This window comes from Cyanistes caeruleus, chromosome 4 (genome assembly GCF_971803275.1).
Source record: "Cyanistes caeruleus chromosome 4, bCyaCae1.hap1.1, whole genome shotgun sequence".
NCBI lineage: Eukaryota > Metazoa > Chordata > Aves > Passeriformes > Paridae > Cyanistes > Cyanistes caeruleus.
In genome coordinates this window covers 25028988-25101076 of record NC_141704.1, presented here as the reverse complement: position 1 = coordinate 25101076, position 72089 = coordinate 25028988, and positions in this window count along the sequence as shown.

The following is a 72089-nucleotide window of genomic DNA, read 5'->3' as shown; positions in this document are numbered from 1 at the left end:
TTTCTAATTCAAAAATGTAAAACACATTAGATGTTAATTTCAAGGGAAAAATGAAATTGAAGTCCCTAAGAAAATACCTTAAATTGGATGAATTACCTGTAAAACAAACATCGTAGATAAAAAGTGAATTTGCTTAATATTAAAAAAAGTTAATAAAATGGGCTGTGAAAGAAAGATAAGCAGCAGTGTTAAGATAAATAGTTCACTCATAGTGAAATAAAGCATGAAAGTTCATCTACAATATAGAAGTTTGTGGAAAATTCACAAGACAAAATGCATTCCAGTGTATTAAACAAAGGACCAATGGGATTTGTGTGTTGTGAGCTGACAGTAGGTTCATCATAACCATTACAAATCTACTCTGAAATGTTAAAAAAAGCGAAAAAAAATGAGCTAGATGGTTCAATTCCTCTGGGCTGAGAAAAGGAAGTGGATACTGACTGTTCTTTATACACTATCCTTCCACATCTTGCAGTGCAGGAAATTATAGAGCAGGTGGAGAGGTCAGACGTGTGTGGAGACTTTACTGCATATTTCACTTCCCTGCTCCTTAGTTGGAGGTTAATAAAATGCTGTGTTACATTGATTCAGCTATAATTTTGCATTCCCCTACTCCAGGAGAAATTTAGCTCACAAACTGTACCATTAGGTTTATTTATTTATTTATTTCCCTTAGGCTTCCTTGGTCCTGTGTTATTCTTAAGGGAGTCAAATGATAAAATGAAAATTGACCCCTATGGAAATCATTAGTAGTTTGTAAGACTGCATTATGTGACATGGGGATTTTACCAATGACCAAATGAATTTTACCCTTTTCCTGGTTTCCAGAGAGAAAAGGGTTTAATAATCCACTGTGATGTATATGCTTGCATGTGTGTTTATCCATTTTCTTACTCCCTACTAATGACTTTTAGGCCTTGTGGTCTTGTGTAAATGAAAAGTGAGAGCAATTTAAAAAAGCTAAAGAAAATCAAAGGAGACTGTTCCTATTCTTACCCCAGTGAGAGGACACTGGCAGGATTTGGTCAGCTCCTGTAAACTGCCAGGGAATCCACAGAAGAGAGACTTACTAAAAATGTTTAATAGTGGAAAAATCTGCAGTTGAAGTTCACATTTTATTAAATGCAGGGAAATCAAACTGAGCAACTGAAATCATACAAATAAAAATTAGTTCTTTTACTAACAGAACTAACTCTTCTGCGGGGTTTAAGCTTGACTCTCATACACTTGAATAGTTTAAATTACTTTCAAAATAAATGCTACTTCTTTGTCTCCTGTATTGTTACATCTACTTTTGGAAAAGTTATGATATTCGCCTCTAATGATTCAAGGTTTCCTTCCTCTGTCCCCCAAACAGCTTTCTAAATCCATAGTTCCTAGGAAATCTTGAGGAAGAAAACTAGAAATGGCTGAAGAAATAATTTGCTGCTAGTCAAGAAAGAAAAGACTGAAGGACTGAAAAAGAAACTTTGTTATTATTAACATATTTGCTTGTTTATTTCTTTTTGACAAATGATGCTTTTTGACTCAAGATCAAATTTTAAGCATTTTTTATCCATATAACAAGCTAAAGCAAGTTTTTGAAAGAAATATTTCCTAATTAAAAAATAAATATATACTGCATAATTGTACTCCAAGTTAGCATTAATAAAGTATTATATGTGTAATTTTTACAACTAGAAGTATGTCTGTGGTTGTCATATTTTACTGTACACATAGCTTGATTGTTGCAGAGTCGACATCTGCCAGAAACATTTCAGTTTAGCATGATGAATTTACTGTAACCCTGTCAAAAATTACATAGCAATGCCAAAGTATCGCTTTGAATATAGGTTGAAAAACAGAAATAAGTGTGTTGAGGAAGGTTTTTCAAATTCTCTCAGAATCCAGTCATTACTGCTGTTACGGCCAGGCACATAGGAATGCTGCTGCTCCATGGGGGATTCCTGGAAAGTGAACATTACTTACTTAATCAGGGTAGTGAAAGGCAAAGTCGTGTTGACTGGAGGTGCCCTGTGCAGGTTATCAGCATCCCAGCGAGGACGCCGCTGCACAAAGGGCAGGTAATTTGCACAAAGGTGTAAAGGCTTTTTTGAGGCCTTTTGTTAAAATTAAAATGGGAAGGGCATACTTGTTTGCGATATCCTCTGTGGTGATTGTATTTCAGATGCTTGATTTTTTACTAATTATGTATGAAACACTCTATCCAGTGCTGCTTGGATTAATATGCTTGTTGAAATCTTGTGTCTGAATGATTTGGGCCAAATTTGAGCTCAGATGAACAATAGAAGAGGCAATAAGGAGAAGTACATGCTCTCTGGAGGCTTAATGGTAATTCTCTAGAACCCTGACATTTCAAGAAATAGTCTATTAGGAAAGGTAAGTATTCCTGCATCTTTGATAAAAGATTCTCTAGTGTCTTATGTGGTTTAAATAATTGTAGGATATCTCACTTTTTTCACAGGTTAGATCTTTTTGTATTTTCAATAGAGGCCAAAGATATTTCAAATAGAGGCTCAGATATGATCCTGGGATTTTCTCAAACACCGTATTTGTTTTTTATAAAAATAATATTTATGAAAGGGAATTATAAATCTACTTCTGCATAGGCCTACTGTCTGCCTACCTGTATGAATATTACTATAATCTTCAGCTAAATCCTGGAATCAAGGGTATCATATTAATACATAGTCTTCTTTAATGAGCTTTTAAACCCTATGAACCGATTGTTCATATGTAGATACAATTAGTGTAAATGATTATTTACCGAGATTAATATACTAAACAACAGATATACATTGTTTGCTCTGTTATAATTTTCTACTCTTATGTGATTTCAAACTGTGTATAAAGGTCTGGTGGAAGTGTAGCAAGGGGTCCTTCTGTCTTTGCTGATATGTATGGAAAAAACTTCACCATTGAAACCCATATTAAATGGAGAAACCTGCGTTTCCCTCTTAATTTTTCCTTCGCAGAATTGTGCTTCAGAGTGCTGGGACAGATGGAGCCAAGCAGTTTGAGAGCAGAAATAACCAAAACCAAAGTGAAACCAAAACCGAAACCTCCTGAGAGGCGATGGCCTGGAAAACTGGAAAGCATGTTCAAAATCAGCCAGAGGGAGAATTTCTTTGTTCCTTCGTCGAGCTTTGGTGCTGTATGTGGGAAAGCACCTGTCTGTGAACTTTCCTTTCAATAGCTGCAATCACTGTATTTATGTCTATAAAATGTATTGCTGTGTGACTATAAATGTTAATATTTGTTCATGCACATGAGTTCCTCTCTAACTAAATATTCTTGCTTGGATTGCTTATGGCTCACATCCTACTCTGCCTTGCTCCTGTGAATTACCAGCCCAATATGCTGATGGACTGACAAGACACCCTCTTCTGCTACAGCTGAATTAAGGCTGATGCACATTACCCACAGTGCTGCCTGACAAATTGAATCATCTGCTCTAAGTGATTTTGCCTGTTTCAGAGTACTGGGAAACTCAAAGGGCATCAAGTCAAATTACACATTGATTGCTGTTTGCCCTGTAGCTTTTGCACACAGAAGGAATCACATACAACACTTAGAAGATTAGTGAGGACTGCATCAAGGGAATATTACATGTAAGCATGTGCAAGTTGGACTTCTCTGGTTGGTAGTAGCATCGCAAGTCTAGCCATCCAGGAAAGAGCCAAATTTATGTTAACGTGTGCTTCCCAGTTGACACAGATGTAGACTACATCATCCTTCCTGTAGAACTTCTAATTCTCAACTCAGCCACACTGTAATTCATGTTTGGTTTGGGGTTAATTTTCCTTCATCAAATAAACAAAATGTCAGAATATCACAATTAGAATTATGTCTAGATTATTTTATACAGAAAACCAAATCCATATGTATTAATGATTATGAATGGCTCTATATTAGAATATATTTAACAACAGAGATTACTGATCTGTGACTGTATGTTCTACAACTCTCCAGATTTGAGGTGACAGAAGTAGCTGGATGCCTGAGAATGTAACTTATTTTCAATCTTTGGAACCCAGAAATTAATGCTTCCTTAAAAAACTGTAGCAAAAATAATTTTAAAGAAAAAGTCAAGGAAACAAAGATTCTCACATGAAAGGAGGTGTGGATGCTAGCTTTGGAGCAGGCTGCAGGCCCATGGCCTATCAGTCCTGCCTGAGAAGCTAGCTGAGAAATTCATAGGAGGATTTCAAAACAATCCTCAGAGACAGAAAACAACTGCCAGGTGCTGCTTGTCTGTCCTCTTGTTTTCCTTGCAGGAAAAAGTCAGGGGGGTGGTGAGCCCCACTGACCAATGATGGTGATATAGCACTTTGCTAACCAATAAGAGTTTCCTTTCTGTACTTTCCACGTATCTGTCTATAAGACAAGCCTAGTCAAGCTATAGACAAGCAATAAACTAGAGGAATTCTCGTGTTGTGACTCCCTTGAGAGTCAGTGTCGTTCTTTATCGCCGTTCCCAATCAGAACGACAAGGAGGTTGTCTCCATGTGGGGATTGAACTTTTCTGCTAGACAACAAGCAATAAGACAAGAGGTCTTATCTTGGTCTTAAGCTGTGCCAGGGGAGGTTTAGGTTGAACTTTAGAAAGAAATTCTTCTCAGAAATGGTGATTAAGCATTGGTGTGGGCTGCCCACCGTCCCTAGAGGTGTTTAGGAAAAGACTGGATATGGCAATCGGTGCCATGGTCTAGTTGATGTGGTGTTCAGTCATAGGTTGGACCTGATGATGTCAAGGTCTTTTCAATCTAAAAAAAGTCTGTGATTCTGTGAACTGCTTATTGCAGTAGCTGACATTTAAAAGACAATGCAAATTGTCTATTCTATACATATACTACACAAATAGCAGTGATACACCAGGCATCAGCAGAAAGACTTATCTTTATTTCATTAGCAATGTTTGCACTAACTGGGGCCTCTTTCTCCTTATGCTGACAAGCAAACTTTGCCCAAACTCATAGAATCAGCAAGGCTGGAAGAGACCTCTAGGATCATTCAATCTAACCATCCACTCCTGACTCATTGACCAGCATCACCCAGTGCCAGATCCAGGTGTCTCTTGAACATGATAAACTCACAGCATGCTCCTCAGAGAAGCGCTGTAAATATTACAAAATAATAAACCTCTGTGTATCTTAGTTTATTGATCTATAATTCATGCAGAGTAGGATAAAGTTCAGCATGGATCTCTGTGTCTCAGCTTTTCTGAAAGGTCTTCCAAGTCATTTAGTTCGCTAAAGGATCATGAAGATTTCTAATTTCTGTCTGTTGCTATGAAAATTTCTTGCTTGTTCCAGTTTTCTTACAGTTCGCTATTGAAAGAACTAACACTATTTCTGCAAAATTTTGTTTCTATTTCTAAAAAACCAGTAAATTGCTTTCTATTCTTGGTGTTCTCTCTTACAGTCATAGATATAGATATGATATGCAAACATATCACAAAAACATGTTCTCCACTTCTATGAATTGAGGCTGCCAGTCAATGAGAGGTAACAGAAAATGAAATGGGATTAATATTTTGTATGTACAGACTTCAGGGTTATTTCTTGTTATGTTCTATGTTTAGAACAGATCCTTCTAATGCGTACTACTCTGTCATGATCAGCATACCAGGAAGAGCCTGCTGCTCAGAACTCTTCCTAAAACAATTTCTGTTCGTTTGCTTGGGCTGAATGCTTTTTTGTTTGGTTTGTTGTTTCAGTGAATTCATTCCAAAGAAGCAAATAAAACATTCATTTTCAGTAGCCTTCTTCACCAGATATGAAAGTGGTTTGGATTCATGGACAGATAGTCTTTTGACTTGACTTAAAAATCTACTATGTCTGTTATTTAAGGTCAAATGTCTCAGTACCTTCCACAAAAGTGACTCATTAACTTGTACTTTTATCAGGTCCCTCCTTCAGTTTTTTCCTCCAGCTTTCTTGATTTCAGAAATGACAGTGATGGTATTTGAGATTTCTGGGAATTTCTGCATTGTGATGAAAGTTGGAAACAGAGGGTTTTTTTTTTTTCTAATTCTGCTTCTGGGCTGCCTCTGATCTTTGTAATGTACAGTGCAGTGCTGTCTTCCCTAGGCAGTTCTCGTTATCATTTTCTTGCTCTTCTGTTTCTTGTATGGGGGTAGCTTCTGGAGCTGTGTAAAGGAATCATTCACAATGGTAGCTAAACCGCAGAGAAACATTCCTAAGGATTCAACAGAAATGAAGAATTATTAATATTTGTCCTTTTTTTAAGTTGAAAATGAGGAAAACCTCCCAAAAGCCCTCTACCTTGAGCTGTCACGGCAACAAAACTTGTACCCCTTCTAAATGCAACTTTCTCGTAATTCTGTGGAAACTACTTTGCTTGGGTCTGTATTAAGGTCAGAATGAGCAAACAAAAATACTTGAACTAAAGCCATATGCTTGTTCATAAATACGTATTTTAAAAACTGGAACACCTTTTCTTTCCTTCCTCTCCCTGCACACAGGCAAATCACCACCCTCAGTAGAAAGTAAAACATAGCAGGAGTAAATTGCTGTTCTCTCTGGAAAAAAATATATTTTATTTTTGAATAAGTATCCCACTGTGAGGAGTTTAATCAGTTTTTCAGTCATTGGTACTATGAATTGTTGAATTTGGACCTCTTGATTTAAATTTTTTAGAGTTTACTCTCTGTGTCAAATCACAGTTGTGGGTACTGGAGCTCCTGTGGGCCAGACAACCTGCTGCCTCATGGTCCTTGCAGCATGCATGCTACCAGCTGACACTGAGAGAAAATCTACTGCTTCTTATCTTCCTTCAATTTTGGCTTCTCTGGTATGCAAGCTTGCAAATATTTTTATTTTTTTTTTATATATATTTTTGTAATATTATTTTGCCTTAATTTCTTGTTGTAGCTATTTCGGGCTTGAGCCAGCGTTCACTAGCAAAGAAAGAGATATTCAAAGAGTTTATTACAATATTTCATCTTGAAAAGTAACCAATACTCATCCTGAAGTATTTGAATCCTGTGCTTGAGGCCACAAAAGACCTTGCAGAAACAGTTCATACTCTTACATCTCTGTGCAGGTCTGTCCTTATAAGGTTGATCATAAATGGTTTGCTTTGTTTTCTGAACAGCAAGTGTTTCTTAATTATAATGAAATTATTAGAACCTTAATCTGAACCTGTAGCATTTTTTGCTGTTTCTTTTTCTGTAGTGTTGTATTTATATATTAGAGTGTCTCAATTTGGTAGGACCAAACTGACTCCAACTCAAGAAGCATTTTTATCCTGCTGCCTGGTATCCTGTTATGCCTCAAGATGAAGATTTTTGTTATTATAGAATAACTATAAGAGGCAGCCAAAGTAAGAATACATCAAAAACTGTCAAATTCTCCCAATTGTCCTTTTATTTTGCTGGTGATTTTAACAGAAATATTTGTGATATTTTGAAACCAGACTGTTATAACACTTGTACTTGCAGACAAGTACACCTTTCCCCATAATTTGAAATGCACGTTTTACCACAGATGGTACAACGGTGATTTGGGGTTTGCTTCTTCCAGTGTAACTTTGCTGTGTCTTTTCTCTTAATTGTCTTAATTTATTTGTTGATCTTTGTCTTTATTACTCTGTGTTTAGGCCTGTCTTTTTCATGGCTGTTCATGACAGTCTCTTTGTCTTTCTGCAGAGCTTCTGTCCTTATTCTTTTTGTCATGGCGTGGCCAGTCAGCCAGTCTTTCAGACTAAAGTTAACTGGAACTTTGATACTATTCCAGATGAAGGACAAGCCTGTTCTTCCAGCCCATATTTCAACAATGAGGAAAGTGAAGTATTGTAGTCAACAGTGAAAAAAAACCCCACATGGTTTCCTGCAGCTGGGGTCTTAGTCTTGCATTAGGCCTCCCACAGTCAGAGCTGCAAGTGGCAGCCTTTAAATATTGGTGTACTGCAGCCCATGGTTTTGCAATTGGAAAACTCTCCTTTTGGCTAAATTTGAGTTTATGACTGTCATTACAAAAGTACCAAAAGAGAATGCTATTTTGCTGCATTTCCTTTTGGAATTTCTGAGAATTCCAAATGGATGGGAAATCAGTGAAGGCCAGTCTGGTTTTTTTTACAGGAAATACATTTTCTGTACTGAAGATTGAAAACCACTTGACTTCATTTAGCAGCACTGCTCTCCATTTAAACAGACCTTCCATCCCCACATTCTGGGATATCTTCCTTTCTGAAATTAGCACAGTTCTCTAATAGTGGAGTTATAGAGCTTGTAAAAAATATGCTAATCTTGTTGTTTTAACAGCTGTATGTGTTAGTGTTCACTTTCTGCGTTGCTCTTGCAGCAAGTGCCACAGTCTTAAACCCTCATCTGAAAATGTTATGAGCCTGTCACTTTTTTTCCTCTTGATTCACATTTCAAAGAGATTTGCTTCTTTTTATCATCCTGTCTGCGTTCCCATTACAATTTTACATTATGATATTGAAGCAGTCTTTGATCGTTTTGTAGTTTGCGTAGGTCCTTGTGTAATATGTTCACTTGCTTGTCTAGTAGCATGTTCACTTGGTTGTCTAGAAGGCTGCATGTCAGTGACACGACCTGCACAAACCTAATCTCATCTGCCTCGGTTTGCTGAATGGCTGCTCTGTTTTGTATGACGTCCAATATAGATTGTCTGAGTGTTTGGCTGAGCCCCTTTTGATAATTAACATATTATTTACTGGGTATTTTTATACATGAATTTCTTCCACCCTTCCCTACTTCTTCTGAAAAATATGAATTGGATATTCAAAGAGTACTGTCACTACATCTTCCCATTTTTTGCCCCAACTCCTACACTGACATGATTTTACTACAGTAATAGAAAAATTAATGTTTGTTATGCTGCTGATGGTTAGCATATGATAATAGAAATTACTTTACTCTTGTCAATAATATTCACCCTCTTGAAGCACTTTTGTCAAGCTTCAGCATCCCTGTACAGGGACTGTTATCTTAGAGATCGTATGAAACAGAAAACATGCTTGTTAAATTGGTAGAGGTCAATTACACTAAAGTTATGTTTGACTGAAATGAAGAAGGCTAATGAGTGAGGAACAAGTGTGTGTGAGAGTGACAGAATCTTTTTCACTGTGTTTATGGGCAAGTACCACACACTGTCTCCCCATTACACTCATTAGGCTGATTTTTGAGGTTGCTGACTTGTAAAGTTTATTTCTCTTAACACAAAGTGATGATTTTGTGATTAATTTTTTATGAGGAATATGTGTGAAGTGAATTTATGTGTACTTGCGTATGTAATCAGAGGGAATTTAAGAGTGATATAAATAAATATTGCAAACTTCCAAGCAAATTTTATTTTACCTAATATATTTTTTATTATTTCATATATATATTATATCTTTATTTTACTTTTGTTTTTGCTTTGGTTTGGTTTTGGTTTTGTTTTTGATTTATGGTATTGCATGAAACCTTACAGAAAAAAGTGTGGGATTTCTACTTGCTATGTAGTACTTGGGACTAGTGATGGGAAACAAGGAGCAGCCAGAAAAGTTCCTGCAGGGAGAGGAAGGGGAAGGAAAGGGACCTAAACTTTCATTTTGGCTGCATTCTGCATAGCCTGAAAGCCTCAGGGAAACTTCCAAGTGTTATGGTAGGTAGGCTACAAAGTACTGATCCAGTCTGAAGATAACCTAAGCACAGCTGAGGGTGGGGAGTCTTGAAACTGATTAAAAGTAATCACAGCCCTGTGGCCTGAGGCATGCAGAAAACAGAACCATTAATGCTATCTGGGAATCCATATAATGTCCTACATAGCAATTGCCAGTAAAGGGAAAAAAAATTCTCTAACATTACTTCTTGAAGCCAGGGAAATTTCTTCTTTCTGCCAGTGTGCTGAGTGAGAGAATTATCCTGAAGTGGCTCCAGTTTCAGCCCTGATGCTGGTGGGGAGGTGAGAGCTCTGTTGCAGAGTGAGCGTTCTAAATCCAAGGGGTGCCTTGAATTTTTTGAGTTTCTTAATTGACAATCCAACTTATACTCATCTTCATTTATAATCCAATAGAAGCTATACTGACAGATACCCACATCTTATTTTGTGCTCGATATATTGTAATATACAGAGTAACACTGGGAGGAAATTGCTGAAAAATAATTGCAATAAGATATTTCAATAATGACTTATACAGAACCCGCTGTGAATATCCATATACTGTTGACTTCAGTAAGAATATCTACTGTAATAAACACAATAGAGCTCTATTTTCAGTTTAATAAAAAGATTTGTGTAAAAAAAAAAAAAAAAAGAAAAAAGAGATGAATTGCATTACTCAGTTGTCTCTCTTGAATTATCTTAACCATATGTGGTTGCTCTTAGAATTAACCAATTTATTATTTTCTAAAGAGCAGCTGGGGAACTGTTTAATATATAAAACTGAAAGCAATGTAATTACAAACAGAGGGGCAGAAGCAATATTGTGTAGTCACAATTTAGAAACCAAGTCTCTATTAGTTTGTTTCAGCATTTATCTCAATAGGATGTTTTCACCACAGCACGTTTATTCCACCTGTTTGTACACCTATAAACATCTTCATTCATATTTCTTCTGTGATTTTTTTTCCATTTTAATATGGACCAGTTTCATCTTGCTTTAAATAATTCCTTATTTTCATGTACACATAAAAATAAACCAAACCACAAAGGCAGCTAAGAGCATTTGGAATAGAATTTAAGAAATATAATTTTAAAAAAGATATTTCAGTGTTTTTTTTTTTATGTTCACATTTTTATGTATGCATTTTAAATTCTGAAGTTGTGTTAGTCCTTGAGAAAGATGGTTCAGTATTGGAATATGTAGGTGTGTACTCCCTGAATGTGTCCATGACTTTTGTGCTTGGTACACAGCGTAATTATGTGTGTGCTGGGTAATGATGCAGCCATTGCCACTGGGTCTAATTGACCTATATAGATGCTCTGTATAGTATCTGCCCATGTGTTTCTAAGGGTTAAAATGATAGATAATTATATTTTGTACCCTAGGTGACCATTGTTTTTGAAAATAATGGTCATAGTTTTAGAAATCAGTGTCTATTCACACTTAGCAGAAAAAAATCTGTACAAGTGCCATAAATTGTTACTCTTTTGCATTATTTAGCTCAGATAGGGTGCTTTGAACTAGAGGAATTTTTTCTCACTTTATTAAAAATACTGAATTTTCCTTATTTTTTCAATGTCGTACATTTTATAGAGCTTCCTTATTAATGCCTTTGTTTTAAAAATGGGGCAGAGAGACTCCTGATCTCAGCAAATATCTTAGTGAGTATACTTTTGCTTTGGGGCAAGCACAACTTAATATTCATAAATCTTGAAATGCAGAGGCAAAACGTGAAGAGAATCAGTGTAGATTCTCAAGCAGTAGGTATTGGGGCTAAATATCTGATGTGAACAACTTATCAGAGGATTGGCAACATTATGAAAGTATCATGTAAGAGCCACGCTATTTCTAAGTTTCAAAAAAAACTATGGAAAGCTCCCTAGTACTAGTTGGCATTTCAATATAATATGGTTAAGAAGAAAATACTTCATATAAATAAACCTCAACAGACTAACACAAAAGGAAACAATAAAGTAGAAACCAGTGTAATAAAATAAAAATAGATCTTTGTAATGGTGCCTGAAATCTGAAAATCAATTAAAGTTGCTTTTTAAATTGACAGGAAAATAGTTTGTATTATAAAAGACACAACAAATCAAGTGTTGCATATGTGGCTAGAAAAATGTTTATTTCTGATTGATGAAAACGTCTCCATAGGTGCCTGTATTATGCACTACTCACCATGTTAATATTAACAGTCATTGTCTCAGTTTGTACTATGGATAAAATTTGAAGGCAACTGCAATAGAAAAAGTTCATAACAAAAATCCATCCCTCTAAATGAGGCTCAGGGTTGTGCTAAAGATGACCCAAGAGGAAAGCAGGCTCTGTTACATATTGATGACTAGGAACTCAAGGCTGGGACGGATTGACAGTAAAAGCCAGCTCCCACGTCAACATACCTTTGGAAAAAGCATTCTGTGGCAGTCCTCTCTCTTTGATGCTAAGGGGAGTCACCATTCTGGGTTATATGGAAGCAGGATGGCATGGAGATGGTGGGGAACAGCCTGGACACAAAAGCCTGCTCCAGAGTTGTACATACAGGACTTGATATGGGATTGCCTCAGCTGCTTCAGAGCCAGTGGGACTCTGGCTGGAAAAGTCCTGTGATTATCCTTAAGTGACTTTGGGAATGGGAGCTGGTTTTCAGTGCAGGGTGTGTGTCCCCTTCTATGTTTGATTCACAGAAAATATGTACTGCTTCCAGGTCCTTTATGAGGCACCTGTCCTGCAAGCCTATTTGCAGGCACAGAATCCTGCTTCTTTAGCACAGTTCATACCTGGGAACTTCCACATTTAATGACCTATGTCAACTAGGCATTTTTTCATAGTCATTTTAAAGAATTCTATTGAAGATGAACAGGAAGGAAGAGAATCCATCTTTTTCAGCTGTGATGGTTTTGCAGGTCTAGCTGCGTTAAAAAGCATTAAGACTTCCTTTTTCTTCCTTACTGAAGTCAGCAGATCCTGCTCAGAGTGCTCTAAAGGACTGGCTTTGTGGAATAAAACCATGCTATTATTACTCAGAAATTGTACCACTTCAGGATAGAAGAGAAAAAAAAAGGACTTGAGAAGGGCAGGGCTACTCCATTTTACCTGTGGCTCATTGATGTTAGCTAATGCATTCTGTCAAATTCCTATTCCTTTGGTCATCACTAGTGATATTTTCTAGAATACATGACTTTAATTTCATTTCTTTATGCAGCTATTTCCTTTTTTTTTATTTGTTTGAGCTTTATTGACTAGTGTTTGAGAATGTTGATACCAAATAAACTGTAATTAAGCTAGTAAAAACTATAGATCCCTGAAAAAGATTAAATGTGATCATGAAATGTGAATCCATTTCACAGCTCCGGTAAAGATCTGTTTGTTTTTATCTCAAAGTTTATGTCTTCATAGAACACTTTTTGCAGTATTTTAGGGGGATGACCATCCCAACAAACATTGAAATTACTTAAATTATTACTATAATTGTTCCTTCTTATAAATTACAGCTATCTGTATATGTGATCCCAATTTTGCAAGATTTTTCAGTGTTAATTTTGGAGAAGATTTTATTTTTTACTTTTTTTATTTGAGTAACAGACACTTGAAATTATCCTTGCTATGTGTTCTGTGAAAAACATCATGCTCTAGTAGATAAAAGACTTATATGCCTCATATTTCCTGTACATGGTTTTATAGGTTGTTTAAACTTTTGGGGTGTACTAATGTGGTCTGCCCAACCAGCAAAATTCAGAGCCCAATTTGTGGAAATATGCTTTAAGTAATTCCATCATTTCAGCATCCATAAGGCAGCGTGGGCAAGTTTATGAAAAACATTAATCTTATTCTCTGCCCTTAAATCCCAGGGTGGATGTAGGTTATTTAGCATATAGAAAAGAGTGGAAGACTTTCAGAACAGGGTCAGGCAGACAAGTCCTGTAACAAGGAAAGCTCTTGGCCTGGGGAGTGCAGGAGAACATCAAGACCTGTCAGTCAACGCTGGACTGCCACCTGGTGCTCGTAGAGCAGGAGCTGCTTGCCTGGGCTTTTCCTAGCCCTCACCTCCCAAATTAATTGAAGTAAACGAGAGAACCTGCCCATTTTCTTAATTGTTCCTAACTTTAGAACTGCATGATATGAACTAATACATTTCTTAGCAGTTTAATAATATAAAATGACAAACTTTGTTAGGTTTAAATTTTATCTTTCAATTATTTAGAGGTCTTAACTGTTCATTAAAAAAATCGCTTCCATAAAACATGTAATTGTGTTTTTATAGAAGAAATTATGTATATTCTGAGTGTGGCAACACTGTAGAAGTTTAGCTAATTAGCTGTTTCTGAAAAACCCTTTAGAAGTAATACATGTGGGCATGATTTTACTTGGCATTAGTTGTCTCAGATTGTTTTCTACAAAAAGAATGGCCTAATGCACTGAATTCTGTAACTATTCAAGAGGCTTCTTTGAATCTGTCAGAATCCCATGGGTTGGATGGGAAAGCTTATTCTTTTCGTATAAGTTTGGTTAATGTTGTTTTGCTTCGGCCATTAAAGTGAGGCAGCTGGGCTCCTTCCGTGGTCTGCAGAAGCAGAGGGGCAGTCCCAGAGGGCAATGCATCCTATGTGAAATTGGCTCCAAAGACAGAAGAAAAATGGAATCAGCTCTAGAAATGGCCATTCCTCCCACTCAGTGTAGCCCTAGAAGTCAGATTAGAAAAGCAAAGTTAATGAGAGGAATTTCACTTAACCCATCTTATTTGGAAATTCCTACTTTTGGATACAAAGAGTATATCGCAGATATGAGCCATGGCTGGCTGATGCTGCATATTAATTTTCAATACATTTCCCTCCATGCTATGAAATAATCATTTAATAAAGCTTTCAGGGGCAGTGTGAACCTTAGTAATATAGCTTTAATAGATCCGTTGCCTGGGAACTTAAATCAAGGCTTATGTCCAATGCCAGTATTAAGGTAAAGTCTCCCAAAAGCAGCCGTATCCCTTGTGTAGGTCTTAGATATTATGAACCAGTTTTGGTCATATTTTTCTTGGTGGCAATGTTGACAATAGTTCTCAATACAGACCTCTGATGGAGAAAAAAAACAGCACCCCAGTTTAGAAGATATATAGAAAATACCAAAAGATAATATTTACACTGATTAAATACATCTTACATGATCTGGCTGCCAATCTTAAAAGAAATTGTTGAAACATACTGTATTTCTTACTTACAGCATATTCTATTTCTGTTCCTCCTGTTGTTTAATAATTTTGAAAATTTTGTACATTTATGTGGTATTTTTTAATACAAGAAATACCAAAGTCCTTTCGTTAGTTATGACCTTGTTACATTTTTAGCCAGGGAACCAGATCTTGTTATCAAAAGGGCTGGAGACAGGTCACTCTGTTGGAGCTTTAGAGAATATAGCATGAAAACAGCTGTAGCACCATTCTGGGTGTTGATACAGAGGTTTTTAGGTGTGTTTGCCTAGTGCTAAGAGGCATGTTGGAGATAACCTTCACTTCTCTATTTAAGAGACAAGAAAAAATGTTGAAATTAAGGCTTCACGAATGCCAGCAGTCCCCGTGTTGAGATTTTCTGTGGGGTCTGCAAATACTGTACAAAGATGGATATGAACATTATTATATGATTTCCAGCATTTCTGCAGAGGAAAGGGATAGACAGATGGTTCATCATAAAATCTTGATTAAATAAATTTCCTCAAAATGAAGCTTCAAATTAGTGACTGGGTACACCTCTGCTTAGAATAATATTTTGCATTTCAAGGTCTTAATTTTTAAAGTCTTTAGGCAATACATATTTTTCTGTTATGTTCTGTATAACATAAACAGCAAAAATTTTGGTTAAATTCTGATTGGATGAGTCTTCATTCTTTATTATGTATAAGCAACATACACATGAAAGTAGAAAAGCTTATAAAAATTATTATCATTATTTTTATTAGGATATTTAAAGTACTTGGAGAGAACACTTCCTATTCATACACTTCTATAATAACATTAGATTTGAACATGTAAACAATGAAAGTTCAGCACTTGGTCTGGAATGCCCAGCCTGAGACTAAGATATGATCAACATAATTAGTCTTTTATTGTTCTTGTAGCAAAACAAATTCATTAGCAGCAGTTGGAAAAATGTAAAACTTGGAAGCAGTTTCCAACTGGACAAATTTAAGATTTGATGATAACATCTTAAAAGACTGTGCAGTTAGAGGATTAGAGGTGTAGGACTGTCTCATAGTTGACAGCCCCTCAACTAGCAGATGCTTTAATGACACTTTGGTCAATAAAAACCAAATTTTAAAAATCCCCATGACCTTATAGGTTTTTCAAATCTTGAGAAAAAAAAGAGTAATCTCAATTCTTGATTTTCTTTTTGGCAGCTTCTGCAAGGGAGGTGGAAAGTGTCTGTTAAAAAGGAATAGTTCAACTGAAACAAATTCCTCTCTCTTTTGTCTCTAAGTGAGCTGCACTGTGAAAGGACATGAAACGTGAATGCACTGCCTAAGAGGTTTACATTAAAAGATAAGGTACAGTCTGAGGGTAACTATTAACATCTCCATTGTACAGCAAATACTCAGAATGGTAAAAGGTTGCTGTTCAAGAAACAAGAAGTAGAACAGAGCTTTAGTGTTTTTTAAAGGTTCTCTGTAGATATCTAAATTTTTCATGTCTGTCTGTTGCTTTGTTAAGAGCTGTTATTAGAGCTGCTTGAAGAAACTCCAAGTTATTCAGGTGTATGAAGTCATCTGCAACAAAAATATGTGAGAAGAGACAAAAATGCCCTTCATTAGTGATTTTATTAATTAATTTATTCTGATTTTATAATGATACATCAATTTAACAAGAGAGATTTTCTTCTAACAAGGTGATTTGTTTTTGTTTGTGGATCAAACTTCCAGGAAAAAAAGCTGTAAGTAGTTTTTTAGTTAACAATTTGTTTGAAACATTGTGTGTTTGCGGTTGTGCGTGTAATTTTTCCACATGGGGGCCTGGTTAGGAGTTTACTCCTAAGTTCATGAAATTTAATGGTAAAGTAATCCACATGAATTTCACTGGATGTTAGGTCAGGCCTTAAGCTCAGATGTAGATAATTACCAACTGGAACTATATACCAGCATTGAGATAACTAGTATTTTATTTGCTTTTATACATCTAGGTCCCTGGACTGGACTACTGAAAAATATTGAAAATATGACTTTCTTGATACCTTCATGTTGTGATAGGCAAAAAGAAAGCTATATTGTATATCCTGGTTAACATCCTAAAGGCTGACCCCTCTTTTAGGGTAGAGGATGAGTTAAGTGATCTCTCCAGATCATCATAGTTGTTTTCTATTTTAATTGTATAAGTGTAACAATAGCTGTTTAGGGGTGTTGAAAGGATTTAAAATAAATGCACTCATTATGGTCTTTATTCTTCATCCATTCATCTCTTTTTTACATACTTTGCTGGCAAAATATCCTTAAATTCTTTCATTAAGCTAGCAGTTTCAGTGAAAAAAAAAATCAAAGTTCAAAACAGTATTTCTGCAGCAAATTTTTATCCTCCAGTGTAATATACCTTAGAGTACAATTACAAATGGAATCCTAGTAGGAAAAAGGTTTGGCCACAGAGCAGACTTTGTTGTCACTTACACTTGACTGAGTCCACTGTCTTCAAAGAAGTCCATAAAATTTTAAAATGTTGCACTTGAGATGTGAGTATAGACTAAAAACTAGCATTTATTGAAGCTATTAATTCAAAAATATTATTACAGTTAAATTAATTAGAATTGCAGAAATATATCAAAATGTACATACATAATTTTATTATTTACTTCACTGAGCTGAATATGGAAGTTGAACCAAAAACACAATTCAGAACAAAGATGTTTTGTTTTCTTTTACTAAAAATATTAGTGTGGCTTTGATTGCTGAAATTTTGTGGGAGCCACATGGAAGTACAGAGATTTGGGACTGCAAATTTCTGTTTCACCACTCTTCAGGAAATGGTGCAAAAGTCTTCTAAAAGAGATCTGTGAAGTAGCATCAAGGCCTGGAAAAAAAAGAGCTTAGAAAAGGTAGTAAAAGTAACTTCCTAATTCAAGTGAAGTCTTTTTCCCTTTCTTTTCTTTCCTTCCACTGGAACACGATGTGACTGAAAACCAGAACAAGGACTAATCTCATCTAGTGTTGTGGATCTATACCTGAATTAGTTACCCCAACTAATTTTTGGGAGTCTGTGGAGAGAAATAAGAACTTTTGGGTAAAATTTATCTGACCTGTTTTAGAGGATATGTGGCTCAGAGGTGACTGCTGCTCCCACTAACTATGAAGAGAGTCAAAGGAATGTGAGAAGTTATATTTCACCATTTGTGGTTTTTTTCAATGGCCAGCTGGGTTTGTGACCTAAACCCATTTCTTTTTTCATGGAAGAGATCTGGTTTTTTTGTATTAAAAAAGAGTGTAAGAACCACATGTCAGAAGGCTGGAAGGCTGCTACTCTAGTGCTTTTAGAACAGAGATTAGAAGGGCGGTAGGTCATCTTCCCTGTCTCTTTACTAATAAATGGATAGCTGGAAAGCCCAGCTACATTACATCTTCTGGGGATTTTCTCTAGTCAGATTAGCTAAGAAAGGCTAGCACTGTAGGCAAAATGTCTTGGTCGTGCAACACTCCTCTGGCAAAGGAGACTTGGGGGACAACTCTTGGCAGACAATATGGAATGATTTCCACAGGAAAATATTTCCACTTCTTACATTTTCTTTCCTATTTGAAATTTTCCATGAGGTAAATTTTCTGACTAATTGTGACTGCAAATACGTATCAATGAATTTGTTCCAGTATTCTAATTTCTATCACAGTCCCAAATAGAAAAATGGTTTGAATTATTCAGAATAACCAGTGAATGAAACTTTAGGTCTGATTAGGACATGAAAAACAGATTAATTCAGCCAACATAAATGACTTTATCTTAACATTGATTGTTTTGTACAAATATTTGTTCAACCAAAGCAACTCATAGAAATAAAACTTATATGAATATGCTTACTCGAAACTAATTTGATGGGAAAAGCAAGACATTTTAAAAGTAACTTTATTTTCTGCTTGATAGACAAAGTTTTGACTTTTCATTGGACAACCAGAATATTTTAATGGATTTTTTTCTCTGCAGGAATGACCAACATCTCTCATTTGTATGTAAAATTCTATTTTCTAAATAAGGTAGCAGCCATTATACAGCTTGTAAAAGAAGTGAGGGACAGCTGTCTTCTCTAACCCAGTGCCAGTTTCACCTCTGGAAAAGTAAATAATTTATTACATTAGGTTAATTTAGATTAATCAGACTATTTTACAGTAAAAGCTGTAGAACACATCACGTGTCTTAATTACACCTTCTGGTTTTCACAAAATTGTAATAAATATGTGGTTATTATTTCTCTCAGGAAGAGAATTCTCTGTTCTCCCCAGCTTGCCAGCAGGATGTGGATGTTACAAACATGCTCATGGCTTCAGGTGGTGTTTCTTGTTTGTGTTGCTGCTGACTGCTCCTCTCCCGAATCTCCTTGGCTGTCTTTCCCCACATCTGAGTAGCAGGGTGAAGGACTTTGGAGGCCCTGTGCTATTCAGGTCAACAGGTCTTTTTAGCACAAACTCTGCACTTCCAGTTCATCAGGAAAGGGTCTAGTGTACTGCAGCACTGGACAAGTGGGCAGGGACAAACTCACAGATTCCATTGGCCTCAGGGAGGAAGGAAAAGGGCAGATCTATAGCATCAGAGTGAAGGACACACTGGAAATACACAAAAGACATGCTCCAAGAAATATGAACACCAGTGAGAATGTAACCATGGATTTCAGCCTCTTTTGGATATGACTCAGGCAGATAAAACAAGATATGCTGTAGTAGATTTATTGTGACAAACATGTATTTTAATATAGAGAACATAAAAGCAAAAATGTGTATCATTTTCTAATATTGGTTTAGTTTTTGGGGTTTTTTTCTGTAGGATGGTGGCAATATTGTCTTTAAAGACAACTTATAATCATTAATGCATATATATTTTTAAACAGAATTGAAGTACATATCTATTACATATTTATAATTACATATGAAATATAAAAACTTTGTGTAGGATTTTGACCATGAGGATAGGGTTTGTGGGAACTTTCTATTGTCAAAGAAGTGTGCAAGCAAACACAATTGTTCAAAAAAGCCTTTGAATAAAAACTCTATAGATAATGCTTTAAATTTTTAAATAGTTTGGGGTGTTTTTTCTGTGATAGATCTATTCTTTTTGATGTTAGTGATAACATACATTCCATCGATCTGTCTCCCCAATGACCTGGTGAAGTTTGGTGGTATATCTATTAAAACATTGCTTAAATTCATCTTCCTTATTTTTTCTGCATTAAGTTATTCCTTCACAAATTATCCAGTGTTGGGAGGAAACAAAATCAAACCTGTGTCTGTGAGCAGTATTTTCCACTGGCTTTGAAAAAGCAATTAAGGGATATTCTATTTATTCTTCCAAAGCCAATATTTATCTGTTTGGATATTTTTTTTTATTTTCCTCTCTACTCATAGAATTTTTCAAATTTTGCTCATTTCCTTTAAAGTAATTCTATGCTTTCATGTGTTAGATATTTGTCTCTTCCAGTGAATGCTAGATTATACATGATATTGGGACAAATAACTGGGAAAAAAGAGAAGCTTTTTATATCATCATCATTTACATTTTCACACTGTAATCTATTTTCTCAGTGAATTCTTATGGGAAAGATACATCTATGAAATTAGATTATTCTTCTAAAAGTTAAAGTATTCTGAACTAGTTTTTACTGAAATTAATGAAAGAGTTTAGGATAAATTTATATAATCACCAATTGAAAAGGATTACAATATTTGTTACATTTTCATTGTATATTTAATTGAGCTATTGTAAGTCATAAACCTCCAAATCTCATTTGAAAAAAATGTTCCAAAATTCAAAATACAAGTTGCTTCATTTTGCATTGTTTATTCAGAATACACAATCACTTACTATGTGATATTCAGACAGATTTTTGCATGCTGTACTCAGATTTAATCAAGATGGGAAATATTGTTAAGGTTTATTGCATAAAAAAGAAGTGAATTTGCACTTTAATTTGACCACAGGCATTTACTTTTTAAATTATATTTATGTAGATATGAACAAGTATTCTATAAAATCCTCTTGTACAGATGTACAAGATGAATTGCAACAGAAAACATTATAAAGTGCTAGTTACAGACTATGTATAGTTGATATTTCTTAGAAGTTATGATTATTTAAAAAAAAATAAACATAAAATTCACACATAAGAAGCCCTTAGTATTATAAGCATTGTAATAACTACATTCTGGAAATTCAAAGTCTCAAACAGTTCTATTACTCATCCTATTCAAACCTAATACAGCACAATGCAATTTTTACAGTGCCCTTTGTGCTAGTATCCTGGAGCACTTTAAAATGAATAAAGTTAAAATTAGCAATGTAGCACTCAATTTCCTAAAGGAGTTACTTTAGAAAAACTAAGTAAAATCAATGCTTTAAATGTTTGGATTTAAAACCCTGGCAATTGAAGCTCTTTTTATTTCAAGTAGCAAAGTATTCCAGATCTCCTGAAGAAAATGTCTGAAGGCTCTAAAGGTTTAGGATATCAAAAAAGTATTTAAGAATTATGAAACCATCATCTATCAATCTCTGAGTGCATACTGATAGGCATGAAAAGTAAATGTAATGTCTAAGTAGAGCTATATAGCTGCCTCTGCATCAAATACTAAGCTAGTAGTTTATTTGCATTTCTATCACACATTTCACCTGAAGATCTCAAGCCAGTCCCTCTGTTAATTCCAGCAGAACAATATAAAACACTTAAAAAATACAACAGTGAACTGCAGTGGCATGCTGGAAAAAGGAGTTTTGTATCAGCAGCAGGTGAGGTGCAGCCCTCCAGTAGACTACAGGGTCGATTGCACATCAGGGGGCATCACTTGCGTAATGGGTCTCTTCAGAAGTGATTTTATCGAACTATAGTTTTGAAGATGATTATTGTACATCCCGTATTTACATATGGAACCATCAATTGCAAGAAACAGTTTTGTAAAAAGTTGGCAATAGCAGCTGTAGCAGCAAGCAGTATAGAATCAATGCCTGTGTTCTCTCCTCTCTCTTGAGGAAATGCCAAGATGGAAAAAAAAGAGAATCCACAATAATATAAGCTGATAAGCAAGCAGAACTCCTGCTATTTCTACTAACCAGCTTGATTTTATCAAAAGAAAGAAATAGACTTGTTTTGAAACCAGATAAAATTGGAAAGACACCTTTCAAATTACAGAAAAATAGTTGTAGCTTATTTTGATAGTGTTTTGAGAGACAAGAAACAGGAATGCAATAGTTTCATACATGTGACAGGAACTTGAACTGCTCATGGTGCTCAGGATGAGAAATATGGTCATTAATGAGTTCTCTAAGCAGGAATCTGGGTATTCCTCACCTTGATTGCCCACTGTTGGTGGGCAGAAAAGCAAAGATCTGCAATGGGTGTCTATTAGCTCAATTCATTCAGTCACCTAAGTTGTAAGGCAACATGGAAGCAAGATGTAGGATGTGTGGTCACCTGCAACTTCTCTTTGTAGCCATTGTTTGCCTCATTTTTATTTCCTCTTTTGAGTTTTCTTTCTCTTGTCTTCCCTATTGCTACAATTCACTCAAGAGCAAACCAGTAACTTCCTTTATTGTCTGGCTATCTCTGATTTCCATTGTGCCCCAGCAAGATTATCATTCACTGGGAAGGAAGCCTGATTTACTGGATCTGCTTTGAGCAGAAGGTCAAACCAGATGACTTCTGGAGCTTCTTTCTAACCCATGTGGTTCTGTCATTCTACAATTAATGCTGAGTTAGGTTGTCTTTCCTTTACAATTTCTGCTTTAATTTACTGTTTGAATTGAGGCCCAGGTGCTGCTTAGTTATCTAAAAGTGTTACCATCATTGTTCTCCATGTCTTAAATAATTTGTTTCTGAATTCAGTGAGTAAATGAAAGCAGTTTATATAAACTTGCAATTTTGTGAGAGCATCCACATCTTTCTTTCTCCCTCTCTCTAGTGATACCTGCACTGATTTTGTCCATGATAACATGAACTGCCAAAAAGACATTTGTGCAGGCTCTGCATCCAGCTGGGCTTAGAAGGATGCCATAGAGGTGGCAGGAGGGCGTGGGAGAAAGAGAAGGGAGACAAAGACATTCTGGGTGTAGAGAAAGGAGTTGTCTTTGCATTGGAAAGACACAGTGTGTTGGGACATGTCTTGTGTCATGAGGAATGAGAAATACATTGGTGCTGGGAAAATTACAGATGCAGAAATTAGGATCTACAGGTGAAACCAGAGGCTGCAGGTGAACTCTTGGGCTGTTAAAGTTCACAGCATTGCTGTGTGACTTGCTGCTGTGTGACTCAGGATTCCTGTACATTTCTGAGGTACAAGAAGGTGTTTGAAATTGAATTTCATCATATTCTGAATGATGAGGAAGGAACCCAATGAAAGAGCTAGCAGAAAAGCAGCTGCCTCCATGGAAAGAAGAGGGTTTTAAAGAGAGCTGCTTATTAGAAGGCACAACCAGAAGGAAGCAGAAGGAAAGTACAATACTATTCCTCCCTACCTTCCTTGGGCAGCCGGGCTCTACAGGAAGTGACCCAGAGCAGGAAGGAGCAAATACAGCCTCTGCTACAGACAGTGTCTCTAGTGAATATCTAGTTCCTCATCATCCTCATCACTTTGCCTTCCCTCTCCAAAGGTATTTTGATTCTGTAGGGTTTTTTTAAAGTTTCTATATTAGGTTAAAGTAACACAAATGTTATCTTGTAAGTTTCTGGTACATCTAGCAGAAGCAAACATACTTAGCAAGAGAGTAAGAATGGCCACTTTAAACATTCTTCCTGACTAGGGATTGCAGTTCTTGTTTTAAATGTTAGTGTTTTTCCTGTTCTATCTATCTACAGTGTGACATTTTTACAATGCAAACCCTCTGTCCCCTATTCCATATCATTAATGTTTTTTTGTGTCAGGTTGTGCATTTTGGCTCACAAGAAGAGGCTATTTATATTTGTACATATAATCAATGATGCAGACTACTCATAGGAAGAAAGGATTGAGAGGTGAAAAAAGTTATGAGTACTTTCAGGAAAGTGGACTTTCAAAACAGATGTATTTGCTGGCAGGAAGAATTTTTTGACATTGTCATAAGATTTTATTCTTCACAATTCTTGAGTTTTCTTTATTGATTTCTGCTCTTTTTGCATAGGTCACCCATTTGTCTGAATCAGTCATGAAGCAGCCATCATGTTTGCATGGTATGGTTGGCCACATGTGCTCCTACCCTTGGAAGGTGTGCACATACTCTACTTCTTGTCCAGAATGTCATGGTAATGAGGGTCTGAAAATAAAGCTCCTAGTTAAGAGGAAAGCCCAGTCATTACCTCTTCTGGCTTTGATGGGATTTAAAACATGCTTAACATTAAGTGCAGGCTTTATATTTTCCAGAGTAGTGAAATCAAGAAAGAAAATGAAGAAAACAATTTCAAATTCTAAATGCCATAAACAATTAAACAACTATTTTCCAAGAAACAAGGACTGGATAATTAATTCCTTGATAAGCTGCTGTGTGCTTGCTAGGAAGGTAGAGATTGAAGAACAATGATAGAAAACTGTGAAGTACTTGACAGATGCTTTTAAAGTGATAATAATAGCTACAATAGCTACAATGTAAGATTGTATATTGCTCAGGGACGTTTACTGAACAACCAGGTATTCATTTGGCTATAGGCAAACACAGATCAATGGCAACTGACTGAAAAGGAGATGGGGTAATATTTTTTTTTTTTTCCTCAGCAGTTCTTCTAAAATAAGTCTCTTTAAATTTGTGACACAGTCGGTCATGTGCATCATATTATGGCAAGTTACATCACATGATTTTATGTAGCCTGCTGGTAACATCACTTTGCATTATACATTTAAAGAAATACCACTTCTTTTCACGTAGGGTAGAAGACAGTAATCAACTGACAAGTATTCTCCTGCTACCCATGAGAAGAAGCCAAGTATCAGATCTAATACTTTCCACCCCCAACAAATAATTTTCTGTAAACGCTTGTGCATGACAGAATGCCAGCAGATAGTGGGTATTTCACAGCTGGTGACTCTCTTATTGTTTAACTGTGATGTCTGCATCTTATCACACTGTGCAAATTATTTAGCAACTGCCATATTATTTATAGGTATGAATTGCACAAATTAATCTCATAAATAATTCATTTTTTGCTGTGAATTAACATTCTGCCACAGTTAAAAATCTAATTTTTTTGAAACAGTATCAATTGCTATGGGCACATTGTGATTTTTCAAGCCAGTGGATTTTGAAAAGCAAGTTGCAGTGAAAAGAATGAGAACGATTTTTTCTTTAACTTTACACACCACTAGGAAGAAGCTTTCAGATGGTGAGAAGCACTGCCATGGTCTTTAAGAAGAATTATGTCATGTTCAGGCATTTACAGGAAGAGGAAAAACATTGGATTTCATCCTAACAGGGTGTCAGTCTGTCATGACGTGACACCAATTTGTAAACAAAAACTAATTTAAATGAGTAATGATCCATTTATATAACTGAAACAAAAAAAGAATAACATTCTTTTTCTTTCCCCAGTAAGACATAAGAATGTCATTGTGGACCTAACAGAAAGACAGTCGCAAGTTTGTTTGCTAGTAGACTCCTAGGGAGCTGAACACAAAAATCCAATAAATAATTAGCTCTCCTGTGACAGGCTTCTGAATTACTGTGATACATTAATTGGACAAAATTAGCATGAATTAAGGCAAATAAGTATAACATGTAATTTATTACTTACTAAGCACGGTGCTGCAGTGGAAGCCTCAGATTTCCCTTAAGATTGCTTTAACAGCTATAATGCATTCCTTAATTTACTCTGTGGAAAATCAATTTTTTCAGAGTTCATTAAGCACCAATATGTTACAATGCAAGTCCCTAGAGCACAGAACTACAATACGTTATGCAAATTCATACCAGTGTGTTACCAATATGTAAATAGCAATAATACTATTGTCAGCTTTCTATTGATAGACATGCTGAAAAGGATAATGCTTAAAACTTCTTCAACTCTTTTGACTTGTTTCTGATATTTATCACTACTCCTTTTAAATGCCATTCCTTAGGAGAGCTATTACTTTAAAAAAAAATCTTTTTCACGTTTCGTTAATGAGAGTATTCTGAAGTCTCTGTTTGCAAAAAAAGTGGCAGATAAAGCTTTCTAACATGTTCATAAGCATCATGCCTTCCACAATGAGAACTCAACATTTTTAGTAGATGCATAAATGGACAATACTGGCTGATAGTTATGACATATACATACAATGCAATAAATGAAAGAGAAGGAATTCCTAAACTGTGAGCTCCATAAATACAAACATTAATTTGAAACTTTTCCTTCCCTTGCTTTTAGCACAAAAAAGGAAAATAAAATCACATATAGTATTAATTCCAGCTCTTGAACTTTAACCCAGCCATAGCTAAACACCACACAGATGCTCTCTACCCCCTTCCCTCCACTGAGCACAATGTCATACAGTCCGAAATATCCCTTTGGCCAGTTTGGGTCATCTGTCCATCTGGGTCCCCTCACAGCTTCTTGTGCCCCTCAGCCTCCTTTACTGATGGGGTGGTGTGAGAAGCAGATAAGTCTTTGATTTAGTGTAAATACTGCTTAGCAGCAACTAAAACATCAGTGTGTTATCAACATTATTCTCATTCTAAATCCAAAACAGCACTGTACCAGCTACTAGGAAACAAATTAAATCTATCCCAGCTGAAACCAGGACACCAGACAGTCAAATGTGAGCCACTGGCATTAAAAGTCCCAGATTGTTCGATATTCAGCTAATCATATGACAGACTCCAAAGCTATCACAATAACGGCCTCCGGAGCTCTTTGGGGAGACAGATGTCACCAGTGGAAAGATGATTTCCATGTCTTGGCACTCTGCAATTGTCAAGCTGAGGGAGGGAAAAGGAGAGCAGGCTTCTGCTAGTGAGGAAGCATCCTTTGTGGAAGGAGGAACCATGTCTCACTCCTGTCATTTTCCCTTTTATCAGATTTGTTTTTGAATAAAATCGTTTCTGCCTAAATCTCACTCTGAGAAGCGAGGAATGGCTTTGTCATAAACTATACATGACTTCATTTAAGTCCACAATTTGGCCCTGATCTGTAACAATAAGTGCCAGGTCAGAGAAGTTGGCTTGAAGGGTTTGGACCTATGAATGCAGGAAGGTTTTTGAGCATATAAAAGTGATCCTTTGAGTCCTGGTGAGACTGGTAGAAGAGCAATACATTTGGTCATTATCTCTTCAGCCTCAGATGAATTAGAAATTGATAAAACTATTGGGCCCGTAACTACTTCAGAATTTAGCACACAGAACACCTGTTTGAAGATTTTTTATAGTTGTCTAGGTCTAATGAACCATAAAACATTTAATTTGTTAGGATGTCCTTGTTTATGAAAACAAAGTGAGGCTTCTATGTAATTTGGTTTGCTATCATGTTTGTAGTATTTCTTACCAAAAGACAGGCAGCACTGTACTAGAGATAAATATTATTGGTAAAAAATGCCCAGTAATACACAGTTATGCATTCAGGACTTTCCTTAGTCCAGAATTTCATATACTGTGATTATGGCCTTGCAACTAAAATCAGACAGGTGATTCATCCTCTCCACGTGCCCATCCATTGAGGAGCACTACTGTTTGCTTCAAGAGACAGGTAAAGCAAAACCAATGCATCCTTGATGCTTCCAGTGTGTATCTACTCTGGAATCATTTAAAAAATAAATATGTATTTGAACCTGAGCATATATTAGAGACGAACTCAGTCTACAAATTGAGATTTGCTTCAGGCTTAAATCTCACCCCTTGACATGCTCAGCCATTCAAAATGTTTCAGTGCTAGTACTTGATGCTATAGTTGTGGGCCAGTGGAAAATGGATCCCTCTGGAGCCAAATCAGATTCTGATCCTCTAAAGATAGAAGGGGCATGGAGTAACTGGAAAACATTTACCTTTTGTTTATGTTAATGACAACTTTAAATAAGGAGAAGGTAGCAATATCTGGCTCCATCTACACAGGGATTTTATATACAACAGACATTTTGTATCTGTGCTTTCACAATCCCTGTAATTATTCAAAATAGTATTATATATGTTTTGGTAATAAAACACTTTTCAAATACCTTTATGTACCAAAGTAAGAGGGAATTTTTGAATTAAAAGATTTTGGAGTTCAAGATTTGAATTCAAGATTGGTGGATTTGTATCTTCTATGGACAGTTAAATATCATGTTTAAAAGTAGTCTCTCAGAAAACCTTAAATAATCTGGAATGGGTATGAAAAGTGAAAAAAATCTATGGAAGTTCTGTTATCCTTATTGCCCATGTAAACCAAATAGTAGAGAACACATACTGAGAAATATATATATATATGTATATATGTGTGTGTGTGTGTGTATGTGTATACAAATTTCACTTTCTTTTAAACTGAGATGGAGTACAATACTTTTAAGGCAATTTAAAAAGAAGCCTGATGAAGTAAAGTATGTGGTTAATAAAGAATACAAGGAAGATGGGTTTTTCTGATCTGAAAAAACATGGGGGATTATTTGTGGGGTTTTTTTTCTTTTCGACAAGAACCTGCTAAATGCACAGGGCACATGTGTTTACAGCTAGCATGCGAAAGAGCAGCAGCTGCAGTTTGCTGGTTCTGAGTCAGAGCAAGTTATAGTTACAGACATGTGAGAGTTGAAACCTCTGAGGCTTCTCTTGCCTTGCTGCCGTTCTTCACCACTCGATTCAAGCCTCCCGGAGGCCTGCCCCGACTCACTACCGTGTGCTGAGGAGTGGAGCACTAATGTTTGTGACATCTTCTGATTGGGTTTGGAAGTTCGTTTTAACACATTGCATAGGGGCAGCAGTGGCTCAAAAATAATGTGTGTCAAGGATTATTACTGCTGTACTGACTACGAATCTGTGCAAAGTCTTCCATGTTTTACTTACAATGCCCCAATTAATGCTAGAAATATTTCTGTCAAAACCAGTTCTCAGATGTCATGGTGTTTTACTATCCTGTTCGTTCTTAGCTGCCTCCATATTCTTGTCTAGTTGAGAGTGAAGGCATTTTTTTGCCTTCCTTGTTTATCATTTGGAAATGATAATAAAAAATAATGTACAGATAGCATACTGAAATTTTATCTAGTTTTATATAATTTTAGACCTTTTAATTATGAAATTCCATGAATTTATAAAGCAATAAAATTATTTTTTCAAAAGAATTTGTCTCTAACTCTAGGCACTAATATGTCAGGTGTTGTTTTCTATCATCACTTATGACTTAATATTAAAAAATAGTCACTTTGACTAACTTCCTAATAATATATGTTTCTTTCTGTCATCTTCTATCTTGCAGAATATTTAAAGCTACCAAATGGACATTATCTTTTCTGTCTTTATCCACGGTATGTCTCATAAATTTCTAAAAATGTTATAAATGGTTAGGGAGTAAACTCTACCTATCTATCCACAGGTGGACTGCACCTATCCTCTCAATTCTGTAATGTCTTTTGACTTCAAGATTTTTTCTCTTTTGACTACCCAATGGCTCAGCCTGGAATGAAAGGTTAGAGAGAATCTCCTCATTAGCCTCTTTCATTCTTGCAGTTAGCTCTAGTTAATCATTGGGCATGGAATTTTGGGGAATCAAATCTCCTTAAGCTGAGGAGTAGATGGAATGCAAATATCACTTCTCTGAGTGATCTGGTCATTATTATTATCAAGATATTTTGCAAAAAACCATTCATCAGATCTGGGATTTGAGCCTCAAGGCAGAACCACACTTGAATTTTTGTGAGGGGCCAAAGTTCAGACACACACCTGATCCTGACCAACTCTAGCCAATACTGTTTTTTTTTTGATCTCTCTTCTGAGCAGTTTCACTCTGTCTATTGATTGTAGAGCATTTGGGTACCAGGGTAACACATTCTGGATCTCTCAATTGAGGTCAGTTACCTACCTGCTTTTTGTAGCTCTTTAAGTGCTAATGTAATGTCTTAACATTAAGTCATTGCCATCTGGATTAATCAAGCTCTTATTGGTTATAGCAGGTGTCTCAAGAAACCACCAAAATACCAAAATACTTCCTTTTCATGTAATACTCATTTGTCCCTTCTCTTGAACTCAGGTATTTAATAACTAGCTACAGTGATAGGAAATTTGACAGAACTATGCCAGGAATTTACTCAGTGTACAGCTTCATGTGGAAATCAAAAGAGGAGTATGGGGTGAAGCACCCCTAATGGCTGCAGAAGGTCTGATTCTTTTTTGCTCCCTGTTGGAATTACAGGTCATTATTTTCCTGCTTTCTTTTAGCATTGAGAGAGTAGTGACACATACCTGAATTTATCCTTTAACTTTCAATCACATTCTCTCCAAATGTAACAATTCCCTTTTCATCTTTGTTGTTACTAAAATTGCTATAATGTGTCTGCCCGTATGTGTGCCTTATGGCCCCTCACTTAAGCTGCATCTCTAAAAACAGCTTGCAAATAGGTGTTTGTGTTAAGAGATAAATGTCACCTGCATTTCTTCTCAACAAAGTCAAAACCAGTGAGATATAAGGCAAACAATTCAAATGCTGCTGAACAATGGGGGAAGTTGGCTACCCACAGGTATGGCAGGGTAATTATCTATGTGCTCACAATCTGTCCACAGTTGGAAATTGAGTTAATTTTATTTACTCTTTCAAAGGAAAATTGAAGCCCCAAGAATAGATGATTGTCATAAACTTCTCAAAACAATTAAAGTTAAGACCCTGTTTCAGAGTCCTCTGTATTATGCAGTAATGTAATCATGTGTTATTACGCAGAATAAATAACCTGTGTACAGAGGCATCAACTCAGTCTCTGGAATTTATGTTTTCTTTTAAGAATTTCACTTAAAGATATTTCAATAGAGTTAAATAGGCAGAATAAGAAGAATAAAGGTATCTTGTGTTGGTGGTTGTGTTTAGGAAAGTTTTTCCTGGTACTTCTGGGGGAAAAGAAAAAAAAAAAAATTGACTCTTTGAGAATATTTCTGGTGCCTCAAGTGCCATTTGATTAATTCTAAAATAATCTACTTGACTCCAATATTAGGAGTCTTCTGACAGAAGAAGATATATTGTCCCAGGTACTGTAATGCAGTGGCAGTAATTAGAGTACCTAAGTTGCCTCTCCTATTTTGTTCCAGTTATCTGTGTTTTCTACCTTTGCTCACTGAGAAGATGCATCAAATGAGCTAAGCGAAATGAAAGGTTGTTCCTTACATTACTTTGTCACTCTATTACATGTGCTTGCCATGGAAGTTATGTTCCTTAAGATCCCTTAGATTCCATCCTCCAATATTTTCATCATGCGCTTAGGCCCATGTAACACTTCTTCTATTCAGTTATTGTCATTAACATATATATAGCCATTTAACCTGTTTTTCTGATGAACTCAACCTTCATGCCACAGTTTACCACTGTCATGGAATACTTTTGGCTTGGCAAAGTATTAACATCTCTGCATTTATAATGAGATACCTACAAGAAATCTCTATGTGGAGAGACAACTGAAAGTTGCTTTTGCACAAGGCTAACACTTAAACTTTTGGTAGTTAGATCTCTGCAAAAATTGGTATTGTTTTAATTTGCCAATGATTTTTAAGGAAGAAAGCAAGAGGCAAAATATTGTGTAATCATATCCAAACATATTTTAAATCTGTAAGACACACACACACTTGTGTTTCAACTTTGTTACTTAACCGGAATGTTTTGTTTCTGAATAAATTTTATTGTGTTACTTATTCCTCCTGTTCTGGCCAATCTTATTTTGGTGTCCATCTCTGTTTGTAACCAATATTTCCTTTTGCCTGTTTGCCCTTCCTAGAGGCTCCATATGCAAAAGATGGCAAGCTCTAAGGGGGTAGGAAGAATGTTACCTGCTCAACACTGTCAATCTCTTTTCTCTTTAGTCTTTCAGATCTTGTTCCCCTTTTTTCTAATCATCGTCTTTGAGTATTTCTAAAGACTGACTGTGTTTAAGTTCCTTGTCTTGGATTGTAAATAATTTTGAACAAAGATTTGTGGGTTTGGTGCTAGATATTCCATTTATCCCTTTTAGGTAAAACTCTTACACAGAAAATATCTCGAAGGCTGCCAACAAGGTTTGCAAGTTCTAAATGTCAGTTGCTTTCATTCTTTTTTTTTTTTTTTTTAATGGGGCATTTCTGTTCCAAATAGACTGTCATTACAGAAGTAACTTTAATGCTTCATAAAGCACAAATCCTCTTCTTTGACTTCTCTGCATGGTCTCCAATATCAAACGTTTCCTTTCTTGTACTTTTGTCCCCAAAAGGTCTTTAAGAATGAGACCTATCTGGATCCCACATGAATTTCTTTTTTTCAACACCCAGAGTTGGTTAATAACCTGGTCAAGTCTTTCTTTTGTGACTACTGTTTATTTGCTCCCATATATTCTATATATTGATGGGAACCTCAATATAATTCAGGCTGTGCAGCATCTGATTGTAACAGATTGGTTTTCACTCCCAGAAAGCAGCACATCAAAGCAGACACAGATCAATAATACTTTCCCCTTCCTATCTGTGGATAGTGTTGCAGGTTTCTGTTCAACAGCCATAAGAAAATGCCTACAAAAATCCAGATAGTGATCACTAAGTAGCAAATACAGAATCAAACAACTGGCACAGTACCTGGCACATGAAGTATCTCTTGAAGAGCAAGTTGTTGGTTCTTAGTGAAAGAAACTTGAAGTGTGTATCCTTAAGAGCCTTTTTCCCCCCCTTCTCATTTCTTCCCTTTTACTTGGGCTCCTTCACACAGTGCTATTCTCCTTTTTTATACTGTAGCTCTGATAGTGAATGCTTCCAGTCCCAGCTAGTCATCACAGGATGCAAACGTTAAATGAAAACTTTTTCAATTAAATTTTACATTGGTTGATCAGCCAGAATGGGAAATATTTAGGTGAATGTGAGTAGTGGGTATCTGGATGGCAATTAGTGTCAACTTCCAATACCCTGAGGCAGGGACTCAAATATTTCACCTGTGGAGGAGGGGGTCAGGGCTTTTTCATCCATTCTTTTCTTTGCCTTTTAATTCCCTAACTCCCATAATCTGGCAATGTATTATGCAGCACAGACCAGGAAGGTGGGCTGCAGTAAATGCTGCTTTATGGATCAAGCAGTAGGAAGTGCTATACTCTTCCCCCCAGAGACTGAAAGCTTTACATCAATCAGCATACTGACAATGACTGCTTTTGAACTTACCTGTAGTATAGCAGTGTGGAAAATCATTATCCAGCATTCAATTTTTTAAAGAACACACATAATTTGAACACTGAAGCACCATACGGCCATTTTGTCTGACTCTGAGCACCTTTTTGATTGATCGCCTCTCTCTGTGCCACAAGGAGGAGACAGGATATATTCTTTGCCTTTTGCTTATAGTGTCCAAATAATCTCACATCCTATAATGAAGTGTGAGGAAATTTATGTCATCAACACCGGTGTAAATTTAAATACAGCACAAAATGTTCCAATTCTTGTCAGGCACGAAATTTGAGTATTCTGCACCATACAAACTCAATGGCTGGCAAATACTAAATGCTGTGCTGTGGAATGAATTTAAATCTTAATTTTGTTTTTCTGTGAATGATGTGATGGGATCTGGTCTTGAGAATGATGCAAGGGTACAAATATGGAACCTAGAACTTATTAATCAAGAGCTTTCACAATACATATTTAGTTGCAGATCCAAGAATGCGCTCTGTCTGTGTCTGAACTCATTTCACTGCAGGATCAAGACTGTCATAAATAAGATCAATATCATAGAGAGCTCTGTTTAGCTTTGGATTCTTCATTTGTAATAAATACTGCATGGACTGAAAACAATGGCAAGAATCCAAAGGCAATTGCTGTTCTGATGAGAGAAAATCCAGCCTCAATCTTCATAGGAAGTAGGCAGCTTCATCTTTGAAAAACAGATTATTCCACGATTACTCTTTAGAAAAGATTCTCTCTTGCTAGTCACTGGATCTGTATTCTAGATAATGGGAGTGCTGGGTGTAATCACTCTTGGTCCTCATCCAGACCAAGGGAAAAAAAAATTCTTAATTTTGTATCTTCTTTTCAGGAGTAGTCATTAAATTTCCTCTTCTATTTACTCTATATTATTCAATTTCTCTATATTTCCCTAGTTAATTCAGTACTCAGGTCCTGCAAAGTTTGGCCCTTTATTGGTGGACTTGAATATGAAAAGAAAGGAAATGCTAATGCTAATATTTGTAAAATAAAATACAACCTGGAAGCATTTTTCTCTATTAACTTCATTTATTTTTGTGGGTGGAGTTAATGGGTTTTTTTTCCAAAATTCTCACTCCAGTGAGAGTCCAGGACTATGCCATCTTCTTAGTATTTTGTGTATCTCTGATCTAAAGATGTACATTAAACAAGCCATTATTTCTGAGGCAAATCTTCTAGTGGCAAATCTTCTAGTGACAAATCTTCTAGTGGTCTGCATTATTCTTTGAACTTCGCCTAGGCAACTGTTCAGATCAAACTGCAAAGCCTACCTCATTACTGATACTTGCTCCACTCACCCCGTAATTATTTCTTGGTTCTGCTAGAAATAGGAAGACCGAGGGAAAAAACTGAAAAGAAAGGAAAGAAAGGTTGAAATATTTCAGGGTAGTGAGTTGTGAACCATTTGTATCTTAGAAGGTATTTCTTGTAAGTTTTTGCATTGCATTTCAATCCTACAGAATTAAGTGTCACAGGCTAAGATTTCCCCAGTGCAGAAGAGGCTCCTGAAGGAACCAGTTCCACACAGTCCTGCAAGCACCCTTAAAGGTCTACTACTCAGTGACCCTTCTTTTGACCGAGGAGACCTGAAAACTTCTATTTTGCAGATGTCTGTCAATGTTGTTTTGTGTTTCAGCGAGAAGGCATCATCCCAGAGTGACAATAGACTTTGCCTATTTGAAGTCGTCTTCTTTTGTCCTCTTTGAAGTCAGTGGCAGCACTGTCTGCCTAAGGATTGCAAGATTTTGCATTCCCAAAGTCTGTGAGCATTACTGAGTTTTAACTGTCTTTATTGCATTAGATCAAAACTCTGATCAAAATGTAAAGTGCCAGAAAATATCAGATGTGCTTTCTACATACTATAGAAGACTCCTGGTTGGCATGTAAAAGTTAGGTCTTACCTCTTTCTGTTCTCATAGTAATGCTTTTACCGCAGAGCTGAATGTGTGCATAGCTGGCATCAGTACATATCCTCTTCTGTCTTTACCTAACAGAATAATGACAATGGTTTTGGTTAATGTTTTTCCACTTTGTACTCAGTAATGTTGAGAGACTAAAATAACAGAAATTTTTTAACAAATGCCTTTCTGTAGAATGTCAGACATGATTTTTCCCACCTCATTTTGCTGGGAAGAATACCAACTATTTCCAAGGCATTTGTATTCTATGTGTGTTACTCCATGGCTTAATTTTGTTTGGCTTCATTTGAATGTGTGAGCACTGAAGATGTAGGAAACAGAAGAAAGACTATTCTGCCTTCAACCTTCTTTCTTTTTAGTATATGAAGCAGGACATCTAATTGTTTCTTGAATGACCTCCAAGGTCTTTGTGGAATGAGATTGTTGTCTTCTGTGTACAGAAGAGCATCCACATTCTGTTCATTTATTGTAACTTAATTATAGGATGCATGTAATAATTTGGAGACAGTCAATGAATTTGCCTCTCATGCAAGTCATCACGGGACTCTGGGAAATAGATGCACATGTTCATTTATTGTAAAATACTCAGATTAATTATTTCACCTGATATCTGTACTTGTAAACTGCCAGATGAAGCTGAGGATGACAATGAGCCATGGATGACATATGTTAGGTATGGTCTACCACTCTACTGAAGGCATTTGGATACTACATGAGTGGAAGATGTGTAGAATTAAAGCCCATTTTATGCCTGCCTGTAATGTGTTCCTCTTTTCCATACTACATCAAACTCTTTTTTTAAGATGTATTTGGTCACAAATGACAACATGTACCCTATAATATTTTTCCACTGCTCCTCCCTCTAATTGTATTTTAGTGAGATTAAAGAGATATGTTTGTGTCTTTACAGTAGTTTAATTTCATTTCAGAGCTATGCATTCTCTCACTTGTTATTTTCTTTAAAATCATGATTTGCTCCACATTTTTCTGAACTCTTGGTAATGTAATCTTGCTCCACTAGAAGCAGTCAGGAATGTGTCACTGCTTTCAACAGGTGCTGTCTTGCCTTCATCTAAAATGACTGCGTTATGGGGCAGTGAGTGGTCTGCTGAAGAGCCCTTTTGCTTCCAAGTATTTGTAGTGCTTGAAGGTTAGGCTTGTTGTTAGTTTTTAACAGTTGCTTTATTTGTGAATTGTGTGAGAGATGTACATGGTTTATATATTTAGTCTGCAAAGAATATTAAATTTAAGTATCTCTTTAAATACAATTTGATTACTTTTTAAAACTCAAAGTAATATTTAATAACTGTTAGTTTTCTTTTAGAGAGTTCTTACCAAGGAAACAGGAGTTCTTACTGCTACATGGATAATTAACTTGAAGCTTGTCTGTCTCCTGGGAGACATCAGATATGTAAATGAGGAACTTAAGTCTGAACAAGGCATGCCAGGGAATCACTAAAAGTTTTATTACACTGAAGCATTGGTACTAAAATCCTAAATGTTATAATATACTATTATAAACCACTGTATTTTAAAGAGCAAATGTGTGGGGACTTTATTAAAATTTTCAATTTGAAATAATAACAGTATGTAGATTTCAATTTTTTAGGAGATTCAGTGAAATTTTGAAAACTTCAGTAAAAAGCATGGATTTTTATGGAAAAAATGAAATATTATAATAATAATTTATTTAAGTATCAAAATTTTAAAGATATAAATGTCTATAGCTTGCATTATTCCCTCTCCCCAGTTCCAGAGCTGAAGCTGATGGTACTTCAATCTATCACATAGTATGTCATGCCATACTGAGAGTTATCCAGGGAAGGAAACTTTCAAAAATTTCTTATTTATTACCAAACCAGTTAAACATGCATCCAACCAAAACACAAGGAACTTCACTGATAAAACTTTTGCAAAAAAATGCATTCCCCTAGGATCTGTTAGTGTTCCTATTAACAATGTCATCAGAGTCAGTGTCTGTATACAAAGATCACCTGGACTTCCAACTCTTGAGGGGTGGCCTCTTTTTGGACTAAAAACATAACTGGCATAGAGAACTTCTATGACTGTTACTAAAAATCCTTTCTAGAACTAGAGAACATCCACTTAAAATGACTTGAATGTAATGTTTCTTACATGTGCAATTCACAGAAAACACATATTCCAGATCTTAGGTAGTTTCATGCATACCAATAAATTGTTTTCTTTTTGGTGACCTGCTTAAAATATGTGCCTGCAATGCAAGTGTACAATGCAAGCATACAAATAATACTATTTCTTTAGCAGGACTTAGTGTCAGTCTGCAACTCTTTTTTGAACTAAGCCCAGTGCAGGAGGAAAGCAAATGTTCTAGCAGAGAAGTCATCACTCCGATCTGCTGATCAAACACCACTGTTTAAATCAGCAATGGATGAAAGATTCAAAACCAAATTAAATTAAATGGAAAAAAAAAAAAAAAAAAAAAGTTTCCCAGTTTTTATATATTGTATTTGTTTTCATCTCATCCTATTTTCCTATCAGATATTACCTGCATTCAGACCAAAGTGACCATGTCTACTTTTTGCAGACTTCTTGATATTGCAGTTCAGCCTATCTCTACTCCAAATGCAGGTTCAAATTTTCTTATATTTTGCTTAATATGCTATTTTTCACATTTTCACCAAGACATATCTATTTTTTCCTGTTTGTTGAATTAATGGAGCTCAATACAAGACATGTTAATTTCATGTACTAGAGATCTGTTAGGATCTCTTCATTCTCAACTGCATTTAAAATCAGTGGGAAGAAAGAAATTATGACATGTTTAACTGTTTTAGTTTGGACTGAGATTTGGATGACATTTGCAGATAAGAGTATATTACTAATTTGGGGTTGAAGTGCCACTTTTTGACTAGCTCTCTAACACTTTTATTCTAGAATTCTTCTGGAAACATTTGTGGAAATTATGTGCAATGAATTTTGGAACACTTGAAATAAAACATGCAGTGGTAGCTTATAAATTGTTCCTAATATTGGTAAATTCCAAGCATGTTCTGTATAAAATGTGCACAAATTTCTTTGCAGGTTGTGTGAATTTTGACAGTGGAAATCCAGAAAGGAAAAAAAAATCTATTTTTGCATGAAAATGTACATACTAAAAATAGATTTGTGTATACAGTTGAAATGCATGATGCAAGAGTCATCATGTGTATCACTCATTTAATCTTGTATTCAATTAATTTACACCAACTTTCTCCAAATATGAAGTAGACTGTAGCAATTAAAATAGAAATGAACTCAAGCATCCCATTTATTTTTTATACATCTTGTTTTTAAAGCTGTTGGTGAAAAATATTAATAAAGTAAAATGTTGAATATGTGAATATTAATAATATTAATAATAAACTAAGAAAAATCAAGTGCAGGGCTATATATTAATTTTATGCTTATTGGTATTTTGTAAAATACATTTATGATACATATTTTCAATTGCTTAAGCTGTTCTAATGTAGTGTGACTTAACTGAATACGTTCTTTAAATTTGGTTCTAAAGCTTGTTATTTTTCTTCTTTTTGTGAGAACACACTACCTTTGATTTAATTTTTTTGACACTGTGCCCACTGCACAGTAGAAAAAAAAAAGTGTAATTGTAGTTTTGTCCTTAACAGCACAGGACAAATAAATGTCAAAATCAAATGGTGGTGTCCCCCAAGGGAAAATATACTTCAGTTATGAAATATTCTTCCCCAGCTCCCATTACTCTTCCCATGAACACCTAGGTGAAGCTGCCTCAGGACCTAATCAGACACTGATCATTTGCATATAATAAAAAATCATGCAACGAGGTTTTAGCCCATTCTGATGAAAAGTGCACAATATATCTTTAAAAGGTTCTGTCTTAAAAACTGGTGCTACTGTGGCTCTGGATGAATAGTTTGAATGGGGCAGGCCTGGTAAGAAATGAACATCTGCTTATATTTTTGGTGTCTGGTCAGCTCAGCACTGCAATTTAATAAATCTGTTTGGAGGTGGCGTGGTACTATTTTTTGATATATATCTTAAAAAGGTGGTGGTATTGATAAAATTTCAGACTGTCTCAGGAATAATAAAAATAAAGATCAAATATAAAAAAATCATTAAGGCAGTTTGAAAACGAGATGGTTTTAGGGAAAAGGCTTTCCTTAGGCTTTATTAGCACTCTTAATTACACTATTACTCAGAGCAAGTGAAACCTGTCACTGTTGGTTTATAAATATATTGTGATATCCTTTGTGATATAAAATCCTGAACAGCTTGATATTGTAAATTGTCCTCAGCTACTGTTATATTCAAGAGACTTGACAATTCCTGAAGTTGAATGAAACCTTTTAAGATTATCCCAAAACTAGTGGCATGGTAACCAACCAGTTTGGATTTCAGTTCACATTTATTTTTATCAGGAAAATAAATGTTGAGAAAGGTTGTGGGCAAATGAAAACATAATGTATAGACATAAACAGACAGACTTGTAGACAGAGAGACAAATGCTATCATGTCATAATATATTTTAGATAATTTTTTATAAGAATACAGGCTGACAGGGAGACTAAGGAAAACTTTTTGAAATGGTGGAGTTACCTTTTTCTGGTTTTCAACTAAGCAATTGTTTAATTTCAAGAAGTTTTGTTTTAACATTTAATTTGGTTTTCAGCAGAAATAGATACAAATTTTAAAAAGATATATCAAATTATTTCAAAATATTACAACATATTCCTCGTAATGATACTTTGAGAGAAATTTGAAAGCTCATTTTTTCTGCCTTAGTTTTCACTGAGTTTTTTTTGTTTTTAAAAATTATTTTCATATCTTAAATACCATCATTTTCCTGGGACATGTAATCTGTCTTCTGCCCAGATCTAATGCTGAAATTAAGAAATTCTTAAAATTGCATCTCCCTGCACATTTTATCTTTGAGAATTTTTTGTGTGAATGGTTTGAGTGGACAGAATCTGAGTAAATGTACAGGAGAGAAAGTTAATTCTCCTCCTGCAAAACCATGTGTGGTGCTGTTTCTGGAAAGGATGAGATGGGAGCATGTTGTACTGAGATGAAGGAGTCTATAATCTTTCAGCTTTTCCAGGAATCTAATTGTGCTCCCTCTCCCCTTCTTGTAGCCTGTGTGCTGTCTTCAGGGCAGCAGATAATATGCCTTTACTGAGAAGGCTGCTGAGGAGCTCTTTGAGAGGCAGCTAAACCAGGAGTCCAACTCCTGTCAAGCATTTTCCACTCTGTTTGTACACTCGCTCCTCATTCTTTACCCCTCTGCTCACAGGCTGTATCTGTCTGAAATACAGACACAGAAACATATGGACACTCGGCTCTAATAAAGTCTTACCATGGTTTCTCCTACCTGCCAGGAACCACGTTTAGTACGAATTGAGAGGAAGCCTCATCTTCCTTGCCACTCACTGCACTGACTTGCTGCCAGGACAGTACATCCCGCAGCCAAAGAAAAAGACAGAAAGTTGTGAGGAAAAAAAGAGGTGGGAAAAGGTCCAGCAGCTCTACTTTTCTGCTTGCAGATGTCTCCTGTGGAAGTGCAAAGACTATCACAGGTGTAGTTATGTGTCAGCAGATGATAGTGCAGGAAAAGAGTGAAAGAAGATACCGAAGCAGGGGTAAATTTTATGTTAAATGGACTAAGAGGGCATGCACAGAGCAATCATTTCATGTTTCAGGGGTGCATGGTCATGTCCAGTCACATTGCCGCGAGGCAGGAAACATCTGCATTCAGTTTCACCCTCTAGTTTTGCCCCAGGAAGGTCTGGGTGAGCCAAGTGGTCAGGCACCCTTCTTAGGGTTCTTGCAGTAGTTTCCCAGCCAGGAAAGAACAGATGGGAAGAGCTGGCTGATGGCAATACAACAGGCAAGTACACAGCCCATGCAACCACCCTTACTTTCCACCCAGCTTTTGGTACAGATATGCACAGTATTACACAACCAAATCAAAGACACATCTACTTTTGTGTTTTAGTTGGGTTCAAGACCAAATTTCCTGATAACCCTCATTTACTGAGCTTTCATTCTCTTTGTGGAATATCTCAGGGATCACAGCTCTCTACTCTTTTGAGATAAACAATGCTGGAACTGGTGTTCTCATGTTCACCTGATAACAGGCATCCAGGCTCTGGGACCCCATTACAGCCAGCCAGAATAAAAGCTCCAAACCACATAGAATTTGATGTGGATTCCACATATCAGTGGTGTCGTTCCACAAATCCACCCTTGCCAAGTTGTGTGCCCCTTCTACAGATATAGCTGAAATTTGTGAAAAAAGCTTTGCTTTTGGGTGAACTTATCCATCCTACTGTTTCAGATCCCTGTTTATTGGAAATATGACAGACATAGTCAATTTCAACCAGCACCATTTTTAAAAATATAGGTTAGATTCAATGAATGTTCTTAAAAGAATTTACAATTAAAATCAACTATTTTAAACTAATGTACTTATCTAAACTATTTTAAGTTTCTTATTTTGAGATGTAAATTTATGGCAGCCATTTGTCGTCATTCTACTGTTCCCTAATCCTGTCACTCTTTTAACTTTTTAAAATGTATAATTAATTTCTTATTTTCTTGTCATGCATTACATAAACACAAGCATTTCCACAATATTTTTTTTTAATTTTTCAAGGCTTGTATCTCTTCTGCTTCCCACTATGACTTAAGAAGTTTTAATTCCCACTTTCTTCCTTGAGTATTTGAATGTTCACCTAAACATATAGTGTTAAGTTTTAAAGAGACATAATTAGGTTTTAATATCAACATTGGGACAGCTTAATAAAAGAAGTAGTGTTGTCACCTTTGCAAGCCCAGTTTTCCATCTGTTTTCAGCCTTAGGCATTGCATCCCTTTACAGTCTGTTAGCAATTGCAGGTTTTTTTCCATATAAAGAAAGAAATAATATTTTTCTTTTCATGGAAAAGATTTTATTTGAAAGTTTAGAATATGGAGAATTTCAGTGTAACATATGTGGTACAGATTATATGAATTCAACTTGGCCTATTGCCTTAAAGCTCAACTTGTCCTTTGACACTACTGAAGCACAAGAAGTGGTGTAAATCAGAAAATATGCATGGAATTGAGTCATCTGTATTGTATGTTAAATGACAAATGTAAAATATGGTTATGTGCTTTTAAGATCACAATTGTTTTCACTGAAAGGGTGGCCAAGCATTGGAGCATGCTCCTCAGGGGAGTGGTGGAATCACCATCCCTGGAAATGTTCAGAAAACATCTAGATGTGGCACTTGGGGACACAGTTTAGTGGTGAAGATTGAAGTGTTAGGTTAACAGTTGAACTTGGTGACCTTATAGGTATTTTCCAACCCTAAAAATTCTATGTCATTATGATTTATTTAGTTGCAGAATGGGATAGATAGGTATATAGGTAGGTAGGTTGGTAGATAGATAGATACATACATACATACATACATAGATGAAAACTGGTCCATAAAAGGAGAATATTCTGAATATGCATGCTTGCTGACACAGTTTAAAGACTAACATAAAACAATTCAACAGCTGCTAAACCATAAAAGAGTAGTAGAGGCAGGATTGCATAGATGATTATGTTGTCTTTGGTTGTTTATTCTGACTTATAACTCCCACAAATTTCCTGAATCTCTTGCTATTTATTTGGGTGAAGGAAGGTTGCATTTGCTGTTTTTGCTCAGAAGATATGTATAACTTGCATGACAGTTAAAGCTTGCATGGAGGAGACACCATGCCTTATCACACTTGGAGGATTTATCTGTATCCCAGGTAGGAAAGCCACTGGGAGAGCGACTGAACCTTTCAGATGTCCATTTCCTGGCTCCTGTAGTACTACTGGGGAAAAGGGAGATACTACTGTGGCTTCTTTTGCCATGCAGACAGCAGAAGTATCCCTCTGCCTTGCTTCTGGAGGCACAGCTGAGCTGTGGGGTCTCTCTTGATTCACAGCAATAGCACATGTAGGGACACTAACTAGCTCCACTCTTTGCCCAGCTTCTGCTTACACAGATGCTCCCTTGCTGTAGACTACAAAATCACACATATAACCTGGAAAAGATCTAGTGCTGAAGTGAATATACTCAAATCCAAGATTAATTCAGTTCTATGGGGTGAGTTCTCTTTCCTGAAGGATATTTGTGTGTTACATAATTATTTCCTTTAATTCCATTTTTAATGAGAGGAAAATTGGAGGGGCAGATTTTCATATGTTGCAGATGTTTTTTTTTTTACTTGGCCTCTGTGGATCAGCAACAGCAAAAACTTGCTGAAAACTGTCCCTGATTAACGAGCACATAGTCTTGGTTGTGGTGAGGCCAACTCTGTGTACTCCTGCTCTGTAGGATTGATTTCAGAGCTAATCCTTGCACCTGTGTGGGCCAGCAGCCCCACAGGCTCATTAGTTCCAGTGTGGGCAGAGCTTCCCAGCTGTGGAGGGGGGTCAGGACTTTCCCTGCAAACTTAGTGCTGTTTACTTGCACTGAGTCATCACTGAGCCCTTCAGTCACGTCCATTATGCTTTGGCAACCAGTATCCTTGCTCCTATCTCCTGTACTGAAGAAGCAAATAAAAACAATCCTGTTTTATTTTGCAATGTTTAGGAAGTGTTTCCATAAACGAAGAGTGCGTTGGAAAAACAGGTGCATGTTGTCTGACTTTATCACGTGCAGGCTCATTTCTCAAAGGTATTGCTATAATGGTGAGGAGTTGACAAAGGGAAATTTATTGGAAGTTTTACACATAAATTCTAGGTCAGTTCTTTTCATGAGTAGAGACTATGTGGTTCTCTTCCGCCTGAAAAATCCATTTTTTTTCCTGAAAGCTTCCATTGTGCTAGACGAAGTAGAGATTAAAAACACTAGCTGCTTTATTCAAAACATGTTTGACTTAAATTACAATAAATTACTTTGCAGCCAGACATCTGAAAGCCATGTGCTAAATAAACTGTACATTATGTAGAGAAGGGTGTTAAAAATCCCCCGAAGTTGTAGAAATATGAGAGGCAAAGAAGAAGAAGATGATTTTGGCAGTTGTAGTCAATACATTGGGGCTGAACTGAGTTTTGGTTACATGGTCCTTCTAAGAAGAAAGACATATGTCTTGAATGTGATTCGAGTGTATTGCAAATGCAAGCTGATACAGAGGTCATTGTTGTTGGCAGATGGTGCTGCAGAACGAGCCATAAGCTCCAGACAGGGAGCTAGAGTCTGCTTACTGCATATGCACATATGTTCTGGTACATTTTAAAATCATTTAACTGCTGAGCTTTAGTGGCTCCTCTGGCAACTCCACTGAAAAATGCTGGAAGTAGCAAATGACAGAGTCACGGTACCCATTTTGCTCCTGTGAATTCTGTTAAAAGCACTTTGTAGAAATCTGCAAAGGTATAGGGCAAGGTGGAACAATAAATTGGCATCATCAAATAGAAATGCACTTTTGTTGATTTCCTAGTTGATAATTATTTATATTAATTAAATTAATATTCCTGATATTTGCAACTGTATTATTTATCCAGAAATAGAAAACTCTTCCATCAGCCTGAGTGAAATGATTTTTACCACAGAACATAATGCTGCAAGGTGGTGCATATGTTTATAGGAACAGTGTGGCATAGCAAATTATGCACAGAGTACTCTAATTTCTAAAAAGGGTCTAGGTTTTCAAGCACTTTACTTGAACAAGAAGATTTAATTTATTTGTTATTTTATGAAGCATTTTTATGTGTAGAAAAAGTGCTACTTGTTTGCACATGCTGGTTATGTGGCATTCTTACATGATTTCATGCTTTGCTGATGGAAAATTAGACCCTTGTGTATTATAAAAGAATAGAAGATAGCTATAGAATCAGGATGCGATTGCCTCAGGACATTCTGTTGACAGCTAGAAATATATACAGACAAAGCAATGTCACTGGATGCTAATGTGAACTATACAAGTTGATGAGTACTGTAAATCCCTGTAAAAAGAGAAATCTATACCCTTTTATTTTGCAGGTTTTTGCCTTTAAAATTACCACTAATAACACTTAAGTAATTGTATTACATATAATCATTATTAAGATTTTATAATTATGGACATGATTAAGCACAGATATATGTTTTTGATAATATATCTATATTCAGGAAAAAATAACATTTACTTGTTTACTAAACCTTTGCTTCACATTTAGTAATTAATTTAAGGGGGGAATTTGAGTATATAGGGAATGCAAGACTGATCCACTATTGAGTTAGAGAAGCAGTGCTCAGTTTTGAAACTAAAGCAAGATATATCAAATTATCCCTAGCATTACAGGAGCCTATCTGGCCTTTTGATGTTTTCTACATCATCTGCTATAATAAGCCCAGATGTTCCAAATAGATGAGATCTCAGTAAAAAAAGTTTCTACTGAGCCTAATTCCACCATTACCAATAGACTGCAATACTTTATTTTTACTGAGGTGTAAATATTTGGTTTGCAGCTTCCATTTTTTGAAAGACTCTCTTAAAAACTCAGGTCAAGTAAATCCTTTTTGATATTGCCTTCTTCTGTCCATCTTTCTTATTTGTTTAATCTTTAAAAACACAGCAGATGTGTAAGACTTGGAACAATACACTAAAATACAAATCTCTGTCTTCCCCACCTATATTACCATGATAGCACTTTGGACATCAAATATTTATCCTAATTACAATTCTGCTCTAATCTGAATATATTTTATATGTCAGCAACACTGTGTCTGAGAAAAGAAAATAATATTTTGTTCTCATATTGTTGGTGAGGCAGAATGATTCTGGACTCCGTCCTTAGGAACAAGTGGTCAACAGTGGGGCCCAGCCATATATTTTTCATTTTAACCCGTAACCTGAATTTACTAAAATGCTTATTATTTGTTTGTTTAATTGTTCATGAATCTTTTATTTTCTTAGTAGGTAAGTATTTACTCATTCTAGCCATTTTGTTCCAACAGCCTTTGTTATATATATGGAACCTGTTGTCTCTACTTACAAAAAGAGCAACACCTGCTAATACCTTGAAGACCTGAAGCTGTCATATGTGTAAATGCCATGCCCTGTATCTGGAGGAATCTTTTAAAGCTGGAAGGAGTTTTAATATGAACAGGCCAAATGGCTAGTAGTTATATTGTCTTTTCTTGTTAGGAAGCAATTATGGGACTAAAATTTGAAATGCATCAAAAGTAATATTTGTGTTTAGAAAAACAATAAAGGCCAGCAAAAGTTTCACGAACCTAATTGGTTTGCATAATGTAGAAAAGAGTAGCAAACTCACTGGAGAAGAATAAGCAGGTTCTAGTAGGGAAATCTTTATGAAGCAAAACTCACATAGATTTTTCAAAAGGAGAACAAATTTTTATATTCTAAATTCTGTATTTAAAAAAGCTTTTACAAGTCTTCCTTGAGCTCAACTGTTATAGTCTCTAAGTAGTTGTTGGATAACAGACAAGAATTATTTTAGGAAAAAAGACCTTCAAGACGAGGAAAAGGAATTGGATTTTTTTTTTTTTTCCATAAGAAAGGCTAGCAATGGTTCATGGATTAATCTGTGGTCCTCTATTATGTAATATAGTTATTAATAAATTACATTTGAAAATATATTATAAATGAACAGAAGATTACTATAGAATCAGGATGTGATTGCCTGAGGGGTAGAGTAAAGCAAGTAATCAAACTTTGCAGAGCATTAGTAAAGCTTGTGAGGAATTTCAAGAGGGCCTATTTAAAGTAGGTAATAGGAAACGTCATGACAAACAAAACTCAAAAAATAATATAATTTCAGAAACCTTGAAAACTTTATAGGCAGTTCAGGGGATTTATCTGTTCAGTGTATGATTGTTGTTGAAAAGGGAATTAAATATTCATATATTAACAGGATGGAGAAAGAATTTAAAACTTTCTGGCATCAAGATATAAAATGAAGGTATGATTTCATACAAGACACTATGCAGGGTCACTGTTGCCCTTGGAGAGATGTGGAGGAAAACACTGAGGAACAAGAGTGGCATCTTAAAACTGTGAAATGGGAATTTAGTGTTATTTGCTTTAGAGAAGAGAATAACAAAGAACAATTTAGAATCAGATAAAAGAAAAAGAAATGGCAATGGTCTGCTCTTGCCTTGCAAAGCAGAAGGATGGCCAAAATTGAAGGGCAGATAAGCCAAATCAGTAAGTAGAAATGTATCTTCACGTACAAATTAAGCCGAGGAAATGGTGTTGGGAGGTCACAAGTTTGACAGAAATCCAGTAGGTGTGGAAATTAACAAATGTTCCCAGATAATCCCGAAAGAACTAAAAAATCCCCTGGAACACTGAACCTCACTCAGCAGAAAAGAATCCAATCTTGGAAAGATCCTAAATTCTTCAGATTCAGATTTTGTGCCAAGCTTTAGCCATTAGGGAATACAGGAGCTGTTTCCCTGGGGACAGGTGTCTGCTTTCTGACTAGAGTGGAGTTTCTTGCCCCACTCTCCGAGTAGGCGTGTAGTGTTGACAAATGTCAGGGTAGCAGTTGCTACAATAAATGAAGGGAATTTTTGGCAAACTATTTTCTAGTAAGACATTTCCTGTGCTCCTGCTAAATCCTTTCTGGTTGACAAGCCTTCCCTGGGCTCCTCAGAGTAAGGCTGCCCTGGCTAGCCATTACTAGCCACTTCCAAGCCTACCTACTCCTAGCTCTTCTGGCCTCCAACTGCAGAGCAGGAGAGAGAATCTGGGCAAGTGTAGCCATGGTTACGAGTCCAGGGAATGAACAGATTTTAAATATGCTAATATTCACTGATGCTTTTATGCAAAAAAGTACTGAAAATCTTTTGGGCAAATGCATTCTAACAGCCAGTTCTCCCAAGGTTGTAGTCACCTATCCATTGAGAGCTACTTGCATGTACCTCCACTAATGTTGTGTAATACCAGTATTTTCATCCCTCTATGGAAGGTCTTTGTTGCAGATAAGGACTTGAACAAATTGAATATGTAGAAGTGCATTAATAAATAAATTTCACTGGTACTGCATTTATTTTATGTAGTACTTCATTAATACAAACCATGTTTCTTCCCAAATTCCCACCTCCTGATTTTCCTCCTTCATTCCATCCTTTCTATCCTGTAATTCATCAACACAAGCTTCATGATACTGTTATGAATAATTTACTGAGCTGTGGAACCAAGATATTTTATACCATACACAATAGTTCTATATTGAAATACTTATATCCGTAGAAACTCAAATTAGACATTAGCACAATTAAGATTGACTCTGCACACATAAGCATTGTATAACCTTTCCCATAGCCTCAATAAATTGGAAACCCCTAAACAGCATTGCTCCAAATTAGTCTGAATCAGGTTGGTATCCCTTGCACACTCAGGTTCCTATTTAATTAATGACAAATTAACCTAAAATGTGGAGTAAGAGTTTGGAAGCAATATTTTCTCTTCTGAACATGGATGTATTAACAGAGGTGAGCACCTATCTGTTAGTACCTCTAGTGTTAGAAAATGCTAGGAATGCTTTTAGGAACCATCAGGCAGTAATTTTACTAGCTGCAGTTTTTAAAATAACAGCTATAAAGACAAAACAGCTAAAGTTTACTTCTCTTTTACTGTTCTAACATCTTACTCTTTCCATTTAATTGTTGTGAATAACCACAACTCTCACCTTTAACCCATCCTGCTTCTAAAGTTATTTGTGAAACAACTTCAAATTCATTATATAAAAAGTGTCATCTGAAAAAAATTTAAAACTGGTTTAAAGATTACTAGCTTAATATTATCTTATTGCATCCATACTTGTTATTTTTAACAGCTTTTTGTTATGTCTTTTAAATTAACTTGTAGTATTATTAGTGTAATTGTTTCTGGAAAGACTAGATTCTTTCTTTGTTATAAGTCTATAGAGCTCTAAGGAAATGGATCAGAAATACATATTTAGATTTAATTTCCCTTTTTTGGGAATGACCTTCATATAATATATGTATATACATATATTTATATAAAATATTTTTATATATAATACTTTTAACGTACACCTGCATTATGAAACAAATTTCTAGTTGAAAGAAAAACTGGTAACATTTCAGAGAGAGAGAAAAAAAAAAGAAAGTATTCTACCACTATATGATTAAAATGTAAAGGCAAAATGGTAAAGTTCAAACAGTTGTTGGAAGAAACAAAATTTTATGCATCTTTGAGTAGTGAGAGCACGGTGTCAAACCAAATATTGGAAGATAGAAGGCTAGTGAAATTTTTCCTTTTCATCCAATATGCTGACAATATTCCTAGCCCTTCCTCTTAAATCTGGAAGATGTGGTGATAACTACCTATTTAAATTAAACAGTTGGATTTGTGACTTGTTCATGTTAGGTGAAAAGTGTTCCCTATATTCATAAATGGCCCAGGGTCAAATTCAGCCCATACATATGCCCCTTTCCAGACCACTGAATGCCTCTAAAATCAGAACATGGCCATCACACTTGATAAATCGTAAATGGATGCAAACCTTCATATTTCTGTGTTCAGTTATGCATTCTTAAACCACAAAATGAGCCTAGTACTGGACAGAGCATACACCCCTGGAGCCACTCAGAAGACATATGGCATAATCCAAGGCAGGTGTTTGTAAATCCAAAAGATCACATTAGACCCCTTAGGCTACAATCTGAATGACAGCAGTGGGATTTTGTAGTTTATCTAGGACCCTAAATTAAGTTGTCACCTTTAATTTGTGGGATAACATCTACCAGGGGCAAAAACAAGTTAGAAACTTTTTCTTCTTTTAGAGATTCAAGTGTTCCAGTTGCTGGACTCTCTTACTTGTAATGTATGTGTTTAAATCGTCATTTAGCTGTTAGTTAAGCAACTTTGTTAGAGGTTTTTTTGTGGAAATATTTTTTTTTCCTTCTCTATATTTCTGAGAAAAGAAATAGGTGTCCTGTGAACAGTCAATGACTATGAGATTGTCGAGATTGTCTGGGACATGCAGTTGTTCTTTTCCAGCTGGATCAGTCGAACATATACTGAATTATGGAAACTCCCTTTGATTGATGAGTTCGGATCAGCTTTGGCAGATGCACATTAAAAAGGAGTAGATGAATACATATAAACCATTGAGCTTAGCAGAAAGTACTGCTCAACACTGTAAACTGCCAACTTTATCATCTTTAAGTAAAAAATACAGTTTTTCTTCCCAACAAAGACTTTTTATAAAAGCAATAAGGTAACTGCATGAAGTGTGCTTATCATGATATAATCACACCCCAGGGGGAATGAGAGGTGCTCGGCTGCACCTCATGCTTTGTAATGACCCAGGGGTGTGATTATCTTATGATAACCACACTCCCTGTCATGCCTTATTGCTTATATATTCCACATGTCATAATGAATCCTGAAGCACTTTCTAGGCCTCGTAGCAAAGGCAATGACTTTGAAGTATAGGAAGTAGTCAGATTTTCTAGGTACATACAGATTAATATTGTATACATTAGGAGGAATTATGAATGACTACTTATCTGTACTAGCCAGGCCATAGTTTTTTAACTGTTTCTAGGTTCTGTAGGTTTCATGTGGTATTTTATGGGAATGTGCTTAAATTATTCTCTGGAAATGCAGCACAAAAAGTATGAAAGCTTGACCACCATACTTCAGGACTGTGGGGAAAGACAGCAGCAGTGACATTGCCACCTTTCACTTTCCTGTTGGGATAACTCTATAAAGTAATATAGAACTATAATAATCTGATTTTACCACAGAAATCTTTCTATGTTTACAAGCAATTTAATTGAGTATTGAGGTAACTGAGTAAAAAAATCTGAACTTTGATATGCAAAATTTTTTCAAAGGAAGGAAAAGTGCTTGGGAGACCTGTATTTACAATGCTAACTGAATATCTCATCAATTTCCATTCTACTGAAGGAATATGAAGGAGTTGCAGGTTGTTTGGAAACATTATTTAAAAATAATCTGCACTTTAATAAAAAAATAGTAATAAATCCTAATGAAAATGATTGGGGTTAATAACAGGTCCATAAGGAACTAGGAGATCAAGAGGCTTCTGAATTCACAATTAAGGGTTGACATAAAAGACAACAGGATAATAAACTAAGCAATTATCTTTGATATACCTTATGGTATAATAGCACCACAGGGTGAATCTGTACCTCAGGGAATGGATTCTCAGTAACTTTGCAACCTTGTTAATCTGATGTATGTAGCAGTCAACGTTTAAATACTACTCCACTTGTCAGGAAAATCTACAGTCCTGTTTTCTTCCTGTCATCATAAATGGGTTGATAAAGATGATGGCCTATCATTATGGCCATTGATTCATTGCAAGCGTCAGCTCTGAGATCAGCTAAGTTAACTGCAGGCCACCACAAGTAACTCTGTGTGTCTAAAATAAAGCTTATTTAGTTCTACAGTGTACAAATGGAGTATTGCTGATTACCATAAAGGTCAGACATGCACGTTTTAACTGGTGGTAATGAGTAGTTTTAAAGATGTTTGAGTCTTTTCTTAATCTTGCCATGTCACAAGCCTTCTATTGTTATGCACCAAAGAATGTGCCTTTAATTGAACCATTTGCCCTATTTTATCTTGATCATAGAGTGGGTTGTGTGATGTTAGTGGTGATAAACGCCTACCACATGTCCTAATAATTACTAGCCTTCAGCATATTTCATAGAGAAGTTTGTCTGTAAAACAAAAGGCTCCAAAATGTTGAAAGCAATATTGAAATAGTTTTGTGTACTGTACCAAACTGCTCTAAATGTGAGCTCTCTGAAAGTGGAGTGTAAAAAATAAATAACTTTCAATTCTGATTAATAAAATAAAAGTTTCTCACAGTTTCACATGTAACAGCTCTGAGTAATTGCTTCCTCTTTTATTTCATAAGAAAGAGCTGCGTTAAAAAATAGGTCAAATAGTTCAGAATGGTGATAACCACAAATATTAAAACACTTGCATAAGATAATATTTGTGTGTGTATGTGTGTAGTTTGAAAAAAAAAAAGAGAAGAAATCTACTAGTTCTCAAAGTCTGAGTGTGACAAAGTCAGAATCACTGCAAATTTAACCTCCTCCCCCTCCACCTTTCAAGGTTGTAATGTAGAGTTATTTATAATATCCTGAAATAATACCTTTCCAATTCCCTTTTCTCCCTATCAAATAAAAACCAAACAATGTCATCAGTAGCTCCACAGAGGTGAGAAATCTTACAAGATAATGTAAATTACAAGATCAGTATGGTGTGCTAGTGTAACATTTTTGACTTGTTCAGTTTCAAATATCAATGAAAACCTTGAAAAAGTAGAGAGTTCCCTTGTCTTTGCATTTTTTATTTAAAAAACATTCCAAAATATTGATGTTACCACCGTAGGGGTTATCTAAATTTCTTTATCATTATTCTCAGCAGTTTCTTATTTTTATTTTTCTTATTATTTTTCTTTTTTTTTTTTTTTTTCCAGAGAGGGGTCTTTTATTTGCCAAATTTTACTTTTCTTTAACTCCTTGTAAGTCTTTTGTAGCATTCCAGTCAAACAACGGGCAAAAATGCAAACCTAAGTGGAACAAATTAAACTTTTCTGAATTCTTTCACAAGCAAAAAATTCTCTAAGATGAAACTGTCTGGGTTCATATACCTCTACCTGATATATAAATGTCCTGAAACCAAATAAGAAAAAAGGAAAAATGGGTTGACTTGTTTTTTGTTGGATTGCGGTTTTTATGCATATCAAAGTCAAATGAACAGCAAATTGAGAAGAATTCACTTATGGTTAGAAATGCAGCGATATTCATAACTACATAATTGTGTAAATCTGTCCTTATTTATGTGAACTTCTTGTAAGATTTACTTCAGGGTATAACCTGTGAAGTGTTAATGATCTTACACTTGCAGTCCTGACTGTCATATCAAATTATAGTACTGTTGGGGTTTATTTTTCAAGTAGTTGCAACATGGATTAAACTTTGTTATATCTACTACTAAGCAATTCATTAAATGGGTTAGAATCATTGCTGATTATTAAAATTAGTAATATGATATCAGTGGCTGAAGCATATGATTCTGCTGCCAATACATAATTAGATGTTTTTTAATATCATCATGTATAAAAAAGGTTTTTCATTAAGTTATACTGTGATTCAAGTAATTTTATGTTATGTTAATTTAACAAAAAATCTGTATACTAAAACCTGTAATAAATATAAAAAGCTATCAGCTATTTATCTTCCTCAAGGAAGAAGAATTTTTCAGATAGTTTTGCTTGTAAAAATGTATGCTGTCATGCCCATAGAAGTGTGTGGCAATGCAAAAAAAGACTGATTTTTAATCCATATTATTAAACTTTCTGATTCTGATTCTATTCTCATAGAATATTTCTGTTCCATGTCTGTGGTATAAGTGTTCCTCACCTGAGAGAAGAATCAACCTTTCTTTATGACAGTACAGCTGGAAAATTATTAATTGGGTTATTTATGACTCTTGAACTGTAAGATTGTATTGATGTTTGTTTTTCTTTTTTTAAGATTGATTGTGTGGCAGGAGAAGTTTCCAGAGAAAATATGTTCCTTAGGGCAGGAGTAGTGAGCATACCTAGTTGTGAATTTTGCTTGCTCACCCTCCCCTGCCACAGCTGGGCAGAGAGAAAAATTAACCAAGGGTTCATGAGTTGAGATAAGGACCGGGAGGAAACACTTCAAGGGCAAAATAGGTTCAGCTTAAAGTTGCAAAGTGACTTTATTGCTAACAGAATCAGAGGAGGAAAATGAGAAGTAAAAGAGGCCCTTAATTATTTTTTTTTAATCCACCAGCCCCTCCTTCCTACTGACTTTAGGGAGACAGGGGATTTGGTTAGTTTATTATTACCTGAGGTTTTCTTCTGCTGCTCCAGGAGAGGAGACAGTTCTCTCTGAACTTCTCCAGCCTGGGTCCACTCTCATAAACAGCAGTCCTGACAAAACTGCTGCAATGTGAGTCCCTCCCACAGGCACACAGTCCTCCCAAAAATGCTGCAGTGTGGGTCACTCTTCCCCAGGGTGGCAGCCCTCCAGGGACAGGCTGCTCCAGCCTGGAAGCAAGGCCCTCTCTCTCCACTGGCTCTCCCACTGGATCACAGCCCCTTCCAGGATCCACCTGCTCCAGCATGGGCACCTCCCCATGGGCTGTGGGTGGATCTCTGTATCCCCTGTGGATCCCCAGGGGCTGTGGGTGGATCTCTGCATCCCCTGTGGATCCCCAGGGGCTGTGGGTGGATCTCTGCATCCCCTGTGGATCCCCAGGGGCTGTGGGTGGATCTCTGCATCCCCTGTGGATCCCCAGGGGCTGTGGGTGGATCTCTGCATCCCCTGTGGATCCCCATGGGCTGCAGGACACAGCTGCTTCACCATGGTGTCACCACAGCCTGCAGAGGAATCTCAGCTCTGGCACCTGGGTGTCCTCACCCTCCTTCTCCACTGACCTTGGTGTCTCCATGTTACTTCCCTCACATGTTTTCAGCTTCCCTTTTTCTCTGACTAGAAGCAAAACTGTGTGTCTTTGTTTTGATTTCATTCTTAAATACATTATCACAGAGGTGTTTCCAGCATCTCTAATCAGCCCAGCCTTGGCCAGCAGCATGTCCATCTTCAGAGCCATCAGGGTTTGGCTCTGCTGAGCACGGTGGAAGCTTCCTGCAGCTTCTCACAGAAGCCACCTCCATGGCCCCCTGCTACCAAAAGCCAGGTCATGTAAAACAAGCACAAACCTTTTCTTTTACTTTCAGTTTTTTCAAGTGAATATGTGTCATCTCATTATTGTAAGCTGTCTCCTGTAGAAGTCATTGAGAGAGTAAGAAAGGTATAAGAGACAAGATATTTATATACTATAAATTTTTCTAAAATATTTTTGAATATTTTTCCTTTCCTGTTCCAAGAGCAGATGTTACTGTCTACAAGTGCTCACAAACTGGTACTCTCTGATTTTGTTAGTGGACTGAATCTCCACCTTCAGGATTTTTTTTCAAACATCTGCCTGGAAAAATCTGGGTAGACTATAACACTGCTTTAAAAAGCCTTCACCACTTTGTAGATTCACTGAGAAAGGGAAACAGCTTCTGATTTTTAATTAAAAAATGTATGTAAAATTACCAATAAATTTTTAATTTCCTAAGACAGAAAATCAAAATTTTTAAGGGAAATCATCCTAAACAATGGCCTCAGATTCCAAGTAGCTGTGCTTTGTTTGTTTCTTCAGCCTTTGGAATGTTCATAGCTGTCACTCTCAGCCTTTCCACTCTTCTAAAGATTCTATGGCTTCTCCATTCAAAACAGTTTGAGTTTAATGAGTGAAGGCCATGAAGCATTTACTGTATTCTGCTCTTTCTGCAGGGACAAGGAGCAGCAGCCAAAGTTTGAATAATTGCTGTCTTATCTAAACACAATCTTCTACAGATGATTTCATAAAGATGAAGAAGTTGCTGGTGATTTCCAAGTACCACAGATTCATAACTTTGAAATTATCCTGCAAAGCCTCTTCCTTTACTGCTTAAGTTGATTCTCAGACCTGATAGAAGACCTGACAGTCAAGGTACAATAGAAGTTGGTGGTTGCTATACAGAGGCATTTTAATGTGTTTTAGATATTCTAATTAAAATTTATCTTTATTTTTATGCCACTATTTATTGTTGAAACATACAATTACTCAGGATATAGGAGCATCCCATCATGCAGGAAGGACAAAAGAACAAATAAAAAAAGATTTCTTCTTCTTTACCTCAAGTAGAAGTACCTATATGCTCTTGTAGCCAAATAACTTGGAATTTATTCCCACCAAGGACCCATGTGTGTATATATGTATATACTGATTGGCAGCTGACCTTTGGATAAGAACTTTTGTGAAACTTAGATGACAGTGGGAAGGGAGTTCCTGGCTCTGTGTGTGTGTACTCGTATTGCCCCAAGTGAATGAGTGTCCACAGAGAAGGAAGGCAGTTATTAATGATGATAGGAAATTCTTCCTTAGTTCTGGTTAGTATGTATTAATCACCATTTTAATTTCTGTAAAATCAGAAATTAAAATGTGGATAGCTGCTTTTTTACATTTTTTAAAAAACCTTTATAGTGTATGCCCATTGCTGAAAATCAAATACCTCTCTGCATGATGCTTGGAAATCTTTTGCAAGACAACTTTAAAAAGGGAGATTACTATGAAATTATATGTAAGAGGCGCTCAAGCCTTTTGCTGTCACAACATAGGCAGGAGATACCATAAATATGAGCTTTTATTAAGGATAGCAGAAAGTCTATCCCATGAGGACAGTATCCTATTGAATACATGGGATCTGTTTAGATGTTTGATGTTGCAGGTGTAGAGATTAGGTTTAATAGAAATACATGGCTAGAGATGAACGTCCCCAAAGTAGAAAGCTTACTTTTTTTATTGATTTCTGGAGACACCTAAAAGATAAAGAAACAAACAGTTACAGTCTAAGACTTACTGAGATTTTGCAGTGCAGCTGATCACAGTTCTTTGGGCTGAGCTGACCCATAGCACAGCAAAGGAGCCAAAACCCTGTGCCTCACACAGAGGCTGTGTAAGGGACCCAGAAAGTCAGAGTGGTCATTGCTGTGTCTGCGACTCTAATCCACACAGCTTGTACACTGACAATGCAATTATTGCTGCAATTCCTGTAGGAACCCTGGGACAAGTGAGTTTTTCTTCTGTGTGCATGCACAAGTGTACTTCCAGCATCCTTCTGCTTCACCTACTGATTTGTGAACACCGGGCACAGGTAATGTGCTCTTACAGCAGCTCACAGAATCTGCCAAGTTTCATTGCACAATATTTTTAATTCTTTTGATGTCTTTCAATGGTACAATGACAATTATTGCTGGTTAAAAGTAAATGTGTTCTTTACCATTCTGTTTTAACCACATTGTAAATCATTATTTTAATATATTTTGTTAAATGTGGTGAGATCTAAGTCTGTGGTGTTAAAGATATTTTACTGCTCTTTGTGCTTGAGGCATTTCTAGCAAGCTAAAAGATCTTTACAGGCATTGACAAGTTGTACTGTGTCTGTGGAGAAATGATTTAGAACAAAGAAAATATATTTTTAATATACAATAATAAACAAAAATTTTTGCTCTGAATTAATAGAATTAATATTTAATAAAATCCCTGACTTATTTTGTTTATGCAGCTTCTGTCTCTGTCAGTTTTGTCCATTGCTCAGTGCTATTGCCAAAGAGCATAAAAGTGATTTTTTCCTTAGAAACCCTGCAATTGATCAAAGTGCACATCTTTTACAAACCTCTCAAAATTCATAAAACTGGTGGTAAGATGTGGCGCATGGGTTTTTCTAAAGCCAATTTTCATTTTAATGTTTTATCAGTCCTTTTGTGTCACTGTACAAAATGATACAGGGTGTCTGACATCAAAATCAGCAATACAGATTGCCTTTAAAAATAAAGAATGTGTTGCCTCTGTCTGAGACCTAGTTATGTCTCATATATAACAGAAGGCACCTTTTGTTCTTTAGTTAATTAGCTCATTATACTGTAGGTACATAATTCTTTAAGCAAATTCATTTGAACAGGAATCAGAAAAAAGTTATGGATGATAAATTCAGACAGTGCAAAAATGTTAAAGATGTTGACTTTCCATGAAAAATGCATGTGGTAGCATGAAAGAATTTAAGCTTGTGGAACAAATGCTCCTGTAATGTTTTAATTCCTATCAGCAGAAAGACTTTCTATTGTTTGTAAATAAAAAGGAAATATTTCACTGTGGCACTTCCATCTGTTACCCTAACAATAAGTGAAGTCATGCAGTTAATCACAGCATTTTGTAAAAAAGGAATTAAACTCGAAGCTCTGCTCTTATATCCCCATGCAGTTATAAAACACTTACCCACCAAGAACAACTGATTCTGACTGTTAGTGTTGTGTTTTAATTCCAGTATGGTCTAGTTTAGAACTCAAAGACATGGGTTTCCTACTGAGTGCTGAGATCTGCTGCCAGGAATGGCTTCTGTCCAAGGATCTGTGTTACCTTTTCAAGATAAATGTTCCTGGGTGAAAGAACTACAGGACTGCAGAATGTGTTTTCTCACAACATATTTATTGAAATTTAATCTTCCAAGTATTTAATTTAAACATTCTATCAAACATAAAAATAAAGGGAAATGAAAAATCTTGAAGCTAGCTTCATGGCTCAGACCTCTAATCCTTTCTAGTACTCGTGGTTTGGTCTTCTGAGGGCTGTGATTCCCATCAACTTGAGGCTCTCAGGGCTGGCAGTCAAGCTATCAGGACCAGCACTGCCAGGCAAATTTTCATTTAGGCTGCTAAATAAAAGCTGCTTTTACAAATTTCAACTTTGACTGCTTTTTTTTTTTTTTTTTTTTTTTTTTAATTAAAGACATCGATCTTCCCTAGGGAAGGGAATCTGGGGTAAAAGTGGCACATACTGGGAAGTCTAAGGTCATTGTATTTATCTGTGCAGCTCACCTTGAACTAGACAATATGCTATTTTGGAAACCTTATTGCTCTGGGGATTTTTTGCTGGTGAGTATGCTCACTCATCTGGTCTGAGCATCCCTAGTGGTGATGTAGAGACAGTAAAGTGTTATATTCATTATAGAGAATTCCTGAGGATATCTGAAAAAAACTGTTCAAAGGCAAACAGCAGTTTAAAGAATGTCAGTGACACTTCATATTGCTTCTCAGAGTGGGAGTTGCTGCAGTGAAAACACAGCCTACATGAAGCTTACCTTGCTTTTAGTGAGGGAAATTGTTTCTTCTGAAAACCAAAGAAAGTTACATGCAAAATATGCAATCTTTATTTTATGACACAATGCACAAAGATTTGGGAAAGGTGATGCTTTTTAAAATATGCATCTGATTGACTTTGCAACCATCTTATGTTTGAAACCCCCATTTTCACAAAGAAATGAAAGGTATCTGAATTAGGGACAAATATTTTAGCAAAAGAAAGATAAGCAAAGGTTTTTTTGCTTCTGTGCTTGAGACCTACTCCTATTCCAGCCCTAAAATGGAAGCACCCTCTGCTGGTTCCTATGGTACATGATTTTATATCTTTACACAGTGGTACCTACAAGGTACTCGTCAAATTGCTCTGACCTAGGTTTCTGCTGATATTTCTGATTCAGTTTGTTACTCCAAGAAGTACCCATACAGCTAATTGCACAGGAATTCCTTCTCTTTCTTATGCTTTATGGTAATGATTCCCCTGATAAGCCAGGATCAAAGACTAGATGAATTATCTTTAAATTACTCTTGGTGTTTCATGTGAATAGATAGAGTAACTTGTACTCACATTCCTTGTTGAAAGATTTTTGTTGATTTTTAAAAATACCTTGAGATGAGGTACTGGGAGTCATTTGAAAACTTTGCTAAGTATTGAGACACAACAAATGAGTAGGTAAAGCCATGTTTTCAACTGATCACAGTTGAGTAGATTATTTCAGTTTTTTGAGTAAGTTCAATTTTTATGTTCCCTTCTTCATGTTTGCTTCTTTTTCTGCCATAAGTGAAAATACAACACGACTGTCCACATATTTCTACCAGGTTTGGCTATCAGCATTTTATTCTTTTCATATTTTCTTTTCTAATTTTTTTAAAATAAATTAAAAAAAAAAACCCAAACCAAGGTCCCAATAAAGTGATTTTCATATGTATTCCATATGCAATTCTGCATTGGATTGCGCTAGTCATATCAAAGGAAACCAAAAGAATATGTTTGAAAGTATCTTAGAAACAAGTATATTTCAGTCTGAAATATAAAATGGACAGGGCAGGGAATACAAAGGCTGTTCTATTCTTTTCTAGTTGCTTTTTTTTGCCAGCAATGACTTTCTCTTGCCTTATCCCTCTCAAATAGAGCTGAATTATATAACACTGCATGGTGGCATATATTTTCAAATTTTGTCCTAAATGAGGAATAAAAGGGCTTGATCCAGGATGGCACTGGAGCACATGCCTAAAAACTGAATGGGTGCATGGCTTTGTGGTCGATGGACTGAGCTCTTGAGCACTACTATTTCTTCAACCCAGTTTCCAAAGAGATTTCATCTGTTCAACACCGCTTTGAATATTTTAGAGTACAATTTTAAATAATGGTAGCAGGGCTTTTTGACTTCCTCCTGCCAATGAATCTATCAAATAGATTTGCTGCTGGCAAAAAGGGAAACTTATCTTGGTTTTGCTTTTTTTTAGAGATTAATTTGGAGAACAAAGTGAATGATGGAGCTCCCCCAGGCTGTCAGCTCTATGACAGCCCAAGAAGTACTGCTGTGGTCAGGGTCTGGGCTGTGGGGCCAGCTGGGGTGAACCAGAGCCTCCTTTTCCATAGCTTTAGATTTTCATGATGGAATTCACTGTCAGGATGAAGGGAGAGGAAATCATCAGCATCTGCATTTCATTGGAGAATGTGGTCAGAATGCCCAGCTGGACCACAGAAATTGAATCTATTGGCATTTATATCTTTCTCCTCCTCATGGGGAGTGCTTAGTGCCTAAACTCAACTTAGAGCACCAAAAAATGTTATGCCTACACAATACTAACTGGAGAGTGGGTTATAATATTTAGTGTCAATTTAAATATTACTTTAATAATGAGAAATGGTCTTCATTTCTAGTATATCTATCTTTAAATAATGTAAATTATCCCTAGACATAAAGTGGTAGAGTGGCTGTGAATATAAGTGAGGGAAAGCTCAGGAAGTTTATGTTATAAGAGAAAGAAGCTTTGTAATTCACAATTTCAGTTAATATGGGAATATAACTTGATCTGAAAATGTAGAATATACTTGCAAAGTCAGATAACACAGAGTTAGCACAAACATTCCAAAACTGTATTTAATGTAAAAAAGTCACCAGTCTGACACAGAGCCAGGTGGAAAAATATTACAGAATTTTAATATTCCACTTAGCATTTTGATAAATATATAGTTTTAAGACAAATTTTACTCTTTTGATGTGTATTAGAATTTTTGAAATCACTATCCTTTGATGGCACTATGAATTTACATCCCTAAAATCTTATCAGTAATGGAGTTTATCATATGAAGACAAGCATAGGTCAAGCAATGTTCAGAGGGAAGAGGGATGTTTTAAGACAAGACAATGAGTAACTAAGAGAGACAAGGACAGCAGAGAAGCCGTATTTTCCTCAGATGTGATAGAAATTGCTTAGAGTGCAGATGCATTTAAGAATTTCATCTGTTTGTTTATTGCAGGACACTTAAATCTCTTTTCTTGATCCTGCAGTCCACTTTACGAGGTCCTCTCCTGCAGCTCCAGGATTTTGTGTTAAACCACAGCTTGTAGCATCTGGATGTTGAAGCATTGCTATTTTCAATTACATCTAACAGCTTGGCACTTCTCTAAGATGATCGTCCAGGACTGACCAGCATGCCTAATTCGGGAAATCTTCGTGAGTAGCTCAGCACCCTGGTTTCTGTGTGTCTGTAAATATTAGCAACTTTTCTGGTTTTCTATTGAAGTTAAGACCTATTTTAGTCATCTAGACCACTCTCTAGAAATATGTCTGAGTCATTTGAGAATGTTGTGTGATTATATTAAATCTGGGAATTACAAAACATGCAAGTTCATGGTAATGTTTCTCAGTATAATTTTCCTGATTCATGGCAGTGGCTTGATGTTACTGCATTGTGTGTAAATAGACCTATTTAGGGCATATTTGAGAATGCAGGCTTAGGGAGACACTGATTGCATTTGTCATGAAATGAGTGGTTATCCCATGACATTTTTCCTAATGAACCACACTAGAGCACTTGGAGAGTACTGAAGTTTCTTTAGTAGAAGTATTTCAGTATCTTTTATAAGACTGTGAATTGTGCTCTCTTCATTAAATGGTGGAGACAGCAGAAAAATCAAAAAGGGAGTCATGTTGAGTGAATGAATGTTGGAGTAGTCATATGGATGGTGCTGCTGCAGCTACTCTTTTCTTTCTGCAAAACGGTCAAGCCCAAGGGAGGGAAGATTCACAGACTCAGAGAATTCTTTAAGTGTGAAAAGACCTTTAAGATCATCAAGTCCAACTGTTAACCTAGCCCTGCTAAGTCCACCATAAAAACGTCTCTTTCTTTCAAAATTTCAACTTAATTATCGGAAATAAAATCTTACGCTAGGAAACTTTTGTGGCTTCAGTCTGTACTCTTTGGAACTCATATACACTCTCCAGTGCTCAAACTATGTCTTCAGGAGATGAAGACATCTTTTCTAATATCTTCATAATGGGAGTACTCTGTATATTTAAGGTGCTTCTGCATTTAACTCGCTTAAATAATCTTTATTTGCAAAGGATATTTTTTCCTCAGGAGAGATTGAAAATGTGTTTAAATGGAATGCAGGTAGTCCCCCAAACAGAAGTATGTTTCCATTACAAAATTTTACACTTAAAAAAAGCTTTGTCCATAAGCAAAAGTGGAGTTTGAAACCCCTGAAAAAGATCAAAAATTCAAAGAATATTCTGCATAAAAATGGGTAAGTTCAGAGAATCAAAAAGAAACAAAGCAGCAGGGGCAAACAAGTATTTCTAGCTTTATGCTTATCACATGGTGCTTTGGGACACCATGTCTTTGCTCAGCAAATATGGGCCATAAGGAATTTATGTGAGGACTAACAGAACCCAGGCAAATGTTACCTGGTGATGCTCAATCTGGGACTCTGCTCTCGAGCCAGGCAAGAGCAGGACCTGTTGCCCACTATGGAGAGCCTTACACAACAGATCTGATGTCCAAAGCTTTGCAGAACTTCTACAAACCATCATTATTCTCCTGATACAGTCAGTGAAGATTAGGCAGGAAGTTCACTGAGGTTCACTGAGGTTCCATGTATCATTTTAAGAGCAAGAAGTAAAACTTCTAAGTCCCAATTTCCATTCTTCTATTCATCCCACTAGATTTTGCTGTCTTACAGCACCACATAAATGGAAAATGGACTAATTTCTATTTTTTTCTTTCTTACAGTGGTACTACCTAAAAATAACTAAGATGATTTTTCTATAAACTAAATTTTTTAAAGTGTGGCTATAGTTGGAACAAGTAAGATTCACAAAATATTTTTATTAATTTATACCATGGTTGAAGGAGTAGTTAGCTGCAGAAATGCTGAATTACTATGCAATACCATAATTATTTTTTTACAGACCACCCTACAATTCACAGCATCTCTGTTTTTTCTTGTCACCGGTGTGGATATATTGTGCTTATCTTGAAACTTAAACAGTAAGTGCTACTGCAGCTCCCTTTGTCTGTTGTACAAAGGAAATAAACATCCTTTTGTTACCTTTGCTACTGTACCTTGAAAGTGCAGCAAAATGGAATTGTAAAGTGCCTGGTTTCTTGAGTTCCTCTTTTGATGAGCATGCTTACAGCTGGACTGCATAGTTCTAGTAGCTTTACAGTAGAAAAAAAAAAATGGTTCTTGTTTATCCCCACTAAAATCCTAACCTAGTGTAATATTAACCCTCCATCAGTGCTCATCTAAGAGGGAATGGGGTTCTGTCTTAATATGCCAGTTTTTAAAAGACAAATCACTGTATCTACCCTAAATGCTGTGGCAACCAAGTGGAACCATAAAAGAATTGATAGGGCTTGATACCAGAGAGGAGCATTTTAGTATTTCATTATTTTATTTTACTTTATTTTTCAATTCAATTAAATTTATTTTAACATTACTCTTCTTGGAGAAAGCTAGCATCTCCTGCAGATATCATGATTTGATAAGACTGAACCCAGGGTACGTCCTTTTCCTAGATCAAAGAAGCAAAGGTTTCAGTTCAGCAGTGTGGATTTGAGGACGTTTAATTCCCCAGCTGCACCTTCTGATGCCAAAGAATGTCCCAGTGCCCTGTGCAAATTTGACAAGCAGAAGACACCAGAAAGAATGAAACTGCATTCAAAAGAGCTTAAAATCTTCATAGGAGGACCTTGTTAACACTACTTCTACACCTTAAGATCTGAAATCATGTGTTTTGATGGAATATAAACTTATGGAAATCATTTTGAGAGACGTAAGTGTAGCCTTACTTAAAAAGAGGAGCAGTGCTTTGCAAAATCCCTCAAGAGAGCCTGAGCTTCTTCATAGTAATGAAGAAATGTCAGTGGAAGTTGATGGTGCGTGTGTGCATGTGTATGCATGTTGCAGGGAAGAGGAGAAAGGAAGAAGGCAGCCTCCAGAATTTTTACATTTCAAATGTCTTTTGGAAATCACTTGTGTACTCTAACACATGGTCCCAAACTCTTTCTGTGCTATTAAAAACGGTCTGCATACAAATCAGTCTGCTGTAAAAAATTGCTTTGACAATAGCAGCTTTAAGTGGTTGAGGGCTTCAAGTATGCAGGATCTCCCTTGGCTCTTGATCCAGTGTGTAAGGGAGGATGTTTATCTGTTATACATGCACTCCTGTGATGGTAAAATAGAGCATATTCTTCTATGTTATTTCTACTCTGGTTTAGTCTCCAAGTCTTTTTGAGGCAGATGAAAGTGTTGTTCAGTTTATACAGCATCACTATCTGTTAGAAATTGTATAATGACTCCTCTGAAAACTGTAGAAGTTAACTGAAGCATTTCAGATACTTGAATGGGCTTTGACTCTCACCCATATTCCCTTCCTCAGTTTACTCACTGGTATATTTCTCCCCCAAAATATAATAATGTCCATCACACTGTGCAGACAACTTGTCTTTATATGAACCCTGTTCAGTTATTTAATATCTCATCTGCTAAACCTAAGGCAAAGGCAGCTAAGCATCTTGGGTTTGTTTGTCAATAACTGGAAGCCCTGTACCTGGACACAGACCCCTAGGTTTGTCTGTCCTTTGACAGTAAACCAGAGCTGCCTTCACAAATTTATGACCCCTTCAAAAACACAGCTTTGCTGAATTATAAAAAAATTTCATATCTGGCGACTAAAGTCCTGTAATTTGTGCAGACTAAGGTATGTTTTCTAGAAACTAAATAAAACACTTTGAAGCCACTAATACATGATTCTAAATGTTTTTGGGGTTTTGGGTTTTTTATGTTTTGTTTTTTTTGGGTTTTTTTTGGCGTTAAATAAAGCTTTGAAGAAAAAATATACACTAAACTGAGAAACTTACATTTTAAATAGGAAAAGCATCTGTGAGAATAACCATAAAATTTAGAACTTAATTTTGAGGAGTGTACGCACTAAAACCCCAAAACATGGATTGATTTTCCAGAGCTTTATTCTGATTTTTCTTGTTCCACAGAGTGCTGTTTGCCTCACGGTGTGAAGCATGCTACCATGCCATGTTGTTTGCCCGGGCACTGAGCAGTTACTTGCATCAGACAGCTGCTGAGAGTCACATATGAGTGATGCTGGCTAACACTGCAGCATAATGTGGCCGCTCCCCTGCTTGCCCTCCCTTACAATTCTCTAGGTGCCTGTTCTCCAAAAGAAAGTTGGAACGTATCGTTAGAGCTTTTGCTATTGTTGCTTTGGCTTTTAGAAAGTTAACTGAAACTTGGAGAGCTGAGTGCCTGTACTACTTTATGACCCTTAAATTCCCGGTATTGCCTTTTTGTGCTGCCTATTCCAGACTGAAAAATTTTGAATAGGATTTGCACCAGGGACCTTTAATGCATCATTTTACCCCTCTTTATTACACCATGGCAGCCAAGCATGTCAAGTGTTACAATAGTAGGGCTGGTAAAAAGGGGAGCTATAAAGTTGAAAGTAGTACTGTATTAGTAACCATTGTGAAAGAGTTTTAGGCAGATGGAGTGAACGATTATTTTAAGTTATTAATCTTGCTCTGTGTTTGCTCACATAGCTTCTGGTACACTATAATGATTAATTTTATGCAAGAAACAGGCTCTTTCCTTTTGCAATTTATTAGTGCTCATCCTCGTATTTTCTCATTTAGAAATGGCTTAACTTAAGGCAACATGAAAAGATTGCTGGATGTGGAAAGAACTTTGTAGTGCACTGCATTGCGATTGTTCAGACTTCAAAGAAACCCTTAGAAAAACTGTAAATAAGGACTAAGGCATAAAAATACACCAGCACCTGGGAATACTCAGCACACTGCACACCAGAACAGAATCCAAGCCCTGGCAAAGAGCCAGCCGCCGGGGATAAATCTGGAAGGGCTTAATACATGCTGAAGAACCGATCCACTTCGAAGCAAACTAGGTGGGTGTACTTATCTCCTTGTCACATACTATAGCAATTTTGCTACTTTGAATATAAAATAGGTCTTGTCACAACGTAATAGACCACAACCTAACAATCCGGGTGCACAGAGCTAAAACTCAAGAGTTTACAGGTGCTGCTCACACCCATCCAGAAAGAATTTTTGTGTGTTTGTAATTTTTAACAGGCAGCTGGACAGGGACATTCAGACCTATGAATGCAGTTCAGAGCCATTTTAGAAAGATGATACTGTACTGGAAGTTGAGGGAGGTGAACACTAATAAGTCTGAGTCATAACATAGCATAACAAAAGTCCTGGATGAGTAATTTGTGGAAGTTGCCATAGTTATATAACAAAACATGAAGTTTCTGTTTGTATAACGACAAATTAGCTGTTTCCTGCTCAATAGTGAGTTTTACAGGTTGGCTTAAAATGTTTTTTAGCTGTTAAATCTTACGTAAAGGATTGGCAGATGAGCTGTTGCTATTTGAAATTGAAAGTACTGTGTCATGTCAGAAAACAGACCATATGTATACTTTAGAATGTGAAGCAAGGAAAAAAATCTGGAGATTTTCAGCATCATAGCTGAGCAGTAAAACTTTGAGATATAAAAGCTTTCCCAGTCAAAGGGATCTGTAGAAAGTAATTATTAAGCATAAAATGAAATGTTAGATTTCTGTTAGGCTTTCTCGATATCCTAGTTTCTCTTTTCCTTCAATATATATTTCTCTATTGTTGCAGGTTTCACTGGGGAAAAGCCAGCTTCAAATTTATCCCTAAGCTAAAACCTATAAAATGTTTGACAAAATATTAGATATCTTGAAACTGTGTTAAATATAAACTCTCTTGTTGCTGGTGTATATTCTCTATGCATTGCACGTGCAAATGCTGTTCAGATAAAATAAGAATATACCCAAATATAAGAAATATTAACAAAATATATGTCTTTTAGATCTCAGAGCCTTTTAAAAAGCCACACAGTCAATGCCTATGTATACATGTAGACCTCTGCAGATTTTTACTTGCAACTGTAGTTTTTGGTGCTTTAACAGCCCCTCTCATCCCCTCTCCTTTTCCTCTTTTTTTTTTTTCCTCATTTCTTCCTCCATTTACACACACCCATTTCGCTGTTTCAATTTTTGGTCTGTGTATGAAGTTATTGATAACTGTGCAAATATGATGTTCAATAAAATCCTTTTACTTCTGTAAACTGTGCTAGTTACAGAGACTGTTGGCTAATAAAAAAGCACCAGTGGTATTTGTATAGGATTGCTATCTTACAAAATCTTTCACAAGAGAAGGATGTAGCTCGTTTATTGAAGACAAATCTCTTTGAATCACACTGATTTTTGCTTGTTAACCCTTTATGTCAGGAGAGCTGTTCAGTAAAAGTCAAGAGATGACCTTCCAATATGTGCTTCTGGCTAATAATTTCCTGTGTGGAATGGAGGCTTCCTTCTGGGTGATCAGGAGGTAGATTAATACCTGTTGAACAGTGCTTTAAAAATGGCATAGACCTGGCAATTAATTCATGTATAGGTTCTAACATTCAGCTCTTGAAAATCAGGCAGTCCACTTCAGCCTGTACATTTGGAATAACGAAAGGTTTAAAGGGGAGAGGATCACAGTGTAATGGTAAGATGTGATGGTTTGATTTTTGTCTCTAATGCAACGTTTTGTGTATAGCATGTGAAGAAACTTTGTTTTTTCTAAACACACTCTAGAATGCAACACTGTGGTTGCTTGTTATGTTTGCTGCAAATACCTTAATCTGACTTTTGACTAGGGGTGAAAATTATAGGGTTTTTATAATTACTATTTACTGTATTTTTAATATTCTAAATATCTCCCAGTGTATTATTTTTGGATGATAAATACTGCCCAGCAGTCGTCTTCTTGAAAGAAGACAAAAATACTAATAGGAATGATATTGGCTGTTCTTAATTTTTATTAGTCTACTAACAAAATATTTAGCACAAAATGAAACTTCAGGGGGCTAAACACACATGATCTATATTGTTTACGCTTAATAGTTTCAGTTTAAAAGAGGGAATGTAAGCAAAACAATACTCAAATATTTTGCTCTGTTACAAATAATTTATTGTTGACAATACTTATGCTTTAATAAGGACTTCAAAATAAAATAATACTCAAAGATATGTTTTTCTCAGTGCAGGGTAAATTAAAGAGAAATCAGAATACTCACACACATACATTGATTGATTTTGTTGCTTTTTTTTTTTTTTTTTTTTGCTTTGAGGCCCAAATTAATAGTTTTATTTTTGGTGTGAAGTCATAAAACCATTTTTTTATTTTTACAATTCTACTTATAAAATAAGTTCATGCTTTAATCTGTGTTAGTAGATCTAAGAAGCCAGAAGGGTCCCCACCTAAGACATTTAGAATTTTATCTCTTTATGTATTATATGTATGATCATTTAATAATGGTAGAAAACAAATTGGTCTCTTAATGTAAAGATTAAACAGAGAAAAGATGAGGACACGTCAGGCTGTCCCAACTTGGCAGCCTGTATTGCCTCAATATTAACTGCAGAAGACTGTCTCAGGTAGTACAAAGTATTTAACTTCATCTGACTTTCCTAAATTTCCCTGGAAGTAGTAAGAGGGCCAAAAATGTGCTGGTAAGGACTATTAGACATTTTTTTGAGAATACATCATTTCATATAAGCCTTCGAAATATCTACTCCTTGCTGCCTTCCATTGGATGAATAACCCAGACCATAGATCTCATTGCCAATTTCCTCCCATACTACTCTATTTTTTACCATGCTTTATTGCAAAGTTCTCACAGGTAGAGAACACAGTTGCATGTGGCATCACTCTTCTTTCCTAGTCACTTAATTGCTTTAAAATAGCAAATTCATTGAGATACTTGGCATAAGTGTCCGTTCTTGCTTCTCAGAAAATAGTATAAATGAGTTAACGGCTCCTTGCCAGCAGCAGAAAAATGATTCTTCTTCTGGAACCAACTATGCTCCAAAGAGGGATTTTTGTTGCTCAACACATCTGTGTTGGCCCCAGTTAGTTTCCAAAAGGATGCACAGTTTGGCAAGAAAATACTTTTTTACTCAGTGAAACCTTCCCTCATCTTGATAGGTGCAGGCAAATTCATAATATATTCCACTCTTGTGGTGGAATAACAGATGTGCAGCGGTCTCCTTCAGATGTGGAACAGTCAGAGACATGAATGGGCTTACAGTTTCTGCCCACATAACTTGTACTGTAAAGACATTCCTGTATTGGGTTTCCCTGCAAAGAACATTAAGGGACTTTTGAACTATCCCCAGTTCGTTCCACTGATTTCTCAGGCTTTTGTCTTACTTTCAGACACACTCTTGCAGTATCATATACTATACAGATGGCATTATCAGTGTGGCAATGTAAAATTCCCCCTCTTGAAACAAACCATCTTGACCAGTCCCAGTTCACTGATCACTCACCATGAGAAAGTAAAAGGAAACTGCACTTCAAAAGAGTGCTAATATTTAAAAGTGGAGTCACACATACCCATAGGAGCAGTGAGGAGCCTTATGTCGGGAGCTTTGACTCTCCAGGCAGGCAAAAGTGGAGTGGATTGTAACTGGGGCAGAGAGTTCTTGGTGAACAATAATTTCACTGAGCAATGCAGTTTGAGGGGGTTATTTAGCTGTCCATGGATCTCAGTGGTTTTGGATGGATTCGGGCTGACTTCAGATGTAGGCAAAAAAGAGAGATGCAGCTGTGGGAGCCTTGGGTTCAATTCTTTACTCTGCCTGAGGGTATCTGAAATCGCAGCTCCCATGTCCCAAGAGAGCACCTTAGCTGCTAGTCAGGCTTAAAGAGTCATTCACATTCTCTTGCTCAATTAATATTTAAATACATTATGGCAAATGCCACTGCTCCCACAGGAGGGATTTCAGGAGCTCCACACTCAAACACCTAATAGCGTGGTGGTTAGGCTGCTCTCCTGAGTGGCACAAGACCCTGGTCCAATCTCACTCTGTCTGATTCAGGAGGATGCTGGAACCAACACCTTTCTGAGGAAAGTTGTTTCAGCTTGCATGGGGTACCTAAATATTCATGGAGCAAAGGAAAGAAGGCTTTCTAGCACTGCAGATGAGGTGCATCACAGAAGCCATTCCTGGGCTCCAGCCTTTTCCGCAGAGCCGCATACCAAGTGGATCAGCCCCTGGGGGCTGCTTGGCTTGGCTGGCACAGGCTGGTCAGTACAGTCTCCTGGCAGGTGAGAGCTCAGGATCATATGTTTTGGTTGGAGGAGAGATCTTACAAAACTTGGGTGAATTTCTCACCAACTGGGCTATTAACTAAGGAACCTGCTCTCTGGAACAGTTGTGAATTTATCACTTTCTTTGCTTTCATATGATCAAAAGTGTGCCCAAACTACAGGGTTTGGAATGGAGTGTTTTATATTGATTGAAATGAGATTGTGCTGTTTTCCCTATTTCAAAAAATGGTCTTGCTTTTTTTTTTTTTTAGCAGAACAATTTATTTTTTTGTTTAGTACTTGGATAGTGCTGGTTCATAAACCACCTGTTTGCATACAGGCAATATTTGAATGAGTCCAAGCCTCTTAAATAATTCCTCCTTGCACAGTGCTGATTTTTTTGGTAGTATTCACCACAGAGATGAAATTTATGCCTGCATGTTTAACCAAACTGCATTGCAATGGAAGACTTTGATAGAAGTAGGTATGGATGTTGTTGACAGGTATGTCAATGAAGTGAAAGGCACTTCACCAGTTCCCTTCTTCACTCTGTCTCACCCAAGAAATGCCATACCAGAAGCAGCAGAAATGTGGCACAGACAGAGAGCAAATCGATGTTTAACCTCTCATTTAATTTTGTAGAAAATTTTATACTTCCAAATAGGAAGTCCAGACCCAAGGTTAGGAAGACATAATAAATTCTCTTAGCTATGCATCAAAATCCTCAAACAAGTTTCCCTTTATCCTGGTTTGTCATGCTGTGTAGCAATTTATTTGGAAATCCAGGCATCATTTACATGGCATACTTTATGTAATTTAGTACATAAAATTTAATGGAAAGACAAATATTTCCAGTTTCTGGAAACAGAAATCCAGAGATACAATTGTACTGTTGTAAAATATTCTGTGAAGCCACAGTCAGAAGAACATGCCCACAGTAAGGGCGTTGGATTTTGGACACAATCACATAATTTATGAATAATATGTGTACTCTCTTCATTGTTACCTAGGTCATGGTATAGCATTGATTTTTAAACAGAACTTCCATTGAAATCAATGTGCTGCTGAGCTTTAAAAAAAAAGCGGATGGAATATAAGAAATGCTAAGTACATGTCTTGCACTGTATAACGCCCCTCATTTTCTGCTGTAAGACATATCCTTAAATCCTCTTTGTTTAAATTTAGAAGGCCATGAAGTATAGTTCTCATTTTCTCTCCTCAATTTTTAGTTCATTCAGTGTAGTAGGAATAAATAGCTTTGTGCAGCATCTGAAAGTAGAATGCTTTTCATATTTTTCTGCCATTTACTGTACCTCTACACTTATTGCACATTCACAGTTGCATGACAGTTCCTACCAACATAATGAGACCCATGGTTGGACTGAGACATTATTAGAGATCTCTCTGAACTGGTCAGACAGCATATTATTATAAAATAATAAAAAAGTGTGCCATTTTTAACATGGTCAGTAAATAAAAGACAGTGCTCTCTGGATGCCTGCTGATGTGAAAGACCAGAAATATTTCAGTCCATTGTGATTTATAATCGTCAAATATGTATGAATAATACAGATAAGATGAACTCCCTAAGCAGTTCAAGTGCTTTCAAACACACCGATTCTCACCCGATGACCTTTAGTTTAAAGGTGAACTGCAAAGGATTTGC